The sequence below is a fragment of the Callospermophilus lateralis genome, unplaced genomic scaffold, assembly GCF_048772815.1.
Source record: "Callospermophilus lateralis isolate mCalLat2 unplaced genomic scaffold, mCalLat2.hap1 Scaffold_167, whole genome shotgun sequence".
In the NCBI taxonomy this organism is placed as follows: Eukaryota; Metazoa; Chordata; class Mammalia; order Rodentia; family Sciuridae; genus Callospermophilus; species Callospermophilus lateralis.
This window is the reverse complement of record NW_027512751.1, coordinates 1,578,353-1,650,441: the sequence shown is the minus strand read 5'-3', so window position 1 is coordinate 1,650,441 and position 72,089 is coordinate 1,578,353. Positions and strand designations below refer to the sequence as shown.

Here is a 72,089-nt window from a genome sequence, read left to right as displayed (position 1 = left end):
GTATTAGAACCTATGTTCTTATGTTTTCTGTTCATTTCAGTTTAAACAGTAAGTGGACTGTATACCCCCATATTTACCCATGCTCACAAAGAATGGAGTCTGAGTGGTTTCTTTTATTGTATGCATGCTTGCAACAAAATTTCTTTTTGCTCATCTTGAGCTTGTGTGCTGTTCTGTATGCAAATATTCTTGTTAAACACCTGGTATCTTGTCAGGATTTATATTGGGTGCTTCTCTGGACTGAAAAGAAAATTCTTCATTTTCTTTCCATTTATGATACCAAATAAAAAAGACTATTTCTGGACAATATGAATTCCTTAAAGTCTATAGAAAAAATGCAAAATTACAACCGCCAGACTTCTGCATTTATATCTTCCATCTTTATACTCAGAAAGGTATGAACAGAGGAGATGCTGTAACAACTCTGACCTCTTCTAAGCCCAGCTTTGGGGATAGCTAATACAATTTCTATGCTTGTGTTTAGTGGAGACCTTGTATCTTTAACAAAGTAAATACGGAGATTGGCTGAAGATTTAAATATTTACAGTTTTAGTCATTCAAGCCATGGTCTCACCACCATCATTACCTTGTACTTTGGTAGAGAATGATAAAGCAAAATGTTCCTGCTAAAAATGTCCATATATTTTTGCAGACATTTCAACCCAAGACAAATGACAATAAAATAATCCTTAGTTTTTGTCATTATAATGGCATTTTGTTGACATTTTAGTGTCTAAATATTACCCCCAAAGTTATAAAATGACCTATACTTCAGAGAATTTTCCCAACTCCTCTCTGTTGATATAGACTTCATGTAAATCTGTATTCTTATCATTTTTATTTTTACTCTCCACAAATTCATATTTACTATTGTCAACATTCATAGGAAGGTAATTGGGAAATCAAATATATAAATACACAAGTACATAAAGATAAATGAAGAGAAAGCATCATAGACAAGAAAAGAATGGAGATTTCCAGCAATCCACACATGGCTTTTCTACTGGCTCTCAGATGATGCTTACTGTTGGAAATACTCACACATGCAAATGACAGGTGACCAACTCACAAAGGAGCTCCTCAGTGTTCCTAATACCTTCACAAGAGTGTTATTGATGAAGACATGAATTCTTTGGTGAACATTTTCATCACCACCACAAAGACAAGGAGTCCTCTGTGGTTGTGAGTATAAGAAATCAAGAATAGTCAGTGGGCTGAAGCAAAGTACTGCTAAGCTGATGATCCCCAGATGGTCATGATGGTGTCACATTTCAATAGGAATGGAGGCAACAGTGACATAAGTGACAAACAAGACAGATGACTATAATGACTATAAAACTAAAGTGTGTAGAGTCAGCTTCTCTTCACTCTGTTCTTGTGTTGAATCTCCAGTTATCTCCAGAATCTTAGGGGCATCAAATGAAAATGGACTTTCTTCCTTCCCCAACCAAATGGTAATAAAATTGGGAGAAAGAATAAATGGCTAGAAGCCATGACGGCCTGCATTTGCTGTGACCCTGTGTTTCATCATAGTTTTCAACCACTGGTCACCACCTAAAGGACAGCTCTCAACCACTCCGTGAAAATGTATTATAAATAAGAAACTATAGATAAACCTCTAAGGCACACATTGTCTCACTTTTTCATGTTTGTTGTGTCTCAGGAAGTGACTGTGTGTGTGCATTTTCTTTACTTAGGTAATGTAATTTCAAAATAAATTTTATCCAAGCCCAAAAAAATGTATTTCATACTTTTTAACACTCTAATATCTACATATAATATAGTCTGAAATCAACAATAAACAGATACTTGAATATTTATACATGAATATTTACAATATTACTTAACAAGGGATTTTCAAGTTAAAGATGACACATTGAAATAAAAATTGAGTGGTCTTATCTTTCTGGGTACGTGAGTGATTTTAACATGAGACTCTGGATCCTGTAGTTGCATGTGGAAAATTGTATATTTTTGGTCTGGAAATACGTCAAACCAATGCTTGAAATATTTACAACATCAGTGAAAAATTGAGCAAGAATATTGACTTCTTGAAGTCTATAAAATGGTTTGCTCTTCCTAAATAAAAAATTTGCATATTAATGATTTTAAACATACATTATGTCTAAAATCAGTATAATCCTAATGAAGCAGGATTTAGAAAACAATTTGATATGGAAAAGGCCAAATAAAATACTTGTTAAATATTTATTAAAATAATCTAAACAGTAATTTACTATAAACCTAATAAAATAATAATAATACATACATTACCACAGATATATTGGGTGAATACTTTTGAGGAAAAAAAAGTGAGATATCCTGTCTCACTCTAGTCAGAATGGCAGTTATCAAGAATATAAATTACAATAAGAGTTGGTGAGGATGTGGGGAAAAAGGTACAATCAAACATTGCTGGTGCAGCCAATCTGCTGGTGCAGTCAATCTGGAAAGCAATATGGAGATTCCTTAAAAACCTTGGAATGGAACCACCATTTGACCCAGCTATTCCACTCCTTGGATAGTCCTATACCCAAAGGACTTAATAGCAGCACACTACAGTAACATAGCCAAATCAATGTTTATAGCAGCCCAATTCACAATAGCTAAACTGTGGAACCAACCTAGATGTCCTTCAATAGATGAATTAATAAAGAAACTGTGGTATATATACACAATGGAGTATTACTCAGCAATAAAAGAGAATAAAATTATGGCGTTTGCAGATAAATGGTGGAGTTAGAGAATATCATGATGCTAAGCCAAGTAAGCCAATCCCCCCCAAAAACAAACAAAGGCTAAATGTTTTTCTCTGATAAGTAGATGCTTATACATAATGGGGTGCAGGGGCTGGGATTAATGGAGAAACTTTAGATTGGGCAAAGAGGAGGAGGGAAGGGGACACAGGGGTAGGAAAGATGGTGATATGAGATGGACATCATTACCCTATGTGCATGTATGATTGCACGAATAGTGTGACCCTACTTTGGGTACAACCAGAGATGTAAAAAACTGTGCTCCATTTGTGTATAATGAATAGAAGAGCATTCTGCTGTCATGTATAACTGATAAGAGCAAATAAATAAATTTTTTAAAAAGTGATATATCTTGTTTTTCTGAGTGAGTGCCTAGATTATACATTTGTTTAAGATTATTTGTTTTACATTTCTTTCTTTGGACACTTCAATATTACAATTCCTTAAACAGATTAGAAGTTCAAACAATAACCCTACTGTTCTATGCAATCTTATCAAAGATTTTATACTTAAAGTGATAATCTATAAAAGCCGTGACCCATTCATCATTTAGATCTCAACTAATTCAAAAGAAAAATTAAGGGTAATATTTAGTGAATACAATTTCCTAAGCACTCATGATGTACCCAGAATTCTAACAATGCTCCACATATTAGACCTTATTTGACTATTTCAACAACTCTTTTTATTAGGAATTCTGAGAATTACTATTATATATATGAGAAAAGTGAGTAGCAGAGCATCCAGGTGCCTTTCTTAAAGTCATACAGCTGATAGACAAGCACGTGGGATGTCAACAGCCTCACTGGTGCTTCTCTACCAATTCTTCATTTCCGTGTCCCTGGAATTGTTTGAATTAACATGGATTTACCTGTCTGCAAAGAGACTCAACCTACTCCACTGCATTTTGTCTCTTTAGATAAAACTAAGAGCAAAAAAAAGAAAAACTGGAGGCAGCATATGAGGGGGAGCATGATCAAAATGGAGGAAAAAGGGAACAGGGCAGAAGAATGAGAGAAGGAAGGGAAGGAGAGGAAAAGAAAAGAAACAAAGTTAAGGAGAAGAAAGGAAAGAAGAGAAGGGAGAAAATTGTTTTTTAAAGTCTATTGAAATAAAATCTGTAAAAACATTAATTAATTAAGTAAGTAAGTAAGTAAGTAATTCTATTAAAAGAAACTCCTCTTTTGAGAAAAGAAAGACTTGCTTTAAACCAAGGTGACAATCTCATACAGAAACACTGAAGAACAAACATTTCCTACCATATCTTATTTTTATTGCCCTCCTGTTTTATTCCTTTACAACAGCTAGGCCCAAAGAAGGATGCCATCATTATCCTTAAGGTTTATCCAAGCTCCCTCCCAGCAGAGCCACCTCCTCCTCTTTCACAGAATATGTCATTGAATATCTCCCTAATGTTTTTCCAAGAAGTTATCTGGATCTCAATACTTCAAATTCAACATATCCGTATAGGAACCTGTTACCTTTCCCACCAATTTGCATCCACCCCAGTGGTTTTAAATGCTGACAGGTTGCTCATGATCACCAAGTAGCAACCTCAAATTGAGAGTCCAGAAACACATATCCACCAGTTTTCACTTTGACATTTGAATATCACAAGGATGCCTAAAGCTTAGAAGTTTCAAATCTAAACGAATCATCTTCCCCAACACCTTTCCCTGACAACAAAAAGAAAATAAAATCTAAACAAAAACATAAATTTCCTAATGATATTAAAGGGCATTATTATCTTTATGGTGTTGGATAAGTAAATTAATGCATTGGATAAGTAAATTCATACTACCATCTATTGCCTTATCCCAAAAATCAGGATTCATCACTAATACCATTCTCCAGTCAATCCCCACATCTAGTGTTTCATAAATGCTTAATATGAATCTTACTTAAAAAATATCTTGAATCTTTGAATCCAATCTCATTTTTCTATCTCCGTTGCAAATCATCTTACCCAGGAGACCATTGTATCTTGCCTATATATATTCTTGCAATAGCACTCAATCCCCTCTCCAATTTCCTCTCCAACCAATGTGGTCTATTGTTTTTCCAAAATAAAAATACAGTCTTGGCCCCAGTCAAACTTCCCAATGAAAACATTTCAGTGATTTTCATTTGTCCAGTGAATTTATTACAAATTCTGAAGCATGGCCTATGAATTCTTGTTCCTGCGATATCTGGGAGTTCTCTCTCTCTAATCTTTCTCCCTCCCCACCCCTCTCATTTGTTCTACCTCTATTCTGTAACACAGAGCTCCTGTCAGGTCCCAGAGTGGCTTGTTCTGCTTTCTGCATCAAGTTCTTTGCATTTGTGGGTCCCCAGCCTAGAATGCAGCAGGGGTCATGACCTATTCATCATTTAGATCTCAACTAATGAAAAATAGCCTCAAAATGTTTTAATGACCCCACTAATTCATGTTCCCTACTTTAAGTTTCCATACATGAGTATAAATTTGTCTCAAGATATTTTTCCTGGACAGATTTTACTTTTATCTTATTTATAATTTGTCTATCCTTCTATTCCTCACTATGCTGCAAGCTTAATGAGGAGAGGACCAAGTCTGTTTTGCTCATTGCAATATTCTAAACACTTAGCAGAGGGCCTGACTCAATGTACATAAAATTGTTTGAAAATAGGGATGATGGACCTACTTGTGTTCTTTCTATCATTAATTTAAAACCAATATGCTGAAATCATATAAGGGCAGAGATCCAATTTGTCCAAGAGTTTCTTTCCCATCCCTAGCATTGTTCCTGGGCTATGAAAATTCTCAACATTTTTTAATTTAATGATTAAATTGGATCATCCCCAAATAAGTCTTACCTCACTATGGAATAGCACTCCACTTTTTAAATAATCACCAAGCTCCACACATAAAGTTACTCTAAATAGATTTCTTTTCTTGATTTTCACATTCATTTAATCATAAAAACACACCACATAACTATGTGTAAGCCTTAAAACCTCTAGAGTCTCACACTTCTTTTTCATGCCCACTGGCTTGATCCACACCCCCTCATCTTTTATAGGAATATGGCAGTAGCTCTATCTGTGGACTCTTGGCACCAATCTCATTCCCTCTAATCTACCTACTGCTCATCCATCTAGAGAATTGTTACAATCTGAACTTGTATTACTGGTATTTCCTGTTTAAAGTCCTGCATTGGCATATTCATACTTTTGGTCTCATAAGATCTAAGTGCTTTTTAGTCACAAGGGAAATGTGTCCACACTATATCACTAAGTATAACAATCAGATGCAGACCACATTTTCAGTAAGATTCACATTTTGCTAAATAAAAAAATATTTCCACAGGGTCATGAGCAAAAACAACAACCACCAAAAAAAAAAAAGAGGCTCATAAGAAGACAGAGAAGGAAAAGAACAAGAAAGGGGAAAAAGAGGAGAAAGAAGGGGTGGAATGATTATTTTTATAAAAAAATGGTTAAGTGTGAATATTCTTGTGTGATACAATTAAAGGCAATTCTCATTCTCCAGTCTATAAAATGACACATTTTCTACAGTGAGGAAATATTCCTGTTTCAATTTTGGAAAGGCAAATAAAAGATCATTAACATTCTCTGACTCCCAGAGCATCTAAAAAGTAATTCAAATCCCCAATAATAATTAATATATAAACAATAAACCCATTATCCAGAGTTAGATGGGTAGATTTTACCACGGAATGTTCCCATATTTTACATTTCTCCATGGTGTTCCATATGTTTGCAAAGTAAATCAAGAGATAAGTTTGCTTTCCAGAAAAATTCAAAGCAACTTCTTGAGAACTCTACTCTGTGCACTATTCTTATATTACGTGTTTTCCCATCTCCCTGTCTTTGAAAATAACTTCTCCCTGTTTTTGGAGTCCATCACCTTATTTTCAAATGCTCCCTTGCTTCTCCTCTGTGCTTTAACAGTAACTTAGTGATATTCTATCATAAAACTGATTACTCAGAGATGCAATTATGGCTTAGTCTTCCAGTATTCTGTGACTTCCTTGTGAACAATAAAATTATTTCAGTTTGAGTTTTAGTACTCTGTAAAATGTCTGAATAAGATTTGTGATTAATAATGTGTTAGATAAGTAAATTCATACAAAAGCTAAAAAAGCATATTTCTGATAAGACTAAGTAATTGACTATATGAATATGCATAAATATACATACTCAAATTAGAATTACATACAATGTTACTTAAAAGTAGTCAACTATTATGCAATAATATATACAATGACAACACATTTGACCAATGTTCAAAATTAGGTAAATAACGCTTTAAAGCTTTTTATAATAAAAGACCCGGGCTTGATAAAAGTAAAAAATCTGGATTGAAATTCTAATTTTATTTCTTTTATCTTCTTTTCTAAATGAATACAGAAAGCTTTCAAAAAGGAAAAGAACAAGAATAATTGGTACTCTTGCATTATTATTACATTTCTTTTTTTTTCTAGAGAGAGAGATTTTTATATTTATTTTTTAGTTTTCAGTGGACACAACATCTTTATTTTTATTAGTATGTGGTGCTGAGGATGGAACCCAGTGCCCGGCACATGCCAGGTGAGCACGCTACCGCTTGAGCCACATCCCCAGCCCTACTACATTCATTTTACCATTAAATTATCTGCAATGATTTTACTAACTTTAGAAAATTAATGTTAGAATTTTTAATATTAAAAAATTCATTTTTCTCAAAAGTTTTTAAAAACTGCCTGACTCTCAACCAAGAATATTATTCCTGAGGATGATCATCGCTTCCCATGATGGAAGGTCTTTACTTTTCTTCAGTACGGAGGTTTTCAGTGATTTTTATCAACATGAACTTTTTAAAATCATTTTCTTTGTGTAGTTCATGGTCTAAAATATTTTGTCTTAAACACTGTATCAGTTTTAAAGTGTGTCTCCTTTTATATTTTAATGTTATTCTTATTTTAATTAAATGTTAATAATACAATAATATTAAAAACACTGCTATTGTTGTGCAAATAAAATTGGCAGGAACTTTTTCCTAGTTCATAGTTAATGACTGAATAAATCTATATATCACTGTATACTCAGGTCTAAGGTCCCTCACACATTAGACTTAATCAATTTGCCAATTCAGGTACTAGGACTACCTAAAATGTGACAGGAGCAAATGTTTGAGATCCAACTAAACCCCCTGAAGCTCCAATATCATCAATAGCCATTCAAAAGTTAAACCAAACTATTATAAGTGCATCCATAGCAAAATAAAATTTATCTTTTATTTAATCACCTGACATGGTAACTGTGAGTCTTTTGAAAGCAATTCTGTTTTTTAATCGCTTTCCAGAAGTCCAACACACTATATTGGAAGTCATAATTTCAATTCTAACATGTACCTATTTGTCATACTTTTGAGAGAAAATAAATTTCCTGCTTTAAGAATTTATTAAACACACAGGCATTCAAGAAACCCACATGATAGTTGGCTTTGAGATGATTAGATAACATTAGAAATGTATATACAATTGCACATGCATAAGAAGCTAAATAGAAGATTAAAGAAAAACATCCCTCTCCTATTATTTAGGAAATTTGTGGCTGAGCATGGTTTTCTGAAATACTAAAATGGCATCACTTGGTTATTAACTGATGCCACTGGACCTTCACTTTCGCCACTGTAAACATGATGTTGCATGAAAACTGAAGAAATCGGGAAGGCAAAATTGTTAGGAAGAATACTGGAATTAAGAATGGAAAGATGAGGCTGAAGTCATAGATCAGCGGTAGAGTACTTGCCTAGCACGTGTGAGGCACTGGGTTCGATTCTCAGCACTACATAAAAATAAATAAGGTATCATGCCCACATCCAACTTTTTAAAAAAAGAATGAAAAGACAGAGAGAAAACAAAACATTTCTTCTTGTACTCTTGTAACTGAGGTAGTAACCAGTTCTATAATATTAATTAGCTATTCAGCCTCATATTCAATATCTTCCTCTTTAAAATGAAAGAATCCAAAGTTGACACATGGGATCCTTGTAATATCTAACATTTTAATACTCTTTGGATAGAAATTTACTCTGTTTGGACTATCTTCTAAACTGGATACTCAAGATAGCAAACATTTAATGTATGAAAGAAGAAAACATGAAATGGTACTTACTCATAGAGCCTTGGATTTTCAATGGTTCCAAGTTGGTTTAATAATCTAAATGAAATATAGCCATCACTCATAGCTTCATCCACAGGAACTATACTGAGAACAAAATAATAAGCTACAAAATAAAAATATAAAAGGCCATTCACAATATTTTTAAACTTTAATTTTGGTACATATACAAATACACAGAGATATATATTATTTAATTTAGTCCTATATTATATATGTTAAATGATATTCATTAGAAGCTCTCTTTTTGTCCTTAAGTAATATATTTTGCTTGTTTCTCAGCTTCTTTTTCTTTGAGGGAGGGAATACCAGGAATTGAACTCAGAGGCACTCAACCACTGAGTCACATCCCTAGTCCTATTTTGTATTTTGTTTAGAGCCAGAGTCTCTCAATGAATTCCTTAGAGCCTTGTCATTGCTGACTCTGGCTTTGAACTCAAAATCCTCCTGTCTTAGCTATTGAGCTGCTCAGATTTCAGGTGTGTACCACTGCACCTGACTTGTTTGTCAACTTTTGACTAGTCTTAAAAACAAAGAATAAGAACCTAGTTATGGTTGTGGTTAGGATTTGGCCAAATACCTAATAAATTCTAATTAATCTGCAAATCAAAAAAATAAACAACATTCAAAATTTAGGCAAATTAAACAATTTGTACTTTTCAATAAGATTTCTAAGGAAATATGATAAGGTTTCTTAATTATCTGATTAATAGTCCAAGCTATATCTGCTTGACTACCATCACCCCCAATTTTTTGGGCTGCTGAAAGATTAAATTAAATGACTCTATTAAATTAAATAACCGTAGTAGGGCAAGTTCACAGTAGGTCCTATTCAAAATGCCCTCATGAAAATTTAGTACGGTATACCTTCCAGAGGCAAAACTACTGAAATAATAAACCCAATAATAACCCACTGAAAAAGAAATTGGGAAAACTATCCCATCCACATTAACCTCAGAAAATAAAATAAAATACATGGGAATGAATCTAACAAAAGATGTCAAGGATCTCTACAGTGAAAACTATAGAAAAATGAAGAAAAAAAACTGAAGAAGACTTTAGAATATGAAAACTTCTAATGCAAGAGATGTAAATATCATGAAATTACCATGTGATCCAGCTATACCACTCCTCAGTATATATCCAAAAGAACTTTACATCTTGTTCTTGGATCTGCAGAATCAATATTATTAAAATCGCCATACTACCAAAAGCATTGTATAAAGATTCAATGCAATCTCCATTGAAGTGCCAATGATATTCTTACAGAATTAGAAAAAGCAATTCTAAAATCCATTTGGAAAAATAAGAGATGTAGAACAGCCAAAGAAATCCTGAAAAAAAAATATGATGCTGTAGACATCATAATACCAGACTTTGAAATACACTAGAGAGCTATAGTAACAAAACAGCATGGTGCTGACAACCCAGACAGACATGAAAATGAATGGAACAGAATAGACACAGAGACAAATCCATGTAGATACAGTTATCTTAAACAAAAGAAAGTTGCTAAAAATATACACTGGAGAAAAGTTAGCCTTTTTAACAAATGGAGCTAGGAAAACTAGAATCCTATATGTAGAAGAATGAAACTTGGCCTCTATCTCTCACCCTGCACATAAGTCAATTAAAAGTGGATCAAAGACCTCAGAATTAGGTCTTTAACTCTCCAACTGTTCAAAGAAAATGTAGACCCAACACTGTAACATTTTAGCATAGGAACTACCTGCTTAGCAAGCCCCTTAAAATGCAAGAAATAAACTTAAAAACCAATAAGTAAGATCTCATTGAATTAAAAAGCTTCTATACAGCAAAGGAAAGTAATAAGAATGCCTACACAATAAAGATCTTTGTCACCCACACCTCTGGTAGGGTATTAATATTAAGAATATATATAAAGAACTCAAAAACTTGACACCAAAAACAAATAACCTAATTTATAAGTAGGCAGATGAACTGAACACACACCTCACAAAAGAAAAAATACTACTGGCCAAAAAATCTATTTTTAAAATGTTCAACATTGCTAGTAATCAAGTAAATACAAATCAAAACTATGGTGAGACTTCATCTCACTCTAGTCAAAATAGCAATTATCAAGAATACAAATAACAGTAAGTGTTGGTGAGGATATGAGAGAAAAAGTACACTCATGCATTGTTGATGGGACTGCAAACTAGTGCAACAAGTATGGAAAGCAGTATGGAGATTTATCAAAATCTAGGAATGGAATTACCATATGATCCAGCTATACCACTCCTCAGCACATATTCAAAAGAACTAAAATCAGCATACTATGGTGACTCAGCCACATCAATGTTTACAGAAGGACAATTCACAACAGCTGAAATATGAAACCAACCATATTTCAGCTTCAACAGATGAGTAGATAAAGAAAATGTGGTACACATACACGATGGAGTTTTACTCAGCCATAAAAATGAATAAAATTATGGCATTTGCTGGTAAATGGATGGATCCGGAGACTATGATGCTAAGAGAAATAAGCTACACTCAGAAAGTGAAAGGCCCAATGTTTTCCCTCATATGTGAAATCAAGCCCAAAGTAAGGAGGAAAAAATGAGAGAAAGAAAGGAAGAGAGAGTGGGAAACAGTGGGGGATCCCATCAAATAAAAGAAAGATGGGTAAGCTAGGTGGAGGAGACTAAGGGGGAGGAAGAAGGGAGAGGATAAAGGAAGAATAAAGGAATGAATCTAACCTAACTTTTCTATGCCTATATATGAATATATCACCGTGAATCTCACCATCAATAACAACAACAAAAAGAAAACTAAAAAATAAACAGCAGAAAAGTCTATAGAGTAGAGGAAAGGAACTGCAAGAGGAAGGGGAAATACAGGGGACAGAATTTTAGTAACTTACATTCCATGTTTTTTTAATTATGTAAAAATGAATCTTAATGTCATGTATAACTAACATGAAACAGTAAAAAACTGTGAAGACGAGTTGCAGAACCTGAGAAAATATTTTCAGACCAAATAACTAATAAGTAATAATTTCTACAATATGTAAAGAAATCTCAAACTCAATAGTTAAAAAATAATCCAATTGGAAAATGCCAAAAAGGAGTGAACACACTCTTCACCTAAAAAGGACTTATAAAATGATATTCAATATAATCACATGTCAGGCAATGCAAGTTAAAGTCAAATGTGGTGTCAGTATATGCTCTTCAGAATCAGTAAGATTTCAAAAATAATGACAAAGCCAAGTGGGAATCAGAGAAAATAGATCATGCATAGTTTGCTCAGGGGAATACAAAATGATACAGCCATTTTGGAAAACAATTGTCAGTTTCTTATAAACTTAAGCAAGCAATTAGTTTATGATACAACAATTGCACTCCTGAGCCTTGTGACATAAATGAAAACATATTCACACAAAACTTTGTACACAAAATTCTTAATAGCATTATTTGTAATAGCCAAAAAACTAAATTCATCCTCTATGCTCTTTTAACAGCTCAACGGTCAAACTATAGTGCATACATACTCTGGAATACTACTCACAGAAGAAAAGGAATGAATTATTCTTACATGTTACATGAATGACCTTTCAGGTTATGTTGCATGAAGAAGAGCCAACAACAAAATCACATACTAAATAATTCCTTTTATATAGCATTTTTGAAATGACAAAACTATAGAAATATATTTTAATGGATGTCAGAAGTCAGAGACAGCTGGGAAGTAGCATATATGGTTATAAAAGCACAACATAAGGAATCCTTGGGGTGATGAACTGCTCAGTATCTTAACTGTAGTGGTAGAGACATACCATATACATGTGACTAATCTGTATACATATTATACATACACACACATACATATATACACAATTTTGGAAAAGATCTGAATAAAGAAGATGGACTATACAAACATCAATATACTGCTAATGAAATTATATTACCTATAGTATTATAAAATGTTACCATGGAGGGAAATTGGATAAAAGGTGTGTAGCTCTGTATTAGTTCTTCTATTTGCAAATCTAAAATTAATAAATAAAAATTTTAATTCATTAGTGGACAGACTCAATTCAGTATAACAGGACATACAATTAAGGTTTAAAGAATTATAATTTCTTGAACTGACAGTGAGTACAACTTCAAAACCTTAACAGTAACTGGCCCTCCTAAATTCCTCAGACACCAAAGTCAATGCCACTAACTAGAAACTAACCTCATAATATCCATATAAAGTGATTTCTTTATAAATCACTTCCAGCTTTTCATCTCTAAAGAAAATAATTGTGCTATCTTACATGGGTCCTCTTTAAGTTAATTATGTAATACAACTGGCATAACATTCTCTCCTATTCTACACATTTTCTCTCATTTAACTCTAAATATATTAGGGAGATTATTACTTATTTGCCATTTTCAGATGTATACACTTTAAGTCTTAATTTGGTATAAATAACATATACAAAAGTCTTAGGCTTCCTAAGATTTATATGCTGAAATGATTTCTGGAAAACAAATCATGTTATTTTGAAGGAGGCTAGGATCATTTCTTTGGGAAAATATTATACAAGCATCTGATCAACTTATCTAAAAAAATAAAGTCCTTAGTCAAATTTGTTCAACTATCTGTAACAAATTTTTTAAAGTGATGGAATTTGGGAGAGTACAAAGCATATTTTCAATAAAATAAAAAGGACTACAGCAGGCATGGTGGCACATGCCTATAATCCCAGCAGCTTGGGAGGCTGAGGCAGGAGGATCTTGAATTCAAAGCCAGCCCCTGCAATTTAGTGAGGCCCTCAGCAACTCAGGAAGACCCTGTCTCAAAATAAAACATAAAAAAGGACTGGGGATGTGGCTTAGTGGTTAATGCCCCTGAGTTCAATCCTTGGTGCAAAAAAAAATTTTTTTTAAAGGAATACAAAAAAATAATATTTTTTCATTTATTAAAAATGTTAACAACTTACTACAAAATGGACTTGTACTACTAGTATCCAAATACACAATGGTCCTATGAGGCCATCCTTCCACTCTTCCTTTTAAGCCAATTTTCCATAGCTGAGCTTAATAACCTAAGATTTAAGAAAAAGAACATGGGATATTGAACTTCTATCAAATAACATGCATATTTCAAATCACTAAAATATAACTAAAGAATTAATAAGCATAATCATTGCAATAATCACAGTCATAGATTTTAATAATTTAAAAAAACATTTTTTAAATGATGTGGTATTGGTAACTGGAGCTGGTCTCAGTGGTACAGTACTTGCCTGGCATGTGTGAGGCCCTGGGTTTGATCCTCAGCATTGCATATAAATAAATAAATAAAAAGGTCCAGTGACAACTAAAAAAAAAAGTATAGTATTCTACTTATTTCAACTACAATAACAACTCAAATTCAGGATTCATCAATAAATCCACTCTCTAACAGTCTAATCAGAATTTAACACGTCACAAGACTTATAGTCTATTTATAATAGGTTTTACTACTATATTATGAATTCATAATTGTACTTGTAACTCTTTAGTAAGTTCTGCAGAATACAATGTAGTAAATGAAAATATAATTTAGTTCTTTGGGTATAGCCCTCAGTTTTCCTACATACACATGCATACATACATACACATATGATATGCATGTATATATATGATGTACAATATAAATATGTTAATAGCATAAAGGGCATCTATACACAGACACATAGTAGATAACATATTTAATAAATGTACACATATGCATATAGAATTGTATTATATATAACAGATTTCCATATTTATAAAATTTAAATATTTATTAAATATATATGCACATACATATTTCAAATGCTTCTTTGTTCCTCAACTCCTTCCTCCAACATGGAGATTTGAATGAAGTAGAACGAATGCTTAGTGGAGATTTCACACGTTTAACTTTAGTTCCTACTTATGCTCTCTTTTTTTTAACATTTATTTTTTGGTTGGACACAATATCTTTATTTATTTATTTTTATGTGGTGCTGAGGATTGAACCCAGGGCCTCGCATGTGCTAGATGAGCGCTCTACTGCTGAGCCACAACCCCAGCCACCACATACGCTCTTAACCAATCTGGGTCAAATATGAAAAAACAATAAGACCAAAAAAACAATCCTAAAAGAGCTCTGCAGAAAATGAACCCACATGATGTCATGTGGGCAGATGTGAACTAGGATAATAACAATTTTGTGTAATGCATACCTGCCTAGAGATTTTCCATATATTTTAGTCCTGCTAAAGAAAACTGGTTGCATATGATTGGATTCAGCCTTTGTAATCACTACTTACTCTTAGAGCTCCTTTGGTTTTAGAAACATTTCTGGTATATTTTTCCTTGATACTGACTGGACGTTTATATGCTAGGCTCTAGTATTTTCTTTGGGAAACACTGAACAGTCCCTGAAATTCTAACATTCTATTTTCATATGCATTCTTTTTGCTTTATAATTTTCCACTGGAAGATTTTAATTTTTAGAAGCTGCAATGCCTAAATGCTCTTACCAAGCTTTATTGATTTAGAAGGTGTGAACCATGTAGGATTCATGACTACTTGCTGATACCAAATAAAAATCTATCTGTAGTTCACACCTCTTCACTTGCTCCTGAAACTTCACATTAAAAACAAATTATGAGGGCTGCAAAAAATGGGCAAGTTTCTTTATTTAAATGTAAATATAATTTGATGATAAATAGTTAGATCCATTTGGCTATCAAGAACATGGGTCATAATGAGGGCATTGAAATCTGCCCTTATATTAAGTACATGAAGGCAGTTGATCTATTTCTCTCATTAATTATCTTTTAAAATTTAGTAGTAAATAAAATATTTTTTCTGGCAGTACCACATCTCCACAGGTGCATTTTCCATAAAATGTTAGCAAATTAACACATAACATAAATAATTGATTTTATAATTTAAATACAGCAGAAAATACTAATAATTAGGGTATTCATTTTCAAAAGGAATTACAGTAACTATACCAATTCCTCTCTCCTAGCCTAGGACATGAGTTTTCCTTAAAGCTGCCACAGTCCACACATAAGCAAGCCTTGTAATCTCTGTATGAAGAACAAGGAAATGAAACAAAAATGCAGTTTGTTTCCAAAGTTGCCATGAACAAGTGAATTGCTCGCTGGTGGTCACACTTAATATATTCCAATCCTTTAGAGAAAAAAAAGAAAAAGAACTATAGATGTATTAAACTGAGATTAATTAAAGAAAAACTGAAGATTAAGCTCTACTAAATTCTGTGCACCTCATAAATATGAAATTGTTGACTACAATTTAGTTATATCTCAAGCCCCTTAACAAACAGTACCATTAAAAACTTAACTTTAGCATATCTTTTGCAGAAAAATTAATAATATTTTTCATAAAGTAATTACTAATACAGCAAGGATGTTTAATTTCAATAGAAGCAGGTTGTAAAAACACAAAGCTAGCATATTTAATAACTAGTATATATCTCTCCCTTCTAATTCTCTACCTCTAAGATTTCCATCCAGCATAAGAAATACCTATGGAAGCAGATGACATTGAAACTTTATGATCTCTCTTTCCTATCCCAAGGTCTAGCATCCTCTCCCTTTGACCATACTCGTCTATCTTCAGCAGCTTTTGGCTCTGTGTTATGTCTTACTCATTACTGCTGTGAACCTAAGAATATTTATCACCATGGCTCTAAGATGAGCCAAATTCCACACCTGTAGCAGCTGTTCATCTATCTCTCTATATAAGACAATCAAGAATTGAGAATATTTGTTTGTACAATAAAATGGTGATGGTGAATATTGAATTTTGAGATCAAATGTGTGTTACATGATACTTTAGCTACATGGTGCTTTCTCAATAACTTAAAAGTTTTCCTAACATTTAAAATGATGAACTAAAATCACTGGAAACATTACATAATAGGTCTCATTCATAACCAAATGATATGACTACTGGCAATCTTTATGAATGACTCAGGGTCAAATTAAAGTATTTATGATCAATAACTATCCTGAATCTTGGGGAAAAAAAGATTACATCAAACTATTGCCCAAAGATTAAAAAAGAAAAAATAAATTATTTTCTTTCACCATTTCCAATCATGCATAGTTCATTGGCAAATACTATTTCATATACCTGAAAAAATTGACTTAGGACATCCAGGTTCTTTTTTTCCTCCATTTGGATAAAAATCTATATGTCCCAATGGCTCTTGGATACCTAAACCTAAGAAGAAAAGTACCCAATAATCACAAAATGTATATAATCAGGTAGGCAACAATCACTTAAAACAAAATTGCTTACAAAATCTATTGAAAAGTACTAGTACTAGTACTTAGATTCTAAAGTTATTTTTTAAAAGATGGAATTTAGGTTTAAAAAAGGGGGGAAGAGGATCAAATCAATGACTATTAATGGCTTGAATAGAACAAATTATGTTACCCAAAATTTTCATTTTTAGGATGATGTGCTACTTCTTGAAACCTGAATGAGGCAAACTGAGACAAACAGTGTCATTCGACAATGCAGAAAATCATTAACATGAAACATCTTATCCACATCCCTTCTTCCTCTTATTATCTCCTCTTCTCCAGGGTCTACATTTTTTATTTTTAAATCATTAAGCCACTGCTTTACCTTTGACATCAGAATGGATGACATCTACAAATTTTGCATCAGTGTAATCTAATCTACTATTTGATGGTTTTCCAGTAAATTTTGGCCCAGCAGGATCAAGAGCTGAAATTCAAGAAAGGAATGATTAATCTAATCAAGTCTTACTTGATGCTCATTTATTTCATGGTTGTTTTATTAATATTACATTAGAAACATACTAAGCACTTTAAGTTGAAATCTGCCCCCAAACCATATTTAAAGGTAAGTAAAACTTGATAAATATCATGTATCTTCATTATTTGAATACTTAATATCAACATTTGAAGACAGTCAAACTAAACCACCTTAGAGATACCTACACACAACATTTTGAAACATTTCTAGAATTTTCGTTTAGGTAACAATTGTTAGCAAATTAGAAGTTCAGTGTTTAATAACAACTATAACTTCTCCTGGAGGGGAAAAGATAATAAATAGTATGTGTACACATTCTCTTAAGAAAAAAAATATTTAAAATTTCTATGTAATATAAGTATTACTTATAGAGTAGCTTAAATTTTACATAAAATTCTAGACTCATGATTTTCTGAATTGTATCAAAAGTCAGGGGAGATAAAATTAATTTCCTTGACAGCATATATGCAGTGGAAGAAAGTACCATCTTAAAAATTTATTTGAAAAATATGTTGCTCATCTTGGGCCCTTCTAGTATTCTTATTTTATTTAAATAGTCCCAAGATGGAGCCATTAAATTTGACTAATAGGTAGAAATATATATCCATCCATACAAATTTTTTCTTGTCTACTTTTCCTCTTTTCTAAAACTCAACTAAAAGTTTATTGTCTTTTATTAATACTTCAAAATGTTGTCAATATTCTACAGACATACATATAAATAACTTTTAAAAATAACATAAATTGTTCAAGGAAGGATATTGTACTTCTTCTAAAATCACCACCACATCTAGAGGAAGGAAGAAAGTCTATGTTGGCATTATTTGGTTACGGAGTTTTGTGGATACAGTAACTCTGTCATGGGAATATGTGGGAAATTGGGAATCAGAACCCCTCAAACTTGGATACCGACTCTTGATTCTTCTAGCACTCAAGTAAAACACTTTAAAAACTGAAATACAGTTTTGTGAAAATTAAGTACATCGCCATATTCTTATCATTCTTATATCAGCATACATGAAGTACAATAAAGTTTAATTTAATGTGCCGAATTTTCCTGTGTATTCTTACAACAATAATTTAGATAGAAATACAGGGATAGATCTTTTCCTCTCATTTCTATCTCAAGTCATATGAGCTGTATTCAGAACTAAAAAATATTTTAGAATCTTACTTATATCTAATATTTGAAGACGAGCACAGAAAAATAAATGTGCATACATAATTTCTATTGCTTCATTTTTTGTACCTGCTAAATTTTAAATAACTTCTGATACTTAAAAGTGTGCTAAAATAATAATTTATTAAAAATAGTTTTACCTGTTATTCTTCCAAGTCCACCATGAAATATCTTTCCAACAAAACCACTAATATGAGCTCCTAAGCTCATGCCTATGAAGTGAAAATTGTCAAGAGATGCTTCATGTGTCTACAATTGAAATTAAGAATGTCACAATTTTCATTTTGGGTATTTACAAATCCTGTCTCACACAACCATGTTCTAAAACTCATTCTTTTTTCTCATGGCTTAATTCATTTCTGGGAGAAAGAGAAGATAACGTTTTAAATTTTTGAAACAAGTTAAACTTTTATTTAATTATCATTAAACTTTTATTTAATTATCATTAAACTTTTATTTAAAGGTAAGTCACTATGTATAGCTTGTTTTTTGTTACAGCAGTTCAAATGAATTAAGACATACCCCAGATCAATCTGACTCCAAAGTTTATGCTAATCTGTCTCTCCATTTTCTCTGTTTAGATTCTATCAAAAATCCTAGAAAAGCTGGTGAAAGTGTAATAATCATTTCTACTTCAGAAATGATAAAATGAGGATTATGGATTTTAAGTGGCTTCCCCTATCACAAGATGGATAATGATGGAATCTAATCTGCCAAGGTCAGGGTTTGAAAACCTGTTAGTCAATGGTAGAGGTGGGAAGATGGAGGTGTTAGGAGCTTACATGAGGGTGTATTTCTTCCACCATATTCAAAAGGAAATAATAGAAGACTTGTAGGCAAATCATGTCTAGTCTACATGGTGACATGCCTGAAGGCTTACAGAAAGATGTAAATTGCCACTAAGGGAAAACTAGGCAGGCTTTCCCAGCACAAAGCAATAAAGTTCTTAAAATACTTCAGAGCAATGCCCCAAAACTTGAAGGAAATATTTCTCCAAAGTTTAGTGCTACTGAACAATTTGTGTTATTTTTTAAAACAGTTACTGAACTTTGAAGTATTGCTAGAAATTTATCTATGCTTCAAATTTTCCCAAGTTTCTCTACTTATCTCTCACCCTTTCCATACTTTGAGGTTCGTTTTTATTATGTAAAATGTATAACCAGAAAAAAATTGATGGTGCACTTTTATAACCTACTGATAGCAATGAGTAAGGCAATTATCTCTTTTTCCTTTCAAAGGGATGGTATGATTTTCTCCAAATTAGGAAACATAAAAGTAATAATGAAAGTTGATTGTATTCAATGATTACTAAATGGTATTCATTGGCTAAACACATACATACACATGAACATTTTTTATATATCTATGTATTCTTCTAATATTTCTATAAACATTATTATAAAATTTTATCTTAAATGCAAAAATAAGGAAATGCACATAGAGAGGTTAACAAATTGTGATGGTTAGTGAAGGATCTGGACTTTGAACCACTGAGTCTGACTTCTAGCCACTATATGTAGCTGATTCTTGGATTTACTATGCTTGTTTAATTTCAGCAAAGACTTGGAAGTTCAGCACAACATGTGCAATTTCAAGCCCAAGAATGTACCACAGACCAAATTAACCCTTCTGTCTTTCAATTATCCATAACCACCACCTCTCAGGACAAACATGAGTCTCCATAAAGGTTGACATGGTTAAGAAAACTCATTCAAACTATAGATGACCCAGAACTGGCCTAAATTTACCTGACCCATCCCCACTTTGAGCAAACCTGAATGGAATTTCCTTTGACATTGATAAAATTAATCTACTTTTCAGACTGTTTTCCCCTGTCTTTTACCAAATTCATATTTGATTAATGTAAACATGTTAAGACATATTTTAGGGAAAATATCCAAATAATGAAAAGATTATATACTTTATCCCCTCTGCCCACTTAGGATCACTACTTTATTCTGAAGTTAATTTAGTTAGAGTCAAAAAGTCTTACAATGTTTTAAATTAATCATAATAAATGTTTATGAGAAATATTTTAAAATAAGGTAAACCTAGATATACAATTATATTTTGATGCAAAGATAATAAGACTGCACAAATTAGAATTTCAAAGCTATAATTCTAAATGCTTATGGGAAAAAAGTATTACTTTTATTATCACAAGTAGTATTACATAACACATTATATATTGTACAGCAAGATTAATGATAAAATTTCCAGACTTACCAAAAGATATTGAATGTACTTAGTCAAAGTCTCAGCAACTTTTCTGGTGTTTTTAACTGCTCTGTTGTAAATAAAAGTTGTAGCACCATGGTTCCAGTCTACTACAATTACATTAATATCTTCTTTATGCAATAAACTCCTTACAAATTTGAAAGCCATGATGGGGTGGAGCCCATTGGTCTGTATCCATGAATCAGCCAGACTGTTTTCTTTTGTGTGTTGAAATTAACATTGAGTGAGTTATTGAGCCCTAAAAGTGGCTCAGCACAGTTCAGGTTGTTCCTTGTATACATCATCAGAACTATCTTTAATCTGGGAATAAACAAATCTTTTAAGGAATCCTTTACACTTAGATGAGAGAATTCAATGCATGGTCTTTTATTCTCTGAAATTAAAATTTAAAAAGTCAATCAAGCTGAGAACTTAGATATTATTGGATTCTTGATGCTATTATAAAGAACAGAATTGAATATGAGGGTTGGGGGATTTCAAAATTTTCTTAGCAATCAAATATAATTCACTAATCAACTTCACTGTTCAAAGTAATGCACTGATCAGGCAAAAAAATAAATATGATTCATTAAAAATCATGGGTTGTTTATCTGTATAAAATAGGAAATTATAGCAATGTTTGTGACTAAAGTCATGAATATTGCTAATAAAGAAGTGATGAGCCCACCACCAGTAAGATAGATAAATTGATTTTGAATTATGAACTTTAACAATACCTTTATAGAATAGTACTTATATATGAATAATAAGCTTTAGGTAAAAAGATATTTTACTTGACCAGTTCTCTAATGAATATGAATAAAAACAAGGTAACATTTTCCTATCAAATAAAAATAGAAAAATCTTCCTATACCATTGATTAGGGTAAATACCAAATGACTGATAAACACAAACAGTGAGAACATATAAAATGACACACTCTTTGAAAAATTTATATTTATGCGTGTATCTCCATATGTGTGCACCACACACTTATTCTTGGCACAAAATTATAAATCACTTTAAATGTCATTATGAAACTATATGTGTTCTCTCTCCCTCTCTCTTTCTCTTTCTTTTTCTCTCCCTTTATAATTCCCAGAAGAAACTAAGGCAGAAAATAAAATAAGTAAGAAAGATTAAAAATGCTCATTGCCACATAGTAAAACAACAGCCACTTTTTATTTTCTCTTTCATAGATTTTCAGAATTGTAACTCTTTTCATAATAACAACATAATTCCAAAAGTTTGTTTTCCAAATAAACTTTTAATGAGAATGTGTGCTTATATTCCTTCTTGAACATTAACTCTATAATATTTGGAAGAGAATTTGTCAACATATATGAAATATTTACAAATGTGTTAGTATATTTTATCTCAGCAAATCTACTTCTAAGAATCTATCAGAAAAAAAAAACAAAAAGAAATGAACTAACAAATATTATTTTATTACTGGACATATATATTATATAATAATCTTAATTGTGAATATATATTTGCAATATTGTCATAATCACTGAGATACAGTAAAAGGAGAAAGACATTGAAGGAGAAGCAAGTTATACATTCAATTCCCAGGCAAAAAAACTAAGGTATCCTTGGAAAGTTAAAACCTTGATTCTTTATATGTTTTAAGTACTAGAGAATGAGGAAGTAAGAGAAGGAATAGATTGAATCATAGTGCCTATGAATGCTTGCTACACTGTTCAAGTTGTGTAAGAAATTCTGTACCTCCACCTTATCTTATCAGCAGAACTTGGACAAGGGCCAAATGTATTCAATGAATCCAAACTGCTGACCCACTCAAACTCTAGGTAGCTGTTACATGGCCCTAGAATAAATAATGGGGAATTATTCAGTAGGATTACTGTGAAAAAAAATTAAAGGAAAGAAATTATCATCCAAAACCACCAGCAGAGAAATATATTATTATATTATTATAAATATATTATTATAAATAATTGCAGAAATAATTTCTATAGAGATAGCATCCCCATTGGAATGCGAAGAAAAATCTCATTTCAGAAACACAAAGCAGGAAGCCATTAAGAGAAAATTAACTGAGGTTAAAAAAGAAAAAAAAAACACAGCATCACATGGAGAACAGAATAATGAAATATTCTAGTTTATGAAAGTAAAAAGAAGCAATTGCAGAATTAAAATTCACATTATAAATATTATAACAAACATGGAACTCTCTTATAGCAAGAAATAAAACAAGGAAAAATTAAAATTATGAAGGGAAACATACATACAAGAGAAAGAAAGATGATTCAAATCTTAAAATGTTGTTGTTCCATGGGCTGGGGCATTGTGGAGGGGGTGGGTAGAAACTACAAAAATTAAGGGAATTGCATACCAGGAGTTGCAAACTGAGAAGGTTCACTAGAATTCAGAGAAAGTCAGTTAATCAGACTCACCAAGAGGTTTCCTAGAAATTCATTTGGAGTTCCGTGAAAGAGAGAAATATCCTAAAAATAGTAAGGCAGAAAATATAGGTTACAAACTGAGGAATGAAGTAATGATGACTTCATGTTTTCCTTTAAATGAATATATCAGACAGACAAAAGTTAGAAGTGGAAAGTTTGGGGCTTAAGAAGTCTATGTCTTTCTAGAGGACTCTACTAAGAATAATACAGTACACTTTCTGAATCATCATTGTTACTTAAAAATGTTAGATTTATTGGAGATAAGATCGACAGAATTTCATAGTATAAAAAAGATTGAAAGTGAATGTGCAAATAAGGTGAACACTGATTTAGGTTGAATGTTACAAAATTGGATAAAACAGAAAAGCAATAACAAAAGTTATTTCTGTATGTCCAAATTAAACTAATAAGACAGAAGCATATATTAAAATGAGTATAGAGGAAGTGGGCTTGGTGCAAAAAGTCCTTAATAGAGGAGGAATTTGTAAAAATTCAAAATTTTTAACTGTAGAAATAGAAAAATAGGGTATTAAAAAATATTGAAAACCCAAATGTCAACTACTATGCTATGCAAAACATAACACATAAATTTCTAAATATAAAAATATTTAGAATATAAATTAAATATTTACTCATATAACAGTATATATATATATATATATATATATATATATATATATATACAAAAATAAAAGAAAATTTGAAAATTGAAGTAATGAAACTAGAAAGCATAAGACAATGATAAAGTTACACTAGAGAAAATATATGATGTGTAAATAGACATGTAACTGTAAAGTTGGCTATTAAAAAATAATCAATTTCAGCTTTTGTAAAAATAAATAAATAAATAAGAATAACACATCTAGAATAAGAACACAGGGCTGGGGTCGTGGCTTAGTGGTAAGAGTGCTTGCCTAGCATGCATGGCGTTGCATGCATGAGGCGCTAGGTTTGTTCCCCAGCACCACCTAAAGAAATCAAATAAACAAAATAAAGATATTGTATCCATCTACAACTAAAAATATTTTAAAAATAAATAAGAATATAAATGGACAGATAAGTATATTCCTCACAAAAGGGGCATAGGCAGCTTTATTAGAGTGCAATGATGGTTCCAATTCATCACCCTTTCCCAAGTCTGGGCCATTTATTGTGTCACTTTGAAGTATTCTCTCATTTAAGTGGGGTGATTTGCCCCAAACCCACAATGAAGAAACAAAAATAGGACTTTCTTTTACAAATAGTACCTTAGGAAACTTGAAGGAAGCAGAGGCTTGAAATGGACTTGTACCGGGCAACTTACACTTCCACACCTCTGCCATCACATGAAAACAACCCTGGTCTGTCCAGCTAGAAGATGAGACTGGTGTGGAAAAGCTTATTTCCTCAGTTGTGCTAGGCACTAGTCAGTCCAGATGATGGCCACTCAACAGTCAGACATGCTGGTGATCAGAACCAAAAACAAGAATAATAATTGTTCCTTATTATGTTCACTGAGTCCACAGGTGAGAATAATGGATTCACATCAAGTGCCACTAAGGATGTTAGCATTTACTTTGTTTTGGCTTTATTTTTGCCTGATTCGATATTGTAGGAAAGAGAGTGAAAACAAGAGATACCAACTAATACAAAAGAGTTAACATAGTGTATTGTTAGACTTAAAGAACATTAAATTGATTTAATTCTAGATCTTTGGAGTAGAAAGAAGAATAAAATTCTAGGCAACAAAAATATATCAGAATCCTCATACAATTATCCTTAACAATTAGGTATAAATTGAAATATTCCCAAACAAGCTGGAAGCTCCTTTACTTACTAGACTTGCCCTATAAGAAATGCTGATGCATCTTTCAAATTGAAATAAAAGTCCACTAGACAGTAATTTGAAGTCATGAAAATATAAAGTTCTCCAGTAAAGACAAAACACATGACAAATACAGAAAACAATACTATCATAATTTTGGTTTATTACTTTACTTTTCTGTAAAAGCATGTCAGTATAAAAATCAACTAAACATAAGAAAAGGTAATAATGTAGGAAATGAGGAACAAAAAAGGATTTAAAAGACAAATGAATAGAAATAACTGTAACTGCATGTTCAAGGGTAGACAATGTATAAAGACAAAAGTTTTGTCATCAGTAACATTAAGTAGGGTGGAGTGGAACTTTAGAGAGGTAGTTTTTTATGGGATTGAATTTAAGTTAGTATCAGTTTAAGTTAGATTGGTATAATTTTAGTATGTTATTTGTGGTCTCCATGGTAACCTCATAAAAACTACATATAGGATTTATAAGAAAGGGAATGAGACTAAAAGCATGTCAGTATGAAAGCCAACTAAACACAACAAAAGGCACTGATGTAGGAAATGAGGAACAAAAAATACTTGAAGACATGTAGAAAACTAATGACAAAAGAGTAGATCACCACAGGTGAATGTAGATGTATTGAAACCCCTACTCTAAAGGTGTACATTGGCAGAATGGGAAACAAACAAACAAAACAAAACAAAACAAAGAATCCAGCCTCCAACTATATTCTATGTATAACAGACTCATTTTGTCAAAAGATGAAGAAAAATATTCAATTCAAAAGAGAGTAGAAATGCTACACTAATACCAGACAAAATTACTTTAAATTAAAAATTGTTAAAAGATTAGGAAAAACACTATAAAGCTTAAACAATAAAACCTCCAAAAAACAGAAATAGAAAACTTTATTAGATTGGATTTAGCACGGATTCCCTGATTTCTCAAAGAATACCAAAAAGATTTTAAAAAGCACAAGCAATGAAAGCAAAAATAGATAAGTTTAGTTTTATCAAAATTAAAAGCTTTTGTGCATTAAAGGACAGAATCAACAAAGTTAAAAGACAACCCACAGAATGGGAAAATATATTCATCAAGAAGCAGATAATTTTCAGATGAATACCACAATATAACAAATGAAAATCAAACACTCAATTTAAAAAAAAATAAATGGGCAGAGGAGTAGAATAGACATATCAATGAGGAAAAGTAAATGGTCAATAAACTGATTTAAAAAATACTAAATTTAAGAAAATTAAATTAAAACCATAATTGAATAACACTTCCAACTCTTCAGAACCTCTACTGTTTTTTAAAACATCAAAAAATACAACTATTGATGAAGATATGGAAAAATGGAATTCTTGTGCATTGATGGTGGGAATGCAAAATGGTACCACTGCTGTGGAAACAATATGATGTCTTCTCAAAAAAAAATTAAATAGAATTACCACAATGTGTTCCCTGAAAGAAGAGAAACAAATCCAGTAATTCCATTCTTAGGTAAATGACCAAATAATTGAAGGCTGAGGCTTATGGCAGTATTATTTACAATAGCTAAAGAGTGGAAACAACCTACATACCGATCAATAAATTAATGGATTAGCAAAATCTCTAATATACAATGGAATGTTATTCAACCTTAAAAAGGAAGAAAATTTTACACATGTTACAATATGAGAAAACCTTGACTAGATATGATAATGTGAAAATACAAAAGTCAAAAATAGATCAAATATTCTATGGTTCCACTTACATGATTAACTTAGTTTCAATGACCAAAATAGTTGATTTCAGAGAGAAAGTAGAATGGTGGTTTCCAGAGGCTGAACAGAAAGAGGTAAAGGAGAGTTAATGTTTCAAAGGAACATTGTTTCAGTTTGGGAAGGAGAAAAAGTTCTGGAGATGGTTAGTGATGATGGTTACATGACAATATTTTTATACTTAATGCCACAGAATTATACACTTGAAATGGCTAAAATGTAAAATTTATGTGTTTTACCTCAATTAAGAACAAAAATAAGTAGATAAGTAAATGCTTTACAGAATACAATTCCTGTCATGATGGATATCCATTGCAGATATTTCTCTAAAAACAGAACACTGGATAAGAATTGGAATAAATAAGTTTAAAATTTGACAACAACAATCACAGGAATGTGTTCCCTGAAAGAAGAGAAACAAATTATTTGAATCCTATAATCTAATATCTTTCTGCTAGGAGGTCCTTTCTTCACTGCAGTGTAGGAAGTGTGAATCCAGTTAGAGCATGGCGATCTTGCTAACATAGGAGAAAGCTGGAGTTTGGCCATTGAAGTTTGAACAGCAGAATGCTAGAGAGGAAGAATCCATGAAGAAGAAGAGGTTTGAAATCTATAGGGCAGTTTCTTTGTGTCTGTTGCTGTATACAAACCTACACATGCATAGAATAAAGCACAAGGAGCTACAAGCTGAACAACTCCAGAGGTCATGCAGGGAAAGAAGACACTAATGTCTCAACTAGATAGAGTAGAAGGACATTAGTGAAAAGCATGTCCATCCTCTAGAGACCCCAGAAAGTCAGACATTAGTTGCCATGCTGCTAAACCACATATAAAGTAAAAGATAACTTTGACAAGCCCTTTCGCCCTCTCATGTTTTCAACTCTACTTGCTTTGATTCAGTCTCATTTAATGGCAGGAAGCAGAATATGTGTATGAATTGAGAGAAAACATTAACGATCTTGAGTGAAGCCAGGATTTCTCAAATAAGAAACTGCAAGAATGAAACAAAAAAGAAACAAGTGATATATTGGACCTTCTCATAATGAAACCGATTTGCTCCTCAAATAACAGTGTCAAGGATACAAACATGCAGACCTGCAATATGTATATCTGACAAGTACTTGGGCTCAAACGATTTGTGTGTGTGAGTGTGTGTAGAATATACATATAATAATAAAACACACCAATATTTTAATAGGCAAAAGAACTGAAGACATTTAACAGAAGATTGTAATAATGGCCAAGAATCTCAAGAAATGGTGCTCAAAGTCTTTAGTCATTCAAAAAATGCAAATTAAAAACAAAATAATACAACACTACTCACCCACTAGAATTTTAAAAAACTGGCAAAAGCAAGCTGAAACCATTCTACATTAATGAAGAAAAAGGAAAAAATAATACAATACTTTGGGGAAAAAGGTTGATAGGTTTTTTATAATGCTAAATATGTAACTTACATAACCACAAAAAGCTCACATCTAGGTATTAACCCTTGAGAACTGAAAATATGTCCTCACCACAACATGTACAATTTCATAGTAGCACTTTTTCTTTTCTTTTTCGGTACTAGGGATGGAACTCAAAAATGTTCAACTACTGAGCAATACCCCAGCCCTTTTTATTTTTAATTTGGAGACAGGACTCAAAATAAGTTGCTGAGGTGGCTTTGAGCATGCAATTCACCCACCTCAGCCTCCTGAGTTGTTGGGATCACAGGCATGTACCACTCAGTAATATTTTTTCATATAAACAATTGGAAAGAACCCATATGCTAATCAAAAAGGGCATAAATAAACAAAGTGTGATTATCTATATAATGTAAGGCCACCAGCAATATAAAGGAATAGAGTATTTATTCATGAACAACTTCGATGAATCACAAAAAAATATATTCTAAGCAAAACTATAGCTATAAAACCTATAGAAAAGAAGATTTCATTTATATGAAATTCTAGAAAAGGATCTTGAATCTAGAATGTCAGAAAATATGTCCAGTTTATAAGGAATCAGAGAAGGAAAGGGAATTAATTGCAAAGAGCTAACTTTTAGGGTAAAATAAATGTTAAATCTTAATATGTTTTTACTAAGACTTATAAAACCATACACATATATATTCATAGTTCATCAAAATTAAAGTATATATTTTACTGTATTTAAATTATACCTCAATAACCTTAATTTTATAAAATGCCATAGTAAGTACCCAATATTTAGCAGCAAACAGAAAAAAAAAAAACTTTTAAAATCACTTTAAAAAGTTCAATAACCTTAATACCAAACATGAAAATAAGACAAGGACACACATGCACAAAGCGCATGCGCACGCACACACACACACACACACACACACACACACAGAGATACATGAATTACAAATCATTCTAAGTCATGCAACACCTTAAAAGCAAAATGCCTAAATAACATATTGACAAAAATACACAGCATTAGACAAAATTAAAAAAAAAAAACATTTTAATGGATCAACAATGATGCTTGTTAGTTTATACCCAAAGGGCTTAAAAATCAGCATACTACAGTGATGCAGCCACATCAATGTTTATAGCAGCACAATCAAAATAACTAAACTGTTGAACCAACCTAGATGCCCTTCAACAGTTGAATGGTTAAATAAACAGTGATTTATATACACAATGGAATATTACTCAGCACTAAAAGAGAATAAAATAATGGCATTTACAAGTAAATGGATGGAGTTGGAGAATATCATCAAATAATGGCATTTACAGGTAAATGGATGGAGTTGGAGAATATCTTGCTAAGTGAATTATACCCATCCCAAAAAAGCAAAGACCAAATGTTCTCTCTAATAAGTAGACGCTGATCCTTAATGGGGGTTGGGAGAGGCATGGGAGGAATAGAGAAACTTTAGATAGGGCAAAGGCAAAGAAGGGAAAGGGAGAAGGCATAGGGATAGGAAAGATGGTGAATGAGACAGACATCATTAACCTACATACATGTATGATGACATAAATGGTTTGACTCTACATTTTGTACAACCAGAAAAATGAAAAGTTGTGCACCACTTGTGTACTATGAACTGAAATGTATTCTGCTGCATGCATAACTAATTAGAACAAATAAATTTTACAAAGTATTCTACATAAGTTAAAACAGATATTATTTATTAAAATGAGAAAATCCTGTGAATTTCATACTAAGAGCCATTATCCTATTAATGAGGAAATAATAATAGCATATATCCATTTAAAAAATATAAAAATAAATACTATTATATTATGCATTTTTAATATTTTTAAATTTGCAATAAGAAAAAGAAATATGATATAATCAAAAGAATGCAGATATCATTCTTTATTATTGCACATAACATGATATTCTACCAAAAATATGAAGATGGCACCTGAAAAAGTAATCCAGTGAGAAACTTTAGTGTTAATATATAAAAGTCAATAATTTGGCTCACAGCAACAGTAGTCAATATAAAATATAATTTTAAAAATATTCAGAACCACAAAAAATATTAATTAATATTACTATCTGTATAATTTGTTTTTCAGCTCTCCTGCCTTACGTTTTTGGAAACTTCTCCCAATCCTAAATGATTTTTTAAGCTAATTTGCAAAGGTGTATTCTCTCTCCATCTCAGTGAACTCTGAATACTCAAACAGAGTATTGGATTGGATCCACAGGAGTGTGTGAAATCTAAGCAGACCCACTTAGGAACCTTTTGAGAGAGGCATTGAAATAAAAAAAGTGCCTTTATTCTTTTGAGAGCTCAAGCTAGAGGGAAATACATCCTGAAGCTATTATTTCCTGAGTACTTGTATTCAGTGGTATTTCATTCAAAACTCTTTAAGTTATAGAAGATAATAAACTCCTGTTTTTGTTTAACCTAGTTTGAACAAGGTTCTATGATTTGCAAGTCAACTAGTTCTTTCAAAAAAAAGAAGAGGAAGCAGAGTGTAAGGAGAAAGGAGAAAGAATAAGAGGTATTAGGAGAAAACAACAACAAAACATTATAGACAGATAGATAGATAGATTGATTGATTGATTTTAGGTGATTTTTTTTTTGCTTGATGAGGTATTAATATCAGAGGGCCATCTTGATAGAAGAACAGTTGAAAAAAGCAATAAGGCATAAAGGCAGGTGTGCAGTAAGTATAAGAAGTAAGGAACAGGAAAATAGAAATCATGATGAAAAGGAGAACAAAGCAAGTCATTTTCCACAACAAGATTACCATTTTTTAAAAATCAGTAGATAATGTTATGGCAGTAGATATTGTTATAGTTTCAAATTTTATGATGATGAATAACAATGTATATTTTGTGCAATGAAATAAATACTTCAAAACCTTTAAAAAAAGAATAAGAGGAAGAAAAGGAGGAAGAAAGGAAAAAAAACAAAGACAAAAATATATACAATAAACATTTTTTTAAATGAAAACAAAGCTACAAAGCCAAAGAAACTGTACATAGAAATAAAATGGATTCAAATAACACTAAGATATATCACAATCCAGAATGGAAGATTTAATATGAAATAATTTTTATTCAAGTTAATTTTACAATTCTAAAATTAAGATGTTAATAAGATGTCACAGGAAGGGGAAAATGTATTTAAAAAAGTATGACCTTTTGAAGATAATAAGGGGCATGGTTAAAATTATCCCAATATTATAAATAAAGAGGCCTGTGAAATTGAATCAAGAACTAATAGATGAAACAAAATGAGGACACCAATAAGTATATCATGTTAGCTATGAAAATGAGGGCAATTAAAACAGTCAAAGGCAGTAGATTTTTAAATAAACAATGCGAAGATGATTTTTTGAGTCTAGCTATACTAAATCATTCCATGTAAAAGCCAAGTTGTGTGAACTAGAAGGATACAATTAGTACAATTACAGACTGTGAAATGATCTTAAGCATAAAAACAAAGGTGGAAATATAAATACAAGCCAACATATTCCACAGCACATAAACTTAAAATGTCTGTATATAGAAACTATAAACTAGCTAAAATATAAAAAATAAATTAGAAAAATATTTTCAATATAAGGTAGAAAAGAAAAATATATATGCATTTTTTTAAAAAAACATAAATGAGTAAAGGAAAATGATACTTGCAAGCAAAGGAAAAACAGATACTATCCAAAGTAAAGGGCTCACAAAATTATTAAAATATGATCAAAGAAATAAAATTTAACTAAAATATTACCATATTATTTTTAAAATCATACCAATTGACCTTATTAGTATTAATACATCAAAATGTATTATAATTTTAATGGTCAGTATTTAGGAATCAACTAAATTATAGCAATGAGAGACTAATAAAATAAATTATAGTGGATCCTTAAGATGAAGGCTATGAAACAAATTAAAAATCATTTATAAAAACTAGTGATAAATTATAAAACTTTTTATATAAAATAAAATAAAAAGCAAGATTACAAAAACATATAAATAAATCACATAAATATATTTCTATGTGTAGTCCATAGGTATAGTCCTAATTTCATCTGTAATACTTAATGTATGTGTATGCACAATACAAATATACACATGTACATGTGCACATACACAACCATACATTTTTATTGTAATAGAACCAGGATACAGATGCATAAAGTATAGTTTATGGTGATGCTACTATTACAGCGATTTTTTTCTCCTTATTTGTACTTTTGTCTTTTCTATTTCCTGTATTTCTTTATTTTCTTAGATTTTTGAATCTAAAATATTCACGTTTTGGTGTTATTGTGAAGAAAATTGGTTTAAATAGACCCCACTGAATTAAAATTGAAAACACCAAAAATTAATGTTATTGGGGAAAAAAGTCAAAGAAATCAAAGCAGAAAAAGAAATATTAATTTTTGAATAACAAACTGAGGGTCTGAGGATTAGATTATGTAACATTATTGTGATTAAAAATTGAGAATTTGGAAACAATATAGGAGTTTATTGCTAGTTCTTAGGAAGATAAAGATTCTGGAAATTGTCAAAAGAGAGGTACACTGATAAAGAATGCTGAAAATCATTTTAGGTTTCAAATTTTAAATAAAGTAGCAGAAAAATTTTTAAAAAATGTCAGATACATGGTGAAGTTAGGGAAAATTGTTCTACACTGTGCAACTGTATCTTCACAATACATTCTCATTACAGTTACAATGGCTGTAATAATGAGAACAGAATGATCACAACATTCCAAAGAATGAACAGTGCCCTTGGCATGAGCAGCTAAAACCCAAGGGCCTCTAGTCCCTCTCATACTTCCCTTACAGCTCTGAACAAATTCTTATGCCTCTCAACCCTGAGCCTGGGTTTCTTCACTTTTTGAAATATTTTATTGCCTTACTTTATGTAATCAACCATATAATAATTGCATGTTTATGGAGTACATTTCAATACATATATACACTGAATAACTGTCACATGCCTGTAAAGAGGCTGAAGCAGAAGGATTACAAATTCAAGGTAAGTCTGAACAACTTAGTGAGAACTTGTCTCAAAATAAAAAATAAAAAGGCTATTGATATACATCAGTCATAGTGTGCCCCTGGTTTCAATGCCTAAACCTTAAAAAAAAAAAAAACTGAATCGGATTGGCATATATAGTACCTCAATCGTTAGTACCTCTTTCTGGTGATAAGTCTAGATCCTCTTTTCTAGCTATCTTGAAATATACAAAATATTATTAGATATTGTCACCCTAACAGGTGATAAAACACCAGTGCTTATTCTTATCCAATTGTAACTTTGGATGTGTTGACCTACTTTTCCCTGATCTTCCTTTCCCACTTCCCCTCCCAATTCTCTGGTAGCCACTATCCAACTCTCAACCTCTACAAGATAACTTTTTTAAGATTCTACATATGAATAAGATCATGCCATGAGACATTTATCTTTCTGACTTACTCACTTAATATAATAATGCCCTCATCTTTAAATGGAAGGAGTTGAGACAAATGTCCTCTACTACTATAATATTATTTGACTCCAAACACATTTTCCTGGTTGGTAAACTACTAAGACAAATGATTTTATCTTGTGACTTTCAGTGTTGACCAACACTTGCATAAAATGTTACAAATCCTCACACATATCCTGAATTTAATCCATTGTTCTATGATAATCCCCTTAAACCACAATCTCATCCCAAAAAGTATACCTGAAAATCTCCTTCCTTCTCTTTCCCTATTTCTGAAAACAAAATGGATTTGTTATCAACAGCATTCATATCAACAACAATCATATGGCATATGATTATTTAGCACTCACTCCATGCCAAGTCCTGTGTCGTTTTATATTTCCTTACTCTTCACATATTCTACATATGAGTAAAGTGATGATTAAACAGATTAAATGACCTAAGGTCATAAAATAAGAAGCAACAGAACATTTTCCGGTGAATTCCAAAAAGCCATAGCAACATATTTATGGTATAAGCTATTTTGTACACATTTGAGCAACACAAATAAGACCCCATCAGAAGTTCACTAGTCCATTTGCCTATTTGTGTGTATCAAGAATAAAGAGCCTTTGGGGACAGCAGAATCCCAAACCTGAAACAATTGACCCACTGATGTCACCAAGACAGGTGTTTATGTGGTTATAGCAGCAGTTAAAACAAAATTGTATAGGTGAAACTCTAAGATCCCTCAAGGATAGAGGCCAAAAGCAAAAGTAAAGGCAAAAATGTATTTTAAATTTTAGTTCTGAGCCATCAATGCAAATTCAGAAAATAAATATTGATTCAATGTGTTATACAAAATCAAGATATTCAATCACTTATTTATAAAAATATGTGGACAATGACTGACAAGGAATCTGACTACACAAGCAAAACAAACTAGGATTTCCCAAGCATAGGTTTAAAAAACAGTGTGAAAAAATACTGGGTACGTTTGTTCAGAATGTGGTTTCCTGGGGCAATTTCCAGAGATTCTGATTGGTAGGTAGATTTGCATTTTTAAATGTATAACCTAGGAGATTCAAGTAGTCCATGAAACTGCATGGAGAAGATCTACAGTTGGAAATTATCCAACAGAATTAAAAGAAAATGCATTTAAAGAGAAAACAGTAGATTCTTGCTTTACAATCTGTCACATCACACATTTACATTATCTCATTTGAGCTTCACAATTCTATGAAGTAGTATTGTAACTATTCTTTTCAATTAAAAATGAGCAAACTGAAGTTCATGGAGGCTGAGTCACTTAGCCCTGATATCTAGCCACCAGGACATGAATTTAAAATTACACATTGCATGTTCTTTCACATCACCCTTGTATTAAAGTGACTTTAGTACAGTAAATTAGTCATTTGTATGCACTTGATTTTCATAAGTCAACAGTAATAAATTACTGGACACATCAGAAGAGTATTTGTACAATTTAGACAAATATAATAATTTTGTTTTAGACAATGAGCTCAGAATCCCATGGATCTTGGAAAAGTCACTGTCCTACATACTGGCTATTAAGGTTGCATGACTTGCTATGCTATTCCCTTGCTACTTGTAGTGTGCTTCAGTACCCATGTATCACCTAACAGCTTATTAGCAATGCAGAAACTGGGGCTTCCTCTCCAGCCCATGAATAAGAATTTGCATTTTACCAAGTTTGCTAAGCGTACTTTACCATAAATGCAAGTTTCATGATTTTTAGGAAAATGACTCAATTTCCTATATTTCACTTTTCACATCTATGAAATGAGAAAGCTGAATTGATCTATCTTTTACATCTTTGCCAGAATATTAGAACACAGGATTTGGAAAACTATATCCTATGAGACAAATACTGTCAGAAATCTAAGAATAGCTTTCATATGGTTAAATGACTGAAAAAATCAAAATGATAATATTTTGTGACAGGTGAAAATTATAACTAATATAATATTTAGCATCCATCCATAAGTTTTGTTAGAACATAGCCACACTCCTTTTTTTACATACTGTCTATAGCTCCTTTCATACTATGTTGGCAGAGATGAATAGATGACCCTCAAAAACTAAAATATTTACCCTCTGGCCTTTTGCAGAAATATTTTCTAACCTTTGCTGCAGAAATAATAGCAACAACAAAAACTGCCATTTTTACAGGTAGTATGAGTCATCAACTATACTACAAATATATATGCAAATAATTAGAATATACACAGAGAGACATATAAATTATATATTGTTTTTATAGTTACCTCTCCACTTCCATTATATTCATTTTTCTTAAAATACCTGACTAGTTTCACTTATCAGATTTTTTTCCTTTTTAAAATACAGATGTAATCAATGATTTCTCATGTCAACAAGAGCAAAGCATGCCATCCTAGAGGTAAATATCTAGGGGTTTAGGAAGAGTAGGTATGATTTGAATAAAACAATCATGTGAAATAATCTACTGAAAATTCAACACAATTCCCTTATCAAGTATAGATTCAAGGAAGATGAGAGAAATCTTAAGAGTTTTCATGGGTTAAAAATGATTTCAAGACACACCAAAATTTTTGATTACCTTATTTTCTTTTTGCTATTGTTAATATATAAAGGTTCTATTATATTTTAATCATTATCATACATGAATGAAACTGTCAACAGAGAAACATTGAGTAATATTCTTTGAGTTTTCCTAATTAAAAAACTCAGGCAACTGACTAAAGCTTTAATCAAAACAATCTCAGGAAGTCTGCCCAACAGTTCATAGTGAAACTACAATATGAAAATGATCACAAACTATGACATTAAAATGACACATAAGGTTAGGAGCCCAGAGTTCAAATTTCTCTAACTTTTAAAGTGCCCAAGTTAAGTACTACATAAACAAAACACTTATTAAGAGACTTATGCAACAGGATATAAATATAAATGATAAAATAAATATGATAAACTGTACACTACTATTCTTTAGATTCTGTTTTGAAAATTTAAATGTTTCTAGAAGTAATAATTAGCTTAAATATGCAGTTGAAAATATAAAATTAAATATTTGCTAATTTCTATTTCATATTTTATTTTTAGTATACATGCAAGAATATTTTAGGAAAACATTTAAAACATAAAAAAATAATCTACTTTCACAAAATTCCTCAGAAAACTCCTCATTTTGAATTTTGAACTTGCTGTTTATACTATCATAAAGTAGAACAAATTGTTCTATGTTATTAATACTATTTCATTGCCGTAAAAACTAATAAAGTAGTAAATTACTAAAATTAGTAAAGTTTATTAACGTAAACCAGTAAACCAGGATTGAATAAAGTTTTTCATTATGAGCATATACCGGCTTTGGTTTGTATTATGCTAAACAAGGAAGAAAGTTGTATTTTATGATTAGTTTGCTTTGCAATTCATAATTTACCTGTGTAAAAAGTTTTCTAAAAAGGAGGGCTATTTGAATTAATGAAATTAAAATACAACATTTATTAAGTTATGATTTTCATCACTGAATTAATTTCTCTATTATTCAATTATTTTTCTCTTTATAAATTTATTCCCTATATAGTCTTCTTGTAAAAGGTTTTCTAATTATTAATTATCTGAAAAGTAAATAAAATACAGAACATCAATTTCCCAATATTAAACACACAAGTATACATATACATACAAATCATCATAGTAATCTGGTTTAATATACCTATGATCATAGCATATTTTTTTCATACTATGATGTCATAACATTCTTTATCCCAGAATACAAACTGTACTAATTATTTTATATGCGGTTTTAAAGACAAATCATTCATAAGTATCTTACCAGATCTTACCCAGCACATCAAACACAGGAAAATGTATACTCTCATTCGGAATCTGAAAAAGTAAAAGAAGCACTCAGATTCACAAAAAAAAAAAAAAAAAATCCGTAATTCATTAAGGTTTCTCTTTGATAGGCTTGTCACAAGCTGGCAGGCTTTACTGTAAAACTGACTTTTGCTCCTCCCTCTTTGTTGAAAAGGTGAGGTAGTTTCTTTTTCCTTTTTGACTTGAGTTCGTGAGAAGGATATTCAAGTCAAAGTCTCTGTAATAAGTCACAAAGCTTCAACTACACAAGTTGAATTTAAGGGAATAAAAAGGCTAATTATATATTTTATTTCTTTTAGCCTCAGGATTTCAGAAGTGGTCTAGAAGAATCTATTGTGGAAAGCCTAGGGGAAAAAATGTCTTGCTAGAAAATGCCAGAAATGGAAAGAGTCAGAAAGAGTTGTGGTTTATGTTCAGTTTGATTACAAACTAAGTTGTCTTTATATACCAGAAAACCAATAATGAAATCCAAACCCATGAAGCTGTTAAGTGTAAACTATGGGCTTTTCAGGTTTATATCATTTTGCATCCAAAACACAGAGGCTATTTTAAATTTAAAATTCTAGCTTGTCTCTTAAGGCTAGAAATTTAAAATTTAAAAAAATACTTTTGCTTTTACTATAATTTTAAATTATTACAAGCTTTCTTTTTACATGTTGATTTAAGTCTTATTTTCCTCCCAGCTAAGAACTTCAGCAAAGAAAATTGAGAGTTTTCTAAGTACATGGGTTATAAGTTCAAAAATTGAATTTATTTTTAGAAAATTCATGTCTCTGTAACTTCCAAAGATTCAGTAAGAACAGAAGTGTTTAATGTACATCAGAGATCAGCAGAAACTCATCTGAGTCTGGAATCATGCTTCAGAAGTTCACAAACAAATATTCATTTTAAAATCATGAGAATTTAACTGCTGATGAAGCATCATTATTTTGACATGTTTGATCTCTGAATGTTTATGTGAGGCTTTATTTTGAAAGGCTGCCATTACTATAATTTGTTTACCACCAAATAATGTAGGTCCTTCCACAGCACTGAGCTGTAGTAACTGCACTGGGATATAACAGAGATATAAATAAACCACATCACTTCACAAAGTGGAGAAAGATAATGTACACATTATTCATGTAAAACATTTTTTAACAAATGTATACTGAATAAATTAAAACATAAATATTTCCTATTTTATTTATATTTTCCCTTTTCTTCATGCTTTTGAGGTAATACTATAATATGACCCTCACACATTATTTTCATCTTTATCATTCTAAAGAGATCATAAGAACTTGGCATTTCATATAGGACAACACAAAGCAGAGTTTCAAAATACATGTATTAATTATCATATACTTACTGTCAATTGGGAAAGTTGGGGTTAAAGCCTATTGGATTAAATAGCAAATTATAAAGAAATGACAAAATAATATATAAAATTCCAATAGTTTAATAGGTCCTTATTTACTTGTATACTTATTTAGTTTTCCTTGGATATAAAAAATGGCTGACATGCATACAGTGTGAACAAGAACATCAAGGTGATGATGACATTGACAATAATGGTGATGATAATGATTAAGAAGAAAGAAAACTGAGTTCTATGCACCAGACTTGCTTCTGAGGTAATTATAATAGTTGAATAATATTTATAGTGATTGCAAAGTAACTATTTATCAGAATGCACTTCACTACAACATTTTATTTAACTTAGCAATGTGTCAAAATGTTTAGTAATCTTACCCTTTCATTCATCAAGGTATTTTTAACACCAGGATACTTTTCTACAAAAATCCAAGGTCCTCCAAAGTAATAATAATCCACATGTGCACAAATGTATCCCAACAAGGATGTTCATCAGAGCATTGGTATAATAGCCAAAAAATGGAAAAATATAAATTTCTAACCATGTAGGATTAGCCTAATTATATCCACACTGCAGATTAAAATTTATAAATCAGACAGACCCATATTTATACCTGTAGAAAAAACCTTCATTATGCTTTTAAGGAGAAAAGGATAAGCTCAAAAATGATATAGACAGTATGATTTTAAAATTGTGTTATATGTATATACATATTGTTCAAAATCCAAGTTTTCCCTCCAAGATTATTATCTCTATGTGATATATTTTCTGGTAATTTTTAATTTTATTTCTTTAAATTAAAAAAAGTTTCTTTATAATAACCACATCTAAAATACATGTAAAAAAACAAGAACAAAAACTGTTATATTTACTTGGGGGAAAATATGGGCAGGAAAATCATAATAAAGACAAAATTAGAATTTTTAAAAATGAAGTCAATTTTTTAAAAAAAGAGTCCTTTAACAGTAAATTTCCAATTTTCCATTTGGACATTCATTTGGTCATTCATTTATGCAACTTTTATTAAGCACCTATGGATTGCCCAGCATAGACTAACCTGCTGGGAATACAAATACAAAGTAAGAATATTCATTTATTCAAACAGTATTATTTCAGCAACTATTTATTATTGGCCTATAGACATGTCAGAGATTGTTCTAGGTATTATAGTATATTTACTGCATGATAGTTCACAATAAAGGGGGACTTGAAGAAATACTTAGGAAACTGTGATACTTATACAGGTGGGGCCCTCAGCTAATCTAGATTGCAGAATTCAGGGAATCCTACCTGGACTGAGTTAAAAAAGAATGAGTCATCTGGGTAAAGAAGAAAGAGTAAAGAGCTCCAGATTTATAAGCATATAAACTAATTTAAATATATATTTTTTTCATTTTGACAGGTTCATACAAGTAGAAGTATAAGACATCCTGGTATGAATAAAGAAAAGCTAATTCTTTATAATAAAGTATTCCTCAGATTGAAACAAGCAATGCCTTCTATGTGACTAATGGTCCAGTAAATGTTAAGAGTAAAGTGAATTATTTTTTAGTTATTGCTAGATTTCCTATCATGAGTTAGGAAACACAGTATATATACATTTTAAAAAAAAAAAAAGATCTATTGAGGTAAAATTCTAAACAAATAGCCACAGGGGCTGAATTTTATAGTTTATAACATTGAATAAGTACTCCAGAATCATAAGCACTATAAATCATGTACAACCAAAACAGAAGATGTATTAAGAACACCAAACTCATGTGCATCTGTAAACAAAAGAATGGTGTAAATTTCAATATAAAAACATAATATGATCTAATTACACTAATTATTTGCAAATACAAAGATTTATAGCATGCACAGTCAAAAATAACACTAAATTTTTACAAAGAAAGCTGAAGATACAGCTCCAAGACAAGTAGTGTCCGAAGGTAGGTTAAGGAGGAAATATGTTGGTTTGTATAAGATACATAAATACATGTATATCAGGAGATATACACATAACAGAGACTTGCAGGTAACCATTCATTTGGTCAGCATTTCTTTGTTATTTGCTTAAACTGTACTAGTTTCCTTAACCTCCTTCTACCCTACTATGTTTATACTGGTGACAAAGGGAGAGGGAGAGAGAGAGAGAGAGAGAGAGAGAGAGAGAGAGAGAGAGAGAGAGAGAAAGGGAAACAATTTATATACTCATGAATTATCAACTAAGATAATTACTAGAGTTACTGACACTTTATTGCATTTGTATGTATAGAACCTCTGTCTTTCCCATTATGCAGAGTTTTTATGTTCACTTTCATTTCATAGGGAACACTCAGAAAATACCTATTAAATGAAGTCATTATATTTAGTCTGATCCATTCCTTAAGGAACATAACCTGAATTCCAAACAGAAGTTATTTTTTCAAAGTCATAAAGCTAAGTAATGTCAGAGTAAAAGGAGAAAAGTAGATTTCCTAAAATGTATCTTTTTTTTTTTGAAAAGATGATTTTTCTGGTCCATCAGACAAGCAAAAACTTGCCTCCTCAATTCAAAATGAATTCCCAAACTAAAAGGAATGGTGTCCTCATTACTTTTACCATATTTACAGGATGGTTTCAGGATCCTACGTAGACATTTTCCAAGGATTCCTTGATATGACTGTTTTCTCAAGTTCAACTGCTTTCGGAGCCCACCAAAAACTTGGGTTGCCATTTTCAAAGACTTCTCTTAGGAGCACTTCCTGGGTAAATAAAATTTTAATTTCAGTATTCTATTGTAACAAGATCCATACATGCATTCATTCTTTAAATATCATTTTCTATAACAATTTAATTTTAAAAATCTTAATGACTCATCCTTTGACTCTTTGGAGACAAATTATTCTTCCCTTATTAGCCTAGCAGCTTCTGAGAGTGAAGTTACTAAATCTTAAATCATCTCTGTAGTCTTTGACTTTGGATTTACTCAACCGACATTTTAAATAAGGACTTTAAAAAGCAGGAGAAAACAGAGAGCACCCTCGACAAGCAAAAGGGCAAAGCCCCTTAACAACAATCTTCCTTACCTAACACTCTTCCAAGGCCTGATTCTGGGCGCGGGGCAGCGTGGTGGGCGGTCCCCGCGGACTCCGGGGGGCTTGGCCTGCAGCTTAGCTCCATTACTAGCGCGCTCCCTTTCCAGCCCTCCTCCCTCACCCCAGCAGCGCAGTGAAGCGGAGCAAGTGGGTGGGTCTGGCCCTTCCTCCATCCTGGGGCTGACACCGGAGGGATGTTCCCAGCTCAGGAGGAGGCCGACAGTACCGGGTTTGTGGGCAATTTAGAGCCCAGCGTGTGGGAAGAGATTCTTTAGGAGCTATTCCTTCAGGTAGCGTCCTAGGGGAAGGGGCGGCGGAGGGGCGGGGCACACCTGGACCACCGGCGGCCTGGCACCCTTCCAGCCCTCTCTTGTGCCGTGCTTTTAATTATTTTTGACTGGATGCACCTGTCCCCAGCGGAGCAGCTGGTGAAGGATATGGTTTAGCCCCATCCCCACTGCAGAGTTCTGAGGTTGGGCAGTGGCTGGGCCCTCCCTAACTCCCAGCCCTCATTAAGGGTTTACCGGGCCTTGGATGTGCTCCAGTAGAAAACAGCCCTGTCACTGTCTTCCTTCATATAATAAGCACCCTTATGCTTTGCATTCTGCAAAGTGAGAGGTGTCACCTTTAAAAATGTTTTCATATGTATTACTCATCCTCCTAAGCCCTTTTATGCGAGTATTTTTATTCTAGAATGATAAATGAGATGTGAGATGATGGACAACCAATATACCATGACTGTGACCAACTGATTCCCTGGTAATTCCAAGAGGACTTTAGGAAAGTTTTTGAGGTCTGGATTAAGTCTGGGATTCAGTCTCCTGTGTTCTGTAAACACTTACCTGTGATGCACAGGACGTCTCACTTGCCAATGGTATATCTTCATTCAGCCACGCATCTAAGCATTTAATGATCCAGAATCACAGGGAAAACACAAGTATGGTGCTGGACATAAAAATTTTAGAAACATTCCTTACACTTTGTTAAAGGGGAAAATGAACATTAATTACCATTATTTAGGGTAATCTACCAAAGACAGAGATATATAGTATGGGAAAAGCATGGCTCTTAGGTCAGCTCTTTTGGCCAGTACCTTAGTTTCCTCAAATGTCAAATGGGAGTAATACTATCTACAAGATGATGAGACTGTGAAGAATAATATGATGCAATTGTGATGAATAAATGAGCTAACCTAAATAAACCAAAGCTATAGCTGGCATTTACTAGGTGTTTGCTGCCTGTATTAGTAGTAATGCTAACTAACATTAACAGAAATAAAAAGTGACTTCCTCCTGTCAGAATAAGGGAAGGTTCCAAGGGAGACAATAGCAGAGCTAAATGTCTAGGATTAAGTATAAGTACCAGAGGTGAAAGAATTTCTTTGGTTTTGAAGGACCCACTTTATCTCTAAACTAAAGTGTCTCTATGTTAATAATAGATACACATAGGTTAGTAGAGAATATTCTGTTCAGGACCACAGTTTCTTCTCATAAATGTAAAACTTTCTATTATTTGAAAAATATTTTAAAGACTTTATACTTATAATTTGCTACCTTTTTAAGTTTGCCCTTTAAAACAAAACCTGTAAATCTTATCTTTTTTTTAACCAATATAATTTGAGTCTTACCACCAAAAAGGAAGAAAGGAATGTAAAATTATTGTCTTCAACAAAGGTTTTTCATGTTGAGTGCCCCCCCCAAAAAAAATGGGTGGGGAGAGATGAATGTGGGGTTGCAATTACCTGTACAAAAACTATATGATTTCAAGTCCATAAGGACTAGATCCTTATCAATTTTGTGGACCCACAAGGCAGTATATATTATCTTCTCATTTTTTATGATTTCCTTTTTCCACTTAAATGAAATGTAAACCTCATGTAATAGATCAGGAATTAAGCTTATGTTTTTACTTTTTGCCCATGGAGAATTTGCTAAAGAAAATATAGAGGACGTATGAGTAAGTGTGATGTTTGTAAGGAAAATGCATTATTAGCAGAGCTACATAAAGCTATTGCTAACCTTTTTTTCTTTAAAGTTTAATTATTTTTCTGAGTGTAAAAATAAATCTTTGGATTTATGAGTAAATAATTTTTAAGTTTCTCGTAGGCTGGGCCACTAACCAAAGTGACTATATGCAAAGACAGAGAAGGAAAGCTGAAATCCTTTGGATTTGTCTGCTTTAAGCACCCAGAATCAGTGTCTTATACAATAGCTTTGCTGAATGGAATCCGTTTATATGGAAGACCAATTAATGTGCAGTATCGATTTGGTAGGTTCTCTCACTGATGAATTTTCAAAGTGTGTTTTGTGGTTGCTGCTAGTCTCAGAAGTTGTAAGCATTTTGTTTTCCTTGTAGTATAAGACAATAAAAGTGTCTCTGTAGTCTCTTAATTTTTTCAAACACATATCTAATTTATAATACTATATAGTTAATTTGTATTGCCAGTTATATTACCAAATTTGTAGCATCTCTTCTAAGTAAAATTTAAAATGTACTATTTTAAAATCAGGAGATAGCTATGATGGTTGCTATTGACTAAAATTGATCAAATTTATATGAACTGAAGGTACGTAAATAGCTTTTATGTAGCAAGGTTGTTTGCCAATCTTCTTGTCACTGCTAATGTATGGTATCAAATACCTACTATTTGGAAGATAAGTGGATAAATTAGCCCTTCCGAATAACTCCTTCTGTTGTCTGGAGCTGTTTTAAGCCCCGATAAGAACAAAGTGGACAAAGGTACCTGTAGAGCCTTGCTAGAAGGGGAGGAAAGATTCCTGACTCAATGGCTTTAAATCCTTGTCCTGAATTCATGCTAGGAACTAGGCATATGTGATTAGCTGCCCAGAAAACTATTACACTTGGCCTCACATCTTTTCAGGGACCAATAGAGACTATCTGAGTGATTCTTAGAATATTGTGTTTAAGCATTTTATACATGGTACAGAATTATTGATGTATCACTGCCATAAATCGTTCAGGCTTATTGATGTATCACGCCTTTGGTTTTTATTTCTCTTGATCCACTAAAAATGAAAAATAAGAATTAAAAAAGCAATATCTTCTTGCATAGTAAAAGTTCTTCTCTTTGCATTTCACATTTTCTTTTTTACTTTAAAGCATGGATGCATCATGCTCTTTGATTCTACCCAGTTAACTCACACAGGCTGATAAAATAGGCCAGAGCTTATTATATTACACATCCTATAAAAAGTTGACTTGGCTTTTGAGCAATTTAGAGAACTCATGCCTTCTACCATGGAGGCAAAGAGTGCTGACATTTGAAATTATTAGTTTCTAGGTAAGTATTACAAAACAACATCATATATCTTATATAGTTTCATATCATTTTATTCTTATTTATGACTTGCTTTTGGATAAATATTGATTATACTTCATTCATTTACAGTAATATATACAATCTTTAAATATGACTTGAGAGATAGATATGCACATATTTTATGTAACTGTGGAATTTCAAGTCACTACTATATCTTTAAAGATTGGTTTATATTATGTTTTAATATTTAAACTCCAAGTAGTTGAACCCTAAAGTAATCATTGTATTTCTTTCAAAGGAAGTTCTCGCTCTTCAGAACCAGCTAACCAAAATTTTGAGAGCTGTGTTAAGATAAATTCACATACCTACAGGTAATTAGAAATATACTTTTTCATAAAGGTAAAGCAAATAAGTATGTTCTTATAATCTATATTAATGAAAAATAATAAATATGTCAGAGGATGATTTTTATCCTATTCTGGACTATTACAGAATATTACTATTTATACATAGGATTAGATTAAGAAGTTTATTTCTTCTGAACCCATGGAAAGTGGGAGAAAATATTTTCATTTAAAGGTCAGTTTTAATATTTAAAGTAGTAAGTGACATAGATTTACGTTTGAGGTATTCTTTATGATTTTCTGTATGTTTTACATAGCTGTTAAATCATTTAAACATACAAAGTCTTACTGTGATGGATCATAGAAATATTGTTATCCGTATTTTATGTTTCAGTAAATGCAGACAAAAAAGTTAACCAATTATCAAGGTCACAAGGATGATAAAGTGCTGACCTTGAAACTAAGTCTTCTGATGTTAAGCCATTCAATTATTTATTTCACTAATGTTTAGAACTTCTCTGTGTTCTAGAATTTGGTGTAGCCTGATATATTGATGCAGTGATAACCTTCCAGTAAACTGTCTGGCAAGGTATCCAGAGGTTATGGTACCTAAAGTCTGCCAAACCAATTTAAGATTCCAAAATCACAGTGTTTATTAAATCAGTGTAAAAAAACACAGTGAAAAGTAAGAACAAGTTTGGTGGATAGTTTAGCACACTTCTTAGAATAGATTGTAAGTGGGCAGAAGGATGAAGTAGCTGAGTTCTGGTTATATTAATATTCAGACACTGTTTCTCTGCTGTCAACCTTCCCTACTGATAGTGTGGTGATGAGGACAAGAGTGTATGTTTGAGCAAGGCTATCCCTTCAGATGGAAAGTTCCTGGAACTAATATTACTTACTTGATGAGGAGCATCCTGGTTCATCAGCTTGTTTTCTGTAGATTTTCTCTCAGATTGTCTTAGGCAGAATGAAGGGAAGAAGAGAAATATAACTGTTAGGCATGATCAGGAGTAGATATCCATCTCTCTTGTGTGTTATAAGATCTAAATCATTCACTATCCATTAGTATATATATTATGAATTCTATCTTGGCTTCCTAGGTTTCTTGCTTATTTTATCCCTCACAGTTCCATTGCTGTTAATAAACTGCTAGCTTACTTACAATCTACACTAAGCATTTTTAAGAATTTTGTCCATCCTGTTTGTTTTCTTGTTGTCTTTGGCAGAACTGAATATTTTCAAATAAACTAATAATAACCAAACATCCTATCCCTTGTTAACTGTATCAGCCCCCTAAGGCATGGGAGAGTGACCTTTTGGGACTGGCAAATACCCAGAATTATTTTTGGCAGAAGTATTAAACCCCAAATAAGTGTGCTACATATTTTTATTCTCCCCAGAATTTCTATATTGGGGAGAATAAAGAGAACTTAATAAAGTAGGTAATAAAATCAGATTGCCTGGATTTGAATTCTGCCAGTGCCACTTTATTAATGCTGTGACTCTGAGGAGGTTATTTTACCTTTCTGTATCCTTATCTCTAAAATTAAAATAATACTTAAAAAGTTTTTATGAGAATAAATTTTTATAGTAAATACAAGGTACTTAAAATACTGAATATATTGTAAGTATTCAACAAAAGGAAAATTACTACTAAGATAGGGAAATCATTATAGATTTATGGATTGAGCCATATATATGATGTAATAGCTTCCCCTCTTCTTTAATACCAAGAGCAAAAAACTACTTCATTTTCTTTGGGTTTGGGAAAAGAACAAAATATTTGTAGGATTTGGAGTTTAAAAGACTAGATAGGCAATAGAAGATTGTAGTATAACTATCTTATATTTGATACATAGTTTGTAAATCATCTCAGAGTCTAGACTGTAATGTCAAAAAAGTCATATGTATATCCCATGACACTACATTTCATTGGTAGTACTTTTTTCTAGTATTTGGTATTTTATAAAGGAAGTATAAGAATGAGTTATCATGTCCTGGTTGTGATGTGCAAATGTAATCTAGTCTTCTTTAGTCTTCCTTGTAAATGGGTTTTTTTGACTTCTTATTGCCTCTTATGCCTTGCTCTTTATTGAACTAATTTTTAATTTGCTAGAGCCACTGTAACAACGTACTATAGAGTGCTTAATCAACAGAAATTAATTGTCTTAAAATTTTGGAGGCTAGACATCCAGGATCAAAATATTAGAAGCACTGGTTTCTTCTAAGCTATGAAGAAGAATCTATCCCATGCCTCTCCCCTATTCTTCTGTTGTTTTGATAGCATTGCTTGGTATTCCTTGAATGACAGAAGCTTTACCCACATTTCTGCCTTTATTTTCACAGGTTGTTCTTCTGTTTTCATCTCCAAATATTCCTTTTTATATGAATACCAGTCATAAAGGGTTATGGATCCATCCTATTCCAGTATTAACATGTCTTAACCAATGACATATGCAATGATCCTGTTTTCAAATATGGCCACATTCTAAGGTACTGAGGGTTTCATTAACTGAAAATGGAGAGAATGTATCAATCCATAACAGTTTTTAATTTACATGTGATTCCTCCATGCAGACAACTATGTGTCCAAAGATTCACGTGGGAAAAATACTGGTTTTAGACAATTGACACTTGTTTTCATAATGCAGCTTATCTCACCTCTGCTGCGGAGTCTTCCCTACTCTGTAATTTCCCTTCACCTTTCACCTTGTCTCCTAATTGGGCTCCCACATTTTTCTTCTTCCTATCACTAATAAATATTTTTATCTTTCAATCCTTTCTTCCTGTTCATTTTTTAACCCCACTGTTATATGAGAGCTACTCTTTTTAAGGTGATGAGAACTTTCTGATCAGCCATTCAGCAGCTTCAATGTTTATTCAGTTTACCCCTATGGAACAACTTATATTTTTCTAATTTCTTTCTTAATGAATTATGGACTTCTGACTTCTACTGACTTCTGGGATACTAGTCTCAGTATTTTTAAATGGGGTCTCCCCCATCCATCTGACTACATTCTGTCATTTCTTCCCATCTGCCAGTGCTGATTTCAGCCTCCCATAGAGTACGCTTCCTAGCCTATGGATTAGTGGTTAGCATTAAAATTAGGGTATACTATAGAGCTAGTAGACTATTGAAGAGTAGCTGCAGAACCTAGCCAGGATTTATAACATCTCCATAAGAGCAACGATCACATGTATAAATGAAATGTGGGGAACACCACAGTTTTTTAATTAGAGATGTTTTGATTATCTTAATGCCTGGAAGATATCAGTCAACATGTTTATGTTAACATTAATAGTCCATTTAGGAAGGAGTACAGTTTATATATTTACATAATAAAGGTACTTTAAAATAAATTGATGATAATTTCTCCCTCTTTGTTTTTATATCTGTAGAAGATTGAAGTGTATGTCCAGTGATGATTAATGACTTGCTATTGTTCTGTTACTATCTAAATGTTGTATGTCTTTATGTAAATACAAGCGCTGGTCTAACATTTTCATATCAGAAAACCAAATGTGACTCTGAATGTTGAAATTTCAATATTTAGTAATGAAATAATTAATTAATTTATTGTTTTGACACTACATTATCAATATAATAACATTATTTGCATGTGTTTGTTTAAGATATTTAATTCTAACTGCTACCAGAGAAGCTCTTTCTGTCTCTGTTTCTGATTATGGACAACCCTCGTTAAGTTATTAAGAGAAAAGAATATTTGTACCTAAGAATTTTAAGGATTTTTTTGCTTTCCATTTTATTTCTCAAAAGGAATGAAGAAATCTTGGGCAGATCTTCCTTTCCCATGCAGTTTTTTCCCATTAATAATACTGCTTTACCTCAAGAATATTTTTTCTTTCAGAAAATGGTAAGTTTGATACCTATTTAGTTTAGCATATATATGACACAAATTTATGAAGAACATGAAAAACATTCATAGTATTTGGTACTCATATAGTTAATATTAATGAACAACCACTCATTACCTGAAACTATGAAAGTATTTTTCCCAACATATTCCATTCTATTCTTCTCTTTCTCTCTCTCTCTCTCTGTCTCTCTCTCTCTCTCTCTGTCTCTCTCTCTCTCTCTCTCTCTCTGTTTCTCTCTTTCTCCCCCCTCCTCTGGTAGAGATGGAAGTGAGTTGAAAGACAAGTTCAAGGTATCACAGTTTATTTCTAATTTGCTGTGAGTAGTTAGAAATTTTAGTTATCATGTCTCTATCATATATTGAGATTAATACATTTGTAAAAATTTTATCTGTTTCATTTTATTCTTATATTGTGGCTCCTAGAAGAGTTAAAACTACATATGTGGTTTGCATTATATTTCTTTGATAATCTATATTTTAGTAAACTAATAAACCTTTAAATGTTTATGTTAAGGATTTAAGGAAGCTCCCACACTCCTACTATGAAGTCACTGCCTTTCTTATACCAAAATACAATTTGATTTACTCATGACTATTTGCATAATTCATATTACTTTTAACATGCATTAGACTTTTTAATGTGCATTTAACTTAGCATTTTGGATTTGTTTTGATATATAAGTTGACTTTTTTTTCCTCACAGCAGCGACATGCACATAATCCAGTGCTGCAGCTTCCTTACTATGAGATGACAGCCCAACTTCCCAGTAGCATGTCTGGGTCTTCCTCACTGAGTTATGTTCCAGATCTAGATGCTGGACCTAGCTCCTATGAATGGACTATCCAACAACCAAGTGACTCTGACCTTTATCAGATGAATACCTGAAAGAGGCAAAAGCAAACCAGTGACAGTTATAGTAGAACAGAAAACAATAGAGGAAATGAATTCAGCCAAAAATTCTGAAAATGTAAGAAAAAGAAAAGATATTAGTATTACCTTCAGATAATACGTGTCTTCATTGATCTCAATTCTGTTTAAAGAAAACTGACCAATTTTTTGAGTGTCTTGTCTTTTTTGAAATATATGAAAACATGACTTATCTGATTTGCTATTCAATTTTTGCCTCAAATGATAAAAGCTTTTAAAAATAATATAATGTACTACTTTTGTATGTAATAATATATTTGACCCATTGCCAATAAAAATATACTTTGTATCATTTTATTTTAGTACTGATGATGAAATTTCATTAAACTATTAACTAAAAGTCAGCTACTGAACACTTGTGGATAAGGTACTGTGATTTCTCTATATTGTTAATATAATATTCGAGTACAATTAGGCTGTAATTAGGAACATTAGATTTGCCAAAAGAAAGTAATGCAAATATTTAAGAGTTGCATGTGGTTCCTAGTGAATATGTTATAAATAGACTTTGTTTCCTTTGTTAATAACATTTTATTTTTTACATTCACTCAAGTTGTTTCTGTGCCTTAATGTACTTCAGGTTTATTTTATCAAATGAAGACATATGACAGTGATACCAAAGGAAAGATTATTATCATGGGATTGGCTTTTGATTCATTAACTTGTTATATGAGTTCAATGGGGATTCTTGCCTCTTTACTTCTTACTTTGTTTATAATGAACATTAAGTTGGCTATGTAAGTATTACATTATCTACCTCTTTTGCCAGCCAGGTTTGAGAGAATATGTTTAATATATTTAAATCTTGATAATTAATTAGTAAATAGAATGATATTTCATTAATGTATGACATCTAATACTTAATTGTCCAAAAAATGTTTCTATTTTGGGTTCATTTATTTGGAAGATAGAATACACGTTAAACAAATTGGGGTTTTTTAAAACATTTTTGTTAATTTTATAGCCCACCATAAATTAGAATGATAAGAATTATATTTATTAAAGCTAATTGAAAGAATCATGCAACTCATTTTTGAGTAGAGCACCAAATTTTGTAGGAAGGGCCATGCTTAGATGTTTCTTTTGCATGTTGAATAGCACTTTATAGATACTTACTGTTTAAAAGAATAAAGATCTGTTTTTAACAAAATGAGTAACTGAATTTAACTACGTATAGTAGAATTTAGAACAAACATTAATCTACTTTAATCTGATCAATATGAAAACCTGACCTGTGCTTTATGTAGTTTTAACTGTGTTTTCTTGGCTTTTGAAACACATACTCTTCTCGTTTTACATTCACATTTTTTTTTCAATTTAGAATCAAGCCAAAGGGTAAAATGGCTTCTGCATAATTAGGAAATAGCATATCTTTAAAAATCTCCTATTTTATATTTCTCTTGCACGTGGCTTTGGAGGTCTCATGCTTTGGTATTTCTTATGTTTTTTATGCATCTTTCAAACTATCCCAAAATCAACCATGTAGAATATTACCTGTACAGGTTATAGTTTTATTGTTTTACCATTTAGTTCAAGTTTCCAAATCTCTCTGAAATACCCTTTTTATTTTTTATGACACTTTTATTAACCCTTCACATATTGACAATGGTTGTGATGAAGCCGTATTTTCTGATTTCAACACCTGGAATATCAGTGACCTGCTTAAAATGATTGTACTTTCTTTTGATTCTCCATCACAAGTCTCCATTTTATTTTTTACACTTTATATAACTTTATATATAGTACACACAAGCCCAAGCTAATATTACATGGTTTCTCTAAGAGAAAGGGCAGACCTCCCCTCTACCACCACTAGTGAGTATGAGGGCTCATCACAGGTACCTTAGGGTGGGCTTCCAGCATGCGCTCTGACTCAGCTCCATGTTCAATCTTCCTGTGATCTCCTCAGCCTGTGGCCTTCAGTTCTTCCTCTTCTTCCTCTTCTTTTTCCTCCTCCTCCTCCTCCTCCTCCTCCTCCTCCTCCTCCTCCTCCTCCTCCTCTTCTTCTTCTTCTTCTTCTTCTTCTTCTTCTTCTTCTTCTTCTTCTTCTTCTTTTTCTTCTCCTTTCTCCTTTCTCCTTTCTCCTTCTCCTTCTCCTTCTCCTTTCTTCTTCTTCTTCTCCTTCTTCTTCTTCTCCTCCTCCTCCTCCTCCTCCTCCTCCTCCTCCTTCTTCTTCTTCTTCTTTCTTCATTTGAGATTAATTTTAATATTTTACACAGAGCCTGAATCACAAAACTGCCACTTTGAAAATGGTGGCATACAGAAACAAAAGTACCCAGAAAACCAGGTGCTTCATTTGGGAACAAGCTAGGGAAGAGGAGCCTATCACACATGATAGAGGTAGGACCCTCAGAGCCATAGTGGAACCATTGGAGGTGCCGGGAATCCCTCACGCCAAAGTTGAGGCATTGTAAATTGTTTAATGGGACTGGACTAATTTGATATTATGATCAGAATAATAGCAACTTTGACTGGGACATGATTCCAATTGAAATGTCATCCCAAATAAGTCCAGAAAAAAGTTTGGAGACCAGCTCTCCAAGGATTGCTGTTATCGAACAAAGAAGAGAGTAAAATTAAGAGAAAGCTGACATGTTACACTGGGAAAGCCACAGTTCTGTGCTTTCCAGGGAGATTTTTGTCATTTTTTATAGATATTCAAAGTATAGGGCTGCAGAGACAGAACTTAAAGATGTCTTTCCTTAAAACGTGCAACTCTTTAGGCTGTTACCTGCACCACATCCTCCCTGGCCTCATCCATCTGCATTCTTAGATTCAGAAGTAGTGTGCAGTTGGTTCATGGAAAGGCTGTGGAAGGAGGGAATTTTAGCATACTGGTGAGGTTTCTTGTAGCTGCAGAAGAGAGACTTCAGCTCCAACAGTTCTACTCAGCCTAGAAAACTGTGTTCCATATGGTACATTGAGGATATTTTCTTCTAATAATGTTTGCTTCTTTAATTCATATCCTCCTAAAATAAGTCATTTTTAAAATAGGGAATGATGATTAAATTATGATTAGTTTCCAATTTGTTCTAAGTTTAATGAGTTCTACTGATACAACTTACATATGGAATGTCATCTAGAGATTTTAAACATTACTTATTTGTATACATATTATAAAAGAAGACATGAGTTTTAACTTGATATATTATAAACCTTTATTTTATTTATTTTCATGTGGTGCTAAGGATCAAACCCAGGACTTCACACATACTAGGCATGTGCTCCACCACTGTACCATATCTCCATTTGTAATTCAGCATTTTTTATGTATAAACTTGTTACTGTGATATTAATAAAAAATAGAACTACTAATGATGTGAATTTTATAATTTGACTAATTATAAGTTTTAAAATTTTTAGAAGGAAATGAAATTCTATGTTCAAAACTTCATTTTATAAAGAGCAATATCACAATGCCATAAACTACTTATATTTCTCATAAAGTCTTTGGATCCAATTTAACTCAAAAAATTAAAAATTTCCTGACCCTGTACTCTCTCAGTTAAGAAATGACAAGTGAGAGGATCATGATAAAAGGGTTTGGAAGCACACTGAAAATTTTTGAAAAATCAAATGAACATGCTAGTAATTTCCCATTCCTGGATTAAAAATACACAGGAATTATAATTTCCAAGTTTAGAGGAGGAATATTTGTGTTTATTAGTTTTTTATGTATTAGTTTCATGTGTGCCTATATACATACATATATGTCCTTTCGAATTTCTGTTACAACGAAAATGTCCGAATCTATTTTTTCTTAAAGGAACATTTATGTCAGTAGAATCCCATCCTACCCTGTTCACTGTACTTAAATTTCTGAAGTTTTCACAAACTCAGTTGTTTTTTAGTTGTGTTTTTTTTTTTTTTCGTTTGTTTGTTTGTTTGGTTTTTTTTTTTTTTTGCTTGTTGTTTGCTTCTTTAGCATGAACAAATAATTGTGAACCTATCTCCTTCTCTGATCACTGAAAAGCAAAGAACAAGATGACACAGGAAAGCCAAAGTTGTGGGGAAGAAAAGCAGGACTTGAATTTTACATAACTACATCAATCAGAGAGACAGACTGCCCTGTAAGACTCCTTGGGTTTCCCAGTAATGATAGCTTGGCATCTGTGAAGAAGCACTGTCTGGTTTCCTATTTCTTTACTTTAAGATTCAACACATCTTAACTTTATGAACCATATAAATTTATTGACAATCAACTATTTGAAATTTTAAGGCTAAACTCTGGGATGAAGAGTTCTTTAAGCCAATGTTCATTTTCTAGCTTGCAGGGTAATTGCTCTCTAATGTAGAAACTGTGTGATTACCAAGAATTTCTTAAAGAATTCTATAAATAGAAAGAGGCATATAATTTCAAATTACTCATATAAGCATATATTACATTAATACATCTGAATAAATGAAGCATATGAGATCACAAAACAAAAACATGGATCTAAGACTCCTCACACAGCTATGAAAGTGCTGTAATTACAGAGCAAAATAATTGCCTTTTAGGTCCAAAGCATGAGGTTTCAAAGTCCTGTAGCTAATAATGTCTATACCTTCTTTATTTCAAATTTATTGCTGTGCTTGCATTATTATAATTTTTTTGAAGGATCATGTGTTGATCTAGTGTTTCATTTCAAACAAATCTCTAAAAAGTACTAATAATTTTTCTTCTAACATCCATCACTCATTGTATTAGTACCATAGTTATATGGTGAATTTTGAGCCTAAAAGAGAAGTTTACTTAAAATTTAAAAATTATGTGTCACTGAAAAGGTAGAAGATATATTATATTAAAGCTGACCTTATTGTCTAGGAAATAGGAATATGCCAAAGGAATTATTTCCAGGTATTTTGTCATTTTTGATGTACTGATCTGTGTATAATAAATAAAGTTTAATTATATTTGCAGATTTATAAATGTGCCTTGAGAAAGAATATTAGTGTATTTTGCTTCTACATCTATGTCTAGAAAATTTACATAATATAACAAAAATTACATGATTTGTGTAGAAATGCTATTCACTGTATATTCATAGTATTTTTGGTAGATTCATGGCTTTGGAATTTTTGCTTCAAATATATTTTGTCAAAAATAAACAGAAATTGTTCATAAAGGTTTTTGTTTTATATTATATCATCGATTTATGGTGACATTATTATTCTCTTTCAAGTAAAACCATATATAAAAAAATAGTGATTCTTTTTCTTGTTGCCATGTTATCTTCCAAAATTCTTATCCTTTGTGAAAAACAATGATAATTTTGTAGTGCTGAATTACATCCTTATAAAGCCTATTTTATTTCCTCAATTTTAATCATGGATCTAAATTTATATTAAAATATATTGAACATTTTTGATTGTGTATTATAAGCCCATAAACTAAGCTAAGTATTTTACTTAATGATCCAGATCTTCAAATATACAAGTCTATTTTACCCACAGTGAATTAAAGTAACAGTCAAAGAGAAACATAAAATGAGATAAACATCCACAATGAAAAGAGGAGGTGATCTCCCGTGACAAAAGACTTCAAAGAACTTCTGGAAAACAAAAAAGTCTGGAAGCAGATTAAGGATGCATTTGAGTTCTAATTAGGGCTCCCAGGGAGGTAGACTAAGACCATGACTAGGCATCTTGGAAGTCCATGAATGAGTATGCTTCAGATCAGCACAATGGAAATAAAGGGAAGGAAGCACGTTTGGGTGCACAGAATCTGGGGTTGCAGTCTTATCTCAAAGGAGGCTTCTGCTTACTCAAAGTGAAATTTTGGAGCTGTCTTGCACTCTCATATTTGTTCCTACAATGAGACATGGAATGTGATTTACATGAGTTCCAAACAGTCTTGAGTGTAGGAAGCCTTGAATGGTCATAGCCACAAAACTCTCTTCTCCTGATGAAAGTATTTTTAAAAGACCACTTTCAGCAATTGTCTGGCAAATGAGTCCTTCAGTCCTAATGGTGCCATAAAGCACAGTTCCCTATAGTGACACCACAAAAATTCACTTTTCAGTCTAAGTTCTGTACTGAGTTTATGGTACTTGTGAGACTCTATTCCTGAAGAAAACTTATAAGAAGGGAAAATAGTGCAATTAATTACAGTTTTGATAGCTGTGTTAATTGAATGTCATACTAATGGTCATCTTATGTCTCTTCTGTTGTTCATTTTAAATCCCCTAAAAATATTTCTTTTGATCTCTATAACTTAGCTGATTGAGTGAAACTTATACTCTTCCCCAAATTATTTGAGCCTCCTCACCATAATTTTCTCAAGAAACAACTACTACTCTTTTTTTTCACCATTCCTGTAGGGCAAGTGAGTACTAAAAAGTAGAAAATAGGATCATCTGTTTTCAGATTGCATTATCTGATTTTTGTCTTCATTGTAACATGGAATAAATGTCCTTCTGTTAAGGAGAATGAAATGACCTAGCTAGGATTGTAATTTCTTCTCTTCCTTTCTTTTTTCTTAGTACATAGAATTTAGAGTTCTCATGTGCAGTTTAAATTTTATTTGGAATCTTGATAGACATCCTGTTGGAAAAGTGTCCTCTTAAATAATTAGAATTTCTAAAACTGGAGGATGCAGAAGAATGGTGTAAAAAAATATAATTGCCAAGTTGGTTAATGGAAATGATCATGAGTGAGGGCTCTTCAACTTTGACTTTCTGGCTCCTGGATGTATGTAGTCTGTTTCTTGGTAGCACAAACTGATATAATGAAATTTAAGTCATGGTCTTAATCTACCTCCTGGGGAGCCCTAATTAGAACTCAATATTCCAGTATTCTACCATGCCAGTAGCTTTGTGTTTCTTTTGTAGATGATAATAGAGTTGATACCATGGTTATAGACCAATAGTAATATCTTTATTTTTGTTAAGTGTGGTCTGATTGAATTTTAGGCATAATCTCTTGACACTTTATTAGTGGTGATTGCTTAGCATTTATTGTCTCTAAAAGCAAAATGTAAAAAAAAGTTTGAGTTTTTCTGGTTAAAATTATTTCTCAGTTAAGAGGTCCACTTGTTAATTTATTATGAGAGAATGATGAAAAGAATTATGCTGTAACAAGAACCTAGAGATAGACCTCTCCTCCTAGCTGGCTGGATATTTGGAAGAGGTATTTGATAGATAAAATGCAGTTATGGAAACCATTATGGTACTCAGTCCTCATTCATCCTGTGCAGCATCCGAGGCTGGATAAAAATAACTAGCCAAGTCAAGTTGTCAACTTGGCTGTCTTGTTCAATGTCCATGATGTATGTGCTTTCGTATGTGATAGCATGAAATCCCATGATTTACACTGCATTGTCTCTCTCCTTATTACTGTACCCCCCACATTTTATAGTCGTCAAAAGTTTCTTCTAGACCCTTGATCAAGTCTTGATTTCTTCCTATTAGTTTATGTACCTTATTACCTGAGGTAACTTCTTTATCCACATAAAATTAAGGATGAAGTGTGCTGCCAAGTATTCTGCTCTTTAGAACGAGGTTTTTTTTTTTTTTTTCATTTTTTAAGGCTAACCCTGAAAGATACTGTACAATGGTCTTATTTTATTTCAGTTTACTTCTAAATGAAGAAAACTCATATTTATTTCTAGTAATATTTTTATAAAGGTTCACCAATTTCCTCTTCTATCTGATTCGCAAAAGGGACCTTTTTCCAAAGAAGGAAATGAATAGGTGTTGCACCATTTCTTTGCTCTGAAATTGATTGGGGTTTTCTGAAAAAGATTGTTAACTTCAGTGACTATCTTCTTGGTTAGTTATTTACTTAGTTATTGGTCACACTCTACAAGTGTGACCTCAGGGGAAATGCCAAGGAAGATATACAGTAAAATAAGTAGAAACTATCAATTGATTATACCTTTGCAACTTAAGTAAGGTTTTTGAAGTACTATATGACTTTAATATCTCTCTGCCTTCCATTTAAAATCAAAATATAAAATTCATCTTTATTTTTTATGTATCACCGATAACTTTCTAAAAATACAATTTACACCTATTTTTTCTAATCCTGTTCATGATTTGTCTATTTTCTTGATTATATGATTTTTTTATAACTGATACTAACTTGATAATCTGTATCATTTGTATCATTTGTTTACAAACACTTATGGATTTTTGTATCTTTTTTAGTTATAGTTGGCCTCCAGTAACTAAGGGAAAGACCCCTTTCTGTCTGCTCCTTCCAGCCCTCCTCCAGGCTCTCAGCTTCCCAGACCCTTATGCAGTTGGTTGAAAATTCTACAAAATTTTTCACTATTTTTCAAGACTAAAAAAAATCAAAAACTTTAAGAAATACTTTGAAAAAATGTGCAGGGAGAAAGCAGCAACATATTTTTTCATAATTAGGCTTTTTAAATTTTTTTTAACATTTGTCTGTATTTAATGTGGTTCAGCCACTGATACTTCATCAAAATAACAGTTTCTTTGCTGAGTTCAGGTGACCAAGGAATAGCCACACCCTCAGAACAAAACAAAACACACACAAAAAAAAAGAAAAAAAAAAACAACACAGAATCATCTTTAACCTAACTTTTTAAGGATGTTTCATATCTCCATAAGATTCTGTGTTTAGTTGAATTTTAACTTCTTTTTGTATTTGAGGAGAGTGTGACTCTTGAACTTGAAACCTTTTATTCTAAGTAACTTTGTGGTTTCTGGTGAGGTTAAGGGGGTGAGAGGGTGAAGGGAAAGTGGGGGAATCTTTTGTATCATAACATGAAGTTTCCCACACAATCTGCTTTCAGGTGCCAGACTTCAAGTTTTTCTTACACTGGTATACTTTGATTATTTTTACTTCCCCTTTACCCAAAAGTTTTAACAGCATTTTATCAAACTGCACTTATTAAGAACAATTTTAAAAAATATAGTTATAGTTCACTTCACCAGTCTGCACTTATTGCTATGGTTTCACTCCCCTGCTATGCCACTTTTTGGTGTCTGAAAAGTAAACATAGTATTTTCCATATTTTACCCAGTTTCCTATAAGTATATACTGGAAAGAAAATCAGGTCTGGAAATATTCCACTTTGATTGAATGCTATATTCAAGAAAATAATATTTAAATATGCTAAATATATCTCCAGAATTTCTCAAGTAGCTACGCTTAAAAAAAAAAAAAAAAGAGAGAGAATATCCTGAAAAGAAAAACCATGGTCAGCTTCAAGAAAGCAAAAATAGAACCTAAGGATTTATCTCTAATGATGAATTATAGATGATAAATACAGAATAACCTCATGATTTTAAGGAAAACTAGTATTCGATCTGGTATTCTAAACTGAAGCAGACTGTCCTTTAATGATAAATAAAAATAGATTTTCATAAATAATAAAATTCTAAAAAGCTATTTTCTGTGCCTAATTTCAAAGAGAGTTACTCAATATAGGAGAAATATAAAACAAAGGGAGCTGAATTTGTGGACGAAACAGTGGCTATAACTACAGAGCTGAAGAAAGTTATGCTGATTCTTCAGTAGACCTTGAAAATGGTTTTGTTAGCATACCTCAGTCCTACCTTCAAAATGATGGTTTAATAGAAATATTAGCTAGTGAGTAGTCAAGTGACTGAATGTAGCAAAAGTTAGAATATTCTAGTGATCTATTTTCCTCACCACACACACAAAAAAATGAATATTAGAAAATACAGAAAAAAAAATTGAGGAAAAATAAAGTAAAATCCCAATAAACATAAATAATGGAAACTCAAATTCTGCATATGAAATACAGTAAAATGTGCAATTTTTTAACATTTGATGGGATAGAAGAAAGTAGTATTGATTGTTCTTGATGGGAAGAACATCCGTCCATGAGCAGCATTCATGTCCTGATATTGGATATCAGAAAGGCTAATAAATTAGACAAAGAAATCATTCTTACTTCTGGTGTGTGTTTTGCGATGAAAACTATTTTAAAGTCAAATCTGTGAAAATTTCTACTGGTTTTTAAACTTTATAAATTTTATGTAGACAAAGAATGCAACACATAATTATTTTTAAAAGAGAATAACTAACTGATGAAGCATGAACACAGGGACTTGTAACTATTAAATAATACAGTGGGGTGTAGTGGTCTGTACAGATGCTGATACTCAGAAAAAATAAAGTGTCCAGTGTAGATTAAGCAGGAAATCACAGAACACATATCATTATGATTACATAAACGATAACCAATTAAACACTAAACACTTTTAATATTTGACTCTTTGACCTTAAGGGAAAGAAATGGCCCCATAAGCTAAATTGTTTTTCCTCCCTCTCTCATTGCAATTGGAGAAAATAATGGGAATCCTTAATACTTTGTGAAGGGTCTTCTATGTATATATTTCAAAATTATGATCAATATCAGACAAGTAGTAGTAGGTATTGCTAAATTTAGTTGCCTTTTAGAACTTTACAAAGTTGCAGATAGATTGGAGGCTACTGATTTGGGTGAAAATTTTGGAAACTACTGTTTTATATAGTCCTGGGGATTGAACCCAGGGGTGATTTATTACTCATATATATTCACAATTCTTCAGTATTTTATTTTAAGACCTGGTCTCAGTTACCAAGGCTGGCCTTGAAGTTTTGATCCTCCTGCCTCAGACACTATGATTTTTGAGATTACAGGAGTGTACCACCACATCAAGCCTGGACACTATCTTTTATATTTTTTACACGAATCTAATAATCAACACTATTTTAAATATCCCTGCTTTTTCTTTGTTAAAAGATATTCAATACTACCTTCCCAAATTGATTTTCACCATCACATTCTTTTTTTTTCAAAAGGCCAATCTTCATGTTGTGTAGTTATACATTTTTTTTACCATAAAAATATACTCAATAGATTGTATTCTGAGTTAGCAAGTCAATTTTATATGTTTCAGAAAAACAAATTGCCATAAATTGTTCTGGTCATGCTATTAATAGTAGTACCTTTCTCTTAGTCATCATCAAAAAAATAGGAGGAAAATTTAGTAAAGTCAAAATCTAAGATTCAACAATTGGCTAGTTGTTTCAACCAGATGTTTAGATTTGATTGATTCTCTTTAAAATTTCTTATTCTGATTGCTCTGATGGCTTTTCCTATGATATTTAAAGCTCAATTTAAAAGCACTGGTTTATGTGAAAAGTGGATACTAAGGGAAATAAATATCTGGAATAAATTAATATTACTCAATATATTTCTGATGATTATATACAGCTTACTCCTACCATTCTGAGATTGCAATTCATAGTTTTAAATGACTTCCATTCCTCACTATATTTCACTAATCAGCACATGCAGAAATAATTTCTCAACAAATTTATATTAAATAAGTAGCAATTTAGAGAAAATCAGATGTACTTCACACCTGTGAAATTAAAAAAAAATATATATGTTGCATTTTGCCAAAGAATACTTGGCATATTCAAAGAGTAAAATGAAGAAATATTGCTTTCCTTTATGTCATAGGACACAGTTAATTGTCATGTTTTTTCAAAAAAGCATTGACAGGATTCTGGGGATTTGACTCAAGCGGTTGTGCACTCACCTGGCATGAGTGTGGCTCGGGTTCGATCCTCAGCACCACGTAAAAACAAAGATGTTGTGTCCACCAAAACTAAAAAATAAATATTAAAAAATTCTCTCTCTCTCTCTCTCTCTCTCTTTCTCTCTCTAAAAATGGACAGTTTCCTTATGAAGAAATAGTTGTTATTGTTTAACATAAATTTTACTTGATTTTTTTTTTAAATTTTTACCCATCTGAACACTGAGAAGGTATTTGCTGTGGTCAAACACAGTGAGATACTGTTGTAAAATGCATATCTGGAACATTTGCAATTGTTTTCATTTTATATAATAGCATCATGCACACTCAGCACGAAAAGAGGTTGCTCATTAATTTTGGTATCAATACTGGGTTAAGTACATTGAAAAGATGCTGAGAAAATTACTTCTATAATCTTGGGATCTCCCAGTTCTTTGTTTTCTTTTTTCCTGTGGTGCTTCTACTATTGATATTAGTATGTTAACTTTAATTTGAATTGTCCATACAGTTTCTTAAAACATAAGACACTTAGAATTGAGGAAGTCACATATAGCATGTTTATTTCATAAACTGATATAAGATTCAATAAAATACTTCAGCATTATTAATGCACATTTTATCAAAATTCCATTAAATCACAATGTGAGATACAGTATTAAAATTTTATATAGCTAAAGGTTTTTTAACATTGAATTATAGGAACCCTAAGCAAGTATGTAGTTCCAATTATTCATTTACTTAACTTCATTCATTCATAATATAATAGTGGATAAAAACCACACATCAGAGTGCATGTTTTCGAAAAAAAAAATTGTTTGGTGAATTACTAAGAATGAAGCATGCAATTTTTATTTATTATTGGTTTATCATACCCACAACTTACCCACACAGTAAGATTGTTATAATATTCAATAAGTTGTAGCTAAAAACATGAAATACCACATATCATATTGTACAGATTATATATATTCTCATATTATTTCTTCATCCTTTTCACAAATATTTATCAGGAATTTACTATATGCTAATTAGAACTAAGTTCATCCTAATTATTTCAGATATTTAAAAAAAAACCTGCAAGACCTCATTTGAAAAGGACAATATCGATTTCAGAAGTAACTACTGTTTCTCTAGTGAATAATGTATATAGAAATCTGCTAAGGTGTTGGGGTATGCAAATATATTCAGGATGCATCAGAGAGTGCATATGAAAAAAACATACAATTTATCATGTTATATAAATGAAGTAAAATATCATACCAAAAGGTTAAAAAATTAACTTTTGGGGAAAAAAGCAAAAGGGTGCACTAGTATTTGAAATATGCTAATAATAAATTTTACTATAATTAGTTGTTTCTGGGTCTCATTTCACACTTTACTTTAATTATCTATCCATTTTGTTAAATAACCCTAGGGTGTTATTTGAAAATATTGGCATTCAGTGAATAATGCCACCAATTTTCTGTTCTGCAATATTAAAGAACTATTTCAAATTTATTGCAATGAATAGTTTTGTTTAAAGGTAACAATAGTTTTTCAATGTACAAATTACTATGATAAATTTGGGTGACCCCAAAAAGTCTTTAACACCCATATTTGATGCGTTGGTTTCTAGATTGTCATGGATCCCTCCTAGTAAATACTGAGATGTGTGAAAGGTTTAACAAGCATAGAAATTTGCTTATGAAAAATAAGCCATGTTGTACATGGGAAGTAAAAAAGTAAAGATGCAAAAGTACTCCTCTAAACTTCTATATGCTGATACTACACAAGGTTATTCCAATGATGTCTGCTTTGGGGTAAGGAAGCAGCTTTTCTTATACATTATGACACAAACTTCATGTGCTGACATTCCCATTTACACTTTAATAGAAATTCATTGGATTGCAAAAAGGGCCTTTGGTCCAAATCCTAAACTCACTATTCTTCCTTACCCTACACTGGAATCCTGCCTACTCTCTCTATTTCACTGCAAGTTCTCTTTTACATTCAGTAGTCCCAGGTACAAGATCTTAGGCCATTGTCTATGGATTTAGAGGATTCATCTCTGCAGAACATAATTCAAAACTATGTATCCAAATCAAGGGCCCAACAAACGTGTGCTTCAGATCTTACCTAGTTTTCTATTTACATACTTACATTTCACCTTACATTCGTACAAATATCCCAGTTGCCCAATACCTGTATTCATCCAGCAGAATGACTCCTATCCCAAATCGAACATGATATGTCCCTTAACCATACTCTGTTCCCTCAATCTATTTTCACATGACAGCAGGTCCTGAGTTGATCTTGCCATACAGGTATGTAGGGAAACCTACAGCTGCTGAGAAGCTCAAAGGTAGATGGAGAAATGATCCCTGGATCAAATGTAGGCAGCTAGGTAGGACCTGTGAGGTCTAAAGTCATCTTCCATGGCCAACAACCCAGTCAGGATGAAAGGATGAGGCTGAATCAGCCTCTCGCTTCTCAAAGCAAGGAAGATGGACACAATCAGTTCTGTGTGGATTGCTGATCCCGGGCTCCTAGGGTATATAGACCTTTATGTCTTGTGAAAATGTCACAGGAAGGTGGGGCAGCCTCCATCTCATGGGACCCTTGGAAACAACTGTTAGGACAAAGTGGTTGCCAAGGCAGTGACCTCATTCACTTCCCTGAAGGAAGTGACCTCACCTCACTTCCTTGGTGATGGAACTCTCTGAACTTGGGATCCAGGAGTTGAGGCATCCAGAGGCAGTTCCACTCCCAGTGGGCTCACTTGATTGTCTGTACTAAGGCCAGAGTCATTCTTTGTTGGTACCTAGTGATGTGTGGATAGCCAAATGCCTTGAATGGTCTCAACAGGGGCCTTTCCTGAGAAAGAAGTGTTGGCTCATTGCTGGCTCCTGACAACTACACAGAGAAGGCCAAAGAGACCAGAGCTGAGACAGGACAGGCCACTGCTGAGGAACATATTTTCACCCACCAGTCAGAGGACAGAGTGGATAGATGCAGACCAAATACAGGGGTGGTTTGTGTGTCTCAGTGGGTATGTGTTTCAATTTCTCATTTTGTCTCATGTTCTGAGAACACGAAGGAAAAACTTGTTTTTTTTTTTGTTGTTGTTGTTGGTGGTGGTTTGAAATGGACTGTTAACTAGTGAGCCTTTTTATGTCAGTGGATCCCACTTGGTTTGTGGTTAAAGAGAGTAGAGAGAAGAATGCAGCCATGAATGTGTCCTGTCTAGTGGAAATCTTTGCAGGACTCCTCATGGCTAATTTATGAATGGACTGCTAGATGGGCAACATCTACCAAGATCCTAAGTTTCTGTATTCTTCCTGATTTTTGGCCACTCTCTGAAGGGGTTCGAGGTTTTGTGTCCAAGATGTGTACCACATTCAAGCTCTGTGACATGGCCATGGACTGGATTGCTGAAGGGCATGCCAAGCATCTCAGAAAACACAAAAATTAGCATGACTGGTAAGGATCTCTCTGGAGAATCCCTGCTTGCATAGATAGTAACCCAAGTTGCATGATCAGGAGCTGTCAGTGACACAGTGTTCAATTAAAGACAAGTTTTTCTCCAGGTTCTTTATTCCCTATTGTTTTGTTCCCCTGAATGTCAGGGAGGTGTTTGCCTTAGGGCACTCCTTTGGGACTCCTCAAGAAAACAGTTTCAAATCGAAATGAAGAGGCCTAGTCTGTGCGTTTTAAGTAAAGTGCTTTGTAAAAGCTGTGTCTTAATCAGACTCTTGGCCCTGTGTGTGGCTGTGAATTACATTCTCAGCACCCCAGGAAACTCAAGAAAAATCCCATGTGTCCATCCCAATCTAAAAGGATGAAAAAGAAGTGTACTATTGGATGAAGTCTCTTGCCTTCCTCTGGTCAGGCTCCTGACCCCTATGAAGTCAGAACAGGGATCCTCTGGGTCAAATGAGTTGTTGCAAGCCCTCCAGTAACTGGTACACAGGTGTTTGGGTTTTTTCATGAGTCCAGTACACATAAAGAATCTACCCTTGGCAGGCAGGAGGCCTCTAATTTGACAAGCAGAGCAGTATTAACTACAGGCCCATTTTATCTATCCTGTTTCTCAGGAAGGGTGTCCAGGCCACCATGACATTTGGCATATGATGGGCATGAGAGCTTTCTTTGCACACCTTCTAAGGCTACTCACCCTATAGAAACCCCCAGCCAGAATGTTATGATAAGTGTCTGTATGGAAGAAGATGATGGCCATGTGGGAGTGTTTTTGTTAGAATAGTGGTCTTTTGTGTGGTGATTGGAAAAGATGACTGGGTCCACCTCAGCTTGAACTCTGGTGTGATGCCATTAGAGAATGAGTACTGGAAGTGATCTCAGAGAACTATTGCCATGAATTGTGTTGGGATTTTAGAAGACCAGGCATTAGAGGAGCCTTTGGAAACTGAGATCTAGGCCGAGGGTGGCTTTCTCGCCAGCACTGGGAATCTCAGCCAGGATTTCACATGATTTTGTTGTTAAAGCCTTCTCAGCTATAGTTGAGAGCCAAAACTCACAGGAACCTCATATTTTAGACCCCCATGGGCCTGGAATCCTGTGACCTTTCTCCACTCTTTGGGAACCTTGTCTGCATGCTTTTACTGAAAGGAGATTCCTCAACACTCAATCGCTCCTGAATGAATTAAAACCCACAGTGTCCACTTCTTCATTCTTGAAATATGGCTAGGCCAATACCATGATGTTTTTGAGAAACCCATGACCAGAAATCCCTGGATAACCTTTAGATCTCCTGTTGCTATTTATGACTGAACAAGCGAGTGCCATTTTTGACTGAGTGGAATTCATGACCATGGTGAAGAACAGAGAGGACAGTGAGTAGGAGCCAGCAGGGAACTTGGCCTGGAGCAATGGAGTGCAGGTGTGTGATCCAACATCTGTTGCGAGCCCCTGTGGTTCTGTCATTGGCTTCCAAATGATATGTGACTGACAAGGTGCAGCCAGTAGACCCGAAAATATAAAGGCATGTTGTTGTGGGGAGAGGATGTGGTGCGATGCTCAGAAACAAGTTGCTATGCTCAAGTGGGAAAGATATATGGGGTAGCAGCCCAGTTTGTGTTTTTGCCTTCAGACACTGACTCACCCCATGTGGCAGATCTCCCTCCAGCACTGTGTCCTGGTTGACCTTTTTTGTATTTCAAAAACAAACACCAATTTTCCAGAGAAGCTGCAAGAAATGCCATTAAAACTGGGCTTTGAGCCAAAGGCTTCACAATGCACCCAGGGAGACATTCATACCACAATGGCCACAGTGACCTGCATAGATAGGATTGAGCTTTGTTGCCTCCTGTTCTTATTGGAAAATATGAACCCATGTCCTCCTGTTCACATAGACTCAGACCAAGCTTTTATGATCTCACTACAAAGGAAGCTAAAAGACCAAGCTATATTTCTAGTGGATGAATGACAGAGGCAGATAGTCAAGAAGTCATTAGGCCAGCAAAGATCCATGTTTGTGGAATGTTTACCCTGTCCTCTACTTTTGGGATCTCTTCTGCCACACCCAAGTTTGTGAGCTCCTCAGAATTTCCAATTCCAGATATGTATTCACAGATTTTTTTCCTCTTCTCCTCTCATTGTGTCTTCTTTGGGATGATAGTAATGTCCAAGCATTGTGGTGGATGACAGTGGAAGATTTTTATGTGCCACGTGTTCCCATATGTATTAGACTCATTTTCCGTTTTGCCATGTGAAATATTGAATCTCTGACACTAACCCATATCCTTCTAGGCTCTGACTACTTATCCTAACATCGATAATAATAATCCTAAAGGAATACAAGTAGAGGCATTAGATAGGAGGCATGGTGTATACTTGGACTTGCCTTTTGCTTCATCAGAGATACATATTATAAAACCTGTGACATATTTTTCTCATATTACTTCTCCAAGAATTTTCAAAATCAACAAATATGTAACTTCCTGTCTCCCTGTCTCTGTCGCCTGTGTCACAATGTATATTTTTATATACATATATATAATCCTTCTGCCATCACAGGTATATTTTTGAGAGTACTCTCACTTTGGTAAATACGAAATTCATGAAGAGATCACTGCCCCCCAATACACTGAAGTAACTAAAAATTCAAGCTGTGGTGAGCTTTATACTTTAACAAGTTTAGACATGAAACAATTTAGAGGAAAATGAATATTTTGGGTACATATGTGAAGGATATATAAGGATATATATCCCCTTAGGAATTTCGATTGGCATACATACTATTACATTTTAATGTATTAAATATATATATATATATATATATATATATATATATATATATATATATATATTATGAATTTGGAAACATGAACTATATGTGTCATATACTTATACTACCTTGATTCTTTCATGTCCATCTGTGTGGATTTATAATCAACTTTTTAGGAGATATTTTTCAGAAATATTCATTTTCTTGACATACATATTCATTTCAGAATACTCAAAATGAACTTCTGTGAATATTGAATACTAACCCTAATGTTTCTACAGTAAGTGACCCAGTTTAACATCAATGAAAGTATGTTCATATGGGACATGATGTGTATTTTGAATTAAATTTTTATTCAAAATTGTTATATTCCTATTTCTTCAGTATATATACATCATTCACTTTCATTCACTCTATGTATCAGATCCCATGTATTTCTCCATTAGATTGGGAAATTTTCTCATATTATGTCATTGTAAAGATTGTGCAGTTTAGCTGTTGTGAACTGTGCCGCTATAAACATTGATGTGGCTGTGTCCCCGTAGTATGCTGTTTTGAAGTCTTTTGAGTATAACCGAGGAGAGGGATAGCTGGGTCAAATAATGGTTCCATTCCACATTTTCTGAGGAATCTCTATACTGCTTTCCATAATGGCTGCACCAATTTGCAGTCCAATCAGCAATGTATGAGTATACCTTTTTCCCCACATCCTTGCCATCACTTATTGTTGTTTGTCTTCATAATAGCTGCCATTCTGACAGGAGTAAGATGATATCTTAGAGTAGTTTTGATTTGCATTTCTCTAATTGCTAGAGATGATGAACATTTTTTTCATATATATGTTGATTGATTGTATATCCTCTTCTGAGAAGTGCCTGTTCAGGTCCTTGGCCCATTTGTTGATTGGGTTATTTGATTTTTTGGTGCTTACCTTTTTGAGTTCTTTATATACCCTAGAGATTAACGCTCTATCTGATGTGTGAGGGGGAAACATATGCTCCAAGGATGTAGGCTCTCTGTTCACCTCACAGATGGTTTCTTTTCTGAGAAGAAACTCTTTATTTTGATTCCATCCCATTTATTATTCTTGATTTTAATTCTTGCACTAGAGGAGTCTTATTAAGGAAGTTGGGGCAATCCCACATGATGAAGATTAGGGCCTAAGTTTTTTTTCTATTAGATGCAGAGTCTCTGTTTTAATTCCTAGGTCCTTGATCCACTTTGAGTTGAGTTTTGTGCATGGTGAGTGATAGGGGTTTAATTTCATTTTGTTACCAATGGATTTTCAGTTTTCCCAGCACCATTTGTTGAAGAGGCTATCTTTTCTCCAATGCATGTTTTTGGCACCTTTGTCTAATATAAGATAATTGTAATTTTGTGGGTTAGTCTCTCTGTCCTCTATTCTGTACCATTGGTCTACCAGTCTGTTTTGGAGCCAATATCATTCTGTTTTGGTTATTATTGCTTTGTAATATAGTTTAAGGTCTGGTATAGTAATGCCACCTGCTTCACTCTTCCTGCTGAGGATTACTTTAACTATTCTGCATCTCTTATTTTTTCAGATGAATTTTATGATTGCTTTTTCTATTTCTATGAGGAATGCCATTGAGATTTTGATCAGAATTGCATTAAATCTGTATAGTGCTTTGGTAGTATGGTCATTTTTATAATATTAATTCTGCCTATCCAAGAGCAAGGTAGGTCTTTCCACCTTTTAAGGTCTTCTTTGATTTAGATGCTCTTCAGTGGATGAATGGATTTTTAAATGTGGCATATATATACACTGGAATTTTACTCAGCAATAAAAGAGAATAAAATCATGGAATTTGCAGGTAAATGGATGATGTTGGAGAAGATAATGCTAAGTGAGGTTAGCCAATCCCAAAGAAACAAATGCTGAATATTTTCTTAGATATAAGGAGGCTGATTCATAGTTGGACAGGAAGGGGGAGCATGAAAGGAATAGATGAATTCCAGATAGGGCAGAGGGGTAGGAGAGAAAAGAAGGGCTAAGGGGATTAGCAAGGATGGTGGAGTGTGATAGACATCATCATCCAAATATATGTATGAAGACATGAATTGATGTCAACATACTTTATATACAACCAGAGATATAAAAAATTGTGCTGTATACATGTAATAAGACTTGTAATGCATTCTGCTGTCATTTAAAAAAATCAATAAAAATTTTAAAAAAACATTTAGCCAATGTAAAAAAAAAAAAAGAAAAATTGTGCATTCCTTTGGTTTGTATCTCCACACCTTCATCTCTTCTGATAAATCTTAAATTTGGTCTTTTCATGTTATTCCATGTTTCTCAGATGTTCTGTCCATGGTTTCTTACTGTCTCTTTACAGTCAACTTTATATTCAAGAGTATATATTTTGTCTTTATTGTCTGAGTTTCTGTTTTCCATGTGGTCTAGTCTGTTGGTGATATTTTCCATTGAATTTTAAATTTTGTTTATTGTTTCTTTCACTTTGAGGATTTTTTTTATAATCTCTGCCTCTTTATTGATGTGATCTTTCACTTCCTGCATTTTCTCTGATATCACCTTTCATTTTGAAGATCAGTCTAATTATGTACCTTCTAAACTCCTTCTCTGACATTTCTTCTACTGCATTGTCTATGGATTCTATTGTTGTAATATTTTGGTTTGTTTGAGATGCTCTGTTTCCTTGACTTTTCACATTGTTTGTGTGTCTTCCCATCTAGTGGTATAGATCTGAGGCAGTAGAGTTTCTACCCCTAGTCTTATAGTGTCCCTGAATGCTTCTGGTACCTCACCTTTAAGGGAGAGAACAATATTAACAGCATCCAATGCAAAGAACAATATACAACCTTAATCTAAATAGCTCCTATTAAGGTGTCCACAATTTTGTTGCAATAAACATAAAGGATGTGTTTAATTTTTGTGTACAAGATAAACAGTAAGTTTGCTAAAACGGTTTACCATTTCAAATTATGAACATAGAAGGAACAGAAAAACTGTAGGATGTGATGTTTATGAGGGAGGAAAGAAGACAGATGTAAAAATTTATAGTAAGTGTGAAGAAAGAATTAATAGAGGTTGGTTGTTAGCATGAGAGATGTGAGTAAGAGAATCCAGGGAGATAAGTGAGAGAAAAAATATATACAGATTTTTTTAAGAAAAAGTAAAAATATAAGACTACACAACCAAACTGTAATATACTATTCAGACATCCCACTCCTCAATAAATTGACATTTGAAAAATATTTGGATTCAAAGATGGTAGACATGTGGGGGTGGGGCTTTCAAAAATTTTCTCAGCTTCCCTCTCCACTGATAGGTGGGATTGTCTGAAGTTTAATGATAGCTCCAGTCTGGTGAGTGGCAGACCAGTTGGCTGGGCTAGCCAATAGTAAAGTGCCCACATGCCCTCTTCCATGCAATCTGATGGACCTGGGCTTCAACTTCCCCAGGCTCTACCTTGCTGCAGTTTCAAGATCTCAATGCCATTCCAACTTGCAGAGAGACCACTAGGGATGTGGTCACACAAAAGAGCATCCCTGTAAATGGGCAGTCAGATAGTGGCCACTAGTGCACCCAGCAGGAAAACCTGGAGCTGCAACCAAACCTGTAGGTACCCTGACAATATATCTCCAGAACCTGGCTGGTAACCC

At 32.8% G+C, this 72,089-nt stretch overlaps 2 pseudogenes; one reads left to right on the top strand and one right to left on the bottom strand.

Annotated features, from left to right (window-relative positions):
- Nucleotides 1–1,898: 1,898 nt before the first annotated feature.
- On the bottom strand, nt 1,899–21,394 carry LOC143387399 (lipase member I-like; annotated as a pseudogene).
- Nucleotides 21,395–42,475: 21,081 nt separating this feature from the next.
- LOC143387401 (splicing regulator RBM11-like) lies at nt 42,476–50,777 on the top strand (annotated as a pseudogene).
- Nucleotides 50,778–72,089: the final 21,312 nt, after the last annotated feature.